The sequence below is a fragment of the Leiobunum rupestre genome, chromosome 4 (assembly GCF_980474605.1).
Source record: "Leiobunum rupestre chromosome 4, qqLeiRupe1.1.hap1, whole genome shotgun sequence".
NCBI lineage: Eukaryota > Metazoa > Arthropoda > Arachnida > Opiliones > Sclerosomatidae > Leiobunum > Leiobunum rupestre.
The window spans coordinates 2,917,492-2,989,580 of NC_143387.1; the positions used below are offsets into that span (position 1 = coordinate 2,917,492).

At 36.2% G+C, this 72,089-nt stretch overlaps 2 long non-coding RNA genes across 2 annotated transcripts; both read left to right on the forward strand.

The window, feature by feature from the left end:
- The first annotated feature begins 6,625 nt into the window (after nt 1-6,625).
- LOC149945888 (uncharacterized) lies at nt 6,626-11,398 on the forward strand. The gene is made up of 3 exons (XR_016480555.1): nt 6,626-6,787; nt 10,628-10,858; nt 11,201-11,398. It is a non-coding gene; the product is annotated as an uncharacterized LOC149945888 (long non-coding RNA).
- A 15,149-nt stretch (nt 11,399-26,547) lies between these two features.
- Nucleotides 26,548-50,101, forward strand: LOC149945889 (uncharacterized). The gene is made up of 4 exons (XR_016480225.1): nt 26,548-26,593; nt 49,449-49,660; nt 49,728-49,965; nt 50,031-50,101. It is a non-coding gene; the product is annotated as an uncharacterized LOC149945889 (long non-coding RNA).
- Nucleotides 50,102-72,089: the final 21,988 nt, after the last annotated feature.

Consider the following 72,089-nt stretch of genomic DNA (forward strand, 5'->3'; position numbering starts at 1 on the left):
GAATGGCATTTACCTTCAATTACATTTGGAGACCTTTATACATATTTTATATCCGGAATCTCATCCTACACACATCAAGAATTGAGAAGCCATAAAAGCCTATGGGCCTATAACCATTTTCAGAATGGTTTTGTGAGAGAATTAGCAGTAAGGCACAGATAAGCTGTTAGTTGCACTGGTATAAAGGCGAAGTGGGTTTTACCTGTAACCAAAACCGTTTCATACCATCCCATCTGGAAAGCAGATCTTTCTACAGAAGAAATCAAGAAAAAACTGCTGGATCATAGTCTTAATGGATAAACGGATCCTTTAAAAAATCCAAAATCGGATATTCGTAAACAAAAAGAGGTTCCTCCAATAACAAATGAAGAATTTGAATCTTGGTGTGATGATTTTTTCCAAGCCAATCCAAGGAGTGGGGTTTTTAGCATAATGCCAAGTATCAAGCTGGATTTATCCACAAGTGCTTTAATTCAAAATACCCACGAATGTCAGCAGAATTATTTGACGACGAAAATGCAAAACTTCCATTTAATGAACTTTTTGAACACTGTGAAATTGTTAATATTGATTTTACAACTATCCAAGCAAACAATGCTGAAAAAGATACAAGGTTACAGTCAAAAAATATACTATGGCAGCAGCTCTGAGCAGGACGAATAACGGCTCAACTTTCAAGAATGTAACTTGCACAGACCCAGCTATGCCTTCCATTTCACTCATAAACCTTATTTGCTACCCAAATGCAAATGGTTTTCAAACTGAAGCCACAAAATGGGGTTTAGACATGGAAGACGCAGCTCCGAATAAGTACAAAGATTATATGTCTGAAAAACATCAAAATTTTAAAGTAAAAAATTCAGGATTATGTTTAAATAATGCATACCCCTTTCTCGGAGCTTCTCCTGATGGAATTGCACTTGTTGGGGTAATGGCTGTCTAGAAATTAATTGCACTTTTAGATATTTGTCAGTATATGAGAAGCAAAAAAATTCCTGACTAAAAAAAAACAAAATGGTTATTTCCTAGATAAAAATCATTCGTACTACCATCAGATCAAAGCTCAGATTTTTATAAGAGTCTTCTTACGCAGATTTCTGCGTTTGGACCAATGTAGATAAGCACATAGAAAGAATATAACCTAATGAAGAATTTTGGAAAGAAAAACTATAGAAAGTGGGAAAACTATTTAGATGTGCAATGTTGCCAGAGCTCATTGGAAAATTCTACAGCAAAGAATCTGAAAGTAATATAAGAGTCAGAGCTATATGTGACAATATTGAGGCTACGTCTGCCAATGTTCAAGCTACACATGCTAATAATAATGCTATTTGTGGTAATGTTGAAGCTATAAGTGATAATATTAATACTACTTGTGATAACGCTGAAACAAGGTATGAAAATATTTCAAAATTGTAAATTCCATCTACCCCCAAATCTCAAGTCTCAGCAATAGATTATCCCACAAATATTATCTCCACAATTACAAATAAATCGATAAAAAAAAGTCAAAACTTTGTGCTACTGCAACAAGGAAGAAGAACGAACAATGATTGGTTGCGACAGTGAAAACTTTTACCTTAAATCAGTGGCGCCACCAGGATTTTTAACCACGTACGCACTACAATTTGGGGCCCCCTCTTGCCCACCAATTTTTAATATATTTACTTTAACCATAAGTAATATATTAAACAGAAGTATGACACTAGCTATTTACCTAATGCATTTTTTTAATAATAGTCTGTTTCGCCATGGTAAATTATTATGTGACTAAAGGCTAATAACTCTCAGCGAATTCCTCTTAGTCTTTGGAAATCGTCGAGTGATACAGCCCAGCCCCATTAAAAATTGAAATGCTTTCAAAATATGTGCATTAGTTGATAGTCACAAGTTTGAAATTTTTCAGCAATTTCTTTATTAATTCGGCTACCGAAAATTTACTAATATGAAAATATAGGGCCCCCTTTTTTTAATAAATTTGGGGCCCCCTCTAATTTTCCACGTAGGCACGTGCCTACTCGTGCCTTTTGCTGGCGGCGCCACTGCCTTAAATGTTTCCATACGGATTGTTTAAAAATGCATAAAATTCCACGACGCAAATGGTATTGCCCAGACTGTGTAAAATTAATCCGAATGAACAAAAAGAGAAAAGGGAAAAAAAGTAAATGAGCTTTATTTACTTCTGAAAAAGTGATAGCAACTATAATTGGCTACCTGAGAGCAAAGGTCTACAAATTTAAAATCCCCTATTGAATAAAAATCAGGTAAAACCTTTAAGTGCAATCGTACAAAGTATGGTTGTTAAAATGTAAAAAATTAAATAATCTGTCTAATGTTAAAACACTTGGGGTTACACTCATTTCAATTTTGCTTGACTTTGCTCTCAAGTTGGGTATTATTTATAGGTCATTGTTATTAAGGCCTGTTTATTAAGTTAAAGTCTGGGTTTTCAGGCCAAAATAATCTAGTTTATTTATTATTCTTTATATTAATATATTAGAATTTTAAATGTATTATTTTATTCTTGTTACAAAATTTATTCGACCATTGAGTTTGGTTTAACACTTTGTTTTTGAAAGTGGCTATTTTATCAATTGTGGCAACTTCTTCACCTTCCACAACATGTAATAACTCTATGGGGAATTTTGAATGTAGTATTGTATATTTTTGTCTAATAGTACCAATAACTCTTTCAACGTGTATTCTAACATTTGCAATTTTCCTAGTTGATTCCACTGTCTGTGGATAGAGCTGATATTTTCCCTCTCTAAAGGCAGGCAACTTTACAGAAGCATAATAAAATCCTACAGACTCTTCGATTTTAAAGCCTCTATCAGCTAGAACTACATCACCGGGGAGAAGGTTTTCCAGAAAAGCACACTCCTCGATAAAACGCTTATCACTTACTCGCCCTACCCATTTCTTAGATAAAAAACTGACTGTTCCTTGAGGTGTTACTCCTATGAAAAATTTTGCTGTATTGTTATGTTAATAGCTGGACCACATCTCGGCTTTGGTAAAAATATTTGAAGGTTTTTCCACAAAAACCTCAAAGCCGTCTATAATTACAGCAATCGACACATTGGCATTGTTTTTGTAGAGAATCTCTTTATGAATTTTGGTAAACGAATAAATAACACATTCAGGCAATAATAAAATATTCTGGCAGTAGTTACCTCTGTAATACAAAATCTATAGCTTAAGTCTCGATTTGTCAAAGCTAATCGTAGCTTCATTATATTCAAAATTAATTGTTGAAATGGTGTTAATTTAGATTTTACAAACAAAAATTCCTTAATCCCATTAAACAACACCACTAAAGATTCATAGTTTTCTAATCCAGTAAAAAAATTTACTTTGGTATTATCATTGACGAATGACGACTGCACCAGTTGATAACCATCAAGTTCTTTTTTTTTTTAATTTTTCAAACTCACATTTCAGCAAGTTTAGATCTTCTAATTATTTTGATAAATGGTTAGCATCTTTTAATTTTGATCTTAACATTTCAATTTCACTTGTTAAAGGGATCTATCACTCACAATAGGGGGAGGCATAGAGGTAACATAAAATCCAGACTTGCAGTGTGCTTCAAAACCCGTATTTTTGTGACCCCTATGCCTTCCCCTATTGTGAGTGAGGGATCCCTTTAAGCTTTTGGACTTTAGCTGACTGTCTTCCAATTCAAACATTGCAACAACTCTGTATAGAGTTTGAGAAGAGTTCTGAGAGACTACTTTTTCATCCGTTTGCATGGCATTGTGCGAGACTTCAGTTTTAAACTCAGTTTGTATTGCAATGTCCGATGTTTCAATTTTAAAATTGGTTTGTATTTCCATGTCTGACGCAGGTAATTTAAAATCAACTTGCATTCCAAAATTTCTTGATTTGGTTACCTCGGGTAAAAGCATGATCTCATTCGGAGAAGTTTCAACCATAGTAAATGAGACTCCACTCTCATCTAGACTTTTAGAAATAACTGATTGTTTAACAATTGAAACTCCACTCTCTTCTAGTGATGTTGAAACATTAATTAAAGTGTCACACAAGGGTTTTTCATAATTGGAATTAGTAATAGCTTTTTTTAACAAGAGGAAGATTTGCCCTCCTACGTTTAATCTCATAGCGCTGAAGCTTCGAAATGTCACAGGAAGTGTCTTGCTTGGTTGAGTTTCCGTTAAGGTACCTACTTGGAAGCCAGTCAGGGTTCGTAATGTCATATAGCGATGATGGACCTATATATTACAAATTATGTTAAGAAAAATTATTTTTTTTAATTAAAATCCTTACTTCCAGAGAAAAAATGCTTTGAACAAACAGTCATATAACCACGGTATGATTCTGTTGTAAGGCGTAAACATTTCAACCATTTCCTGTACCTATCTTTAGAGAAGGTCTCTGTTTTTTCTCTTTGGTGCGTTATTACCCGCGGAATTTGAAAATATTTTATGCTGTTATCTTTTACGCTTGTTCTATTGGAACTTCAACAAGTCTTAACACAGCAATAACGAACTATTTTTACATTCCAACAGAGAAGACCCTTAACATGGCGGACTTAGTATATCTGTTACCTCCTAGGTGGCGCTTAGGCAAGAAGCCAAAAATATTTTTTGGAGCTATCGTCTGCTAATTCGAGGTTTGACGTGGCCACTTTACAACTGTAATCACCCTATTTTGATCAAAGTCTATTTTGACTCGTTACCTTTATGGAGTACTCATCTTCACTCTCACTGAATGGTGGACTTATAGCTCAAATGTGTTCCGTGAATAGTTTAGTGAATTTGTATTTCCAAAAGTAAGATTTGCTGGGTATTTTCCGAAAGTTACGGAAGGTTCGCTGTTTTTAAAGTTCATTTTGGACCTTTACATGATTCAATTTAACTTTTTAAGTTTATTATTCATTACACTCACTGAATGGTTCACGTAAAGCTTTATTTCATACTGTTATATTTTATATATTGAATTTGAATTGAAATGAAGATTTGTATAGATATTAAAATTAAGCTTCGAGAAATAGCAATTTCAAGAGTACATTTTTCATCCGATAGTCTTAATTATTTATTTTTAAGGAATAGTATTAAATGGCTTAGTTTTATTTTGCTTATGATTTAAAAATAATTTTATTGTACTTTTACATTTTTTAAGGAAGGTTATTTAATTTTTTAATAGTTTAGTTCGAAATGTATTTTGTTATATAAAACTTAAATAACTATATAAGTTTTGTTTCCAACTTTCAAAAAATCTTAATTTTTATGCAGGGTTCGTGTTATTACAATCAAATTGTACACTTGTTGCTGGATTTTTTCCATTATCTTGTATCAAGAATGTATTTATTTATACCTAGGGAGAATGTCTATTCTCTCAATCCACCCGTTGGTCCCCCAGTACGCTCCTCCGCTTGAAATAAAACGAATAGTCTCCTAACGCGATGGAAATCAAATGCCGGTGACGTTTTGTCTTTCCCCCCCGCGCGAGAATGGGGGAAAGGCGTATTTTAATGTTTTAAATAAAATTTTAATATCAAGTTTGGTTTTTAAATTATTTGTTCAGAATACGATATCCAATGAACGTCCTAGTTTCATCCCTATTGAGCCATGATTGAACCAAATTAAAGGCCTAAAGACATCTCTAGGTTTTATAGAAAGACATCCAGGGGACGACCGCCGTAATCGCCGTTGGACGTCCGAAAACTCGTCCCCGGGACGTACTACGGCTCTAGACAAACCGGACATTTGGACGTCCTTTAACGTCCAACCGACGTCAACCCCGGATTTTCGGATGTCTTACGGACGAAGGCAAGATCCGAGTGTGACGTCTATCGGATGTCCAAAGGACGTTTTTGTGTTTGCTGGGGTTAAACGGGAATTGTCGGGACTTTGATAGCGCTCGGCGGAGATAAGAATTTTTGTAGCGAGTAAATGATTATGGTATCTTTTAACTGGTTTTCGACGGCTATTGATGGAGAAAAGATTTTTTTATGGGAATAAAGGGGTATCGTTTATGGGATTCGACGGCGGAGAAACAAGATGTTATTCAAATATTAATGAATATTTTGTATACATGAAATCTTTTATCGTTAATAATTTTCATTATGCGAAAATCTATTCACGATATTATATATTTTAACGCCTCTACACAGATGAAAAACCATCACATTCCAAACTCCGGTTTTCGATAAGTTGTAGAAAATTAAAAGGTTCAGTTTAAGTGTAGCTCTGGAAAAAATATCAGTTGGAATTCCGTGGCTGTCAAAGTAAACAATTTAAGACTGCATTGTTTTGTCAAGTAAAAAAATTACCTATGTTTTGTTTCGACGAGAAATATAACACAATCCAACGTTATTCTCAATTATGTGACGTAGCCGTGTTCACAATGTATAAAGATGAGAATAATGAAACGAAAATTCCTCGAAATAATCCCCTTGGTGAACTTATCTTTCTCCATAATTCGGGTCAATTGTAGTGTATCCATACAAATTTAAGTCAAGAACAATATGGTTCTATTTTAATCAATTTCAACGAAACTCAGATATTCCGCGTAAATAATTACAGCGACAGTTACGGGTAAAGAAGAAGCGAATTTTAATTCAGTCTTAAATTTACATTTTTGACTAAGAGCAAATGTGACGCGTTGTGAATGAAAACTGCTGTCAAATCGTAGACGAAATGACAATTTCCTAAAGGGTAATCTTCTCGGCTGATTTTGTTTCCTTCGTCTCTTTTCCACTGACCAGTTTAAAGAATCGAATTGCGATTTGCTAGTATGTAACTGTTCTCGGCGAAAGAGGGTAAGTGCTTTACGTGGTATGCATCTCCCATCAACGTATAGTCCAATTTCATTAAAATTGATATGCTTAAAATAATATGGGGACAGTTTCTAGTCACCTAGAAAAGCTCCCTGGGAGACCAATCCTATATAGACTTTTTTCGTATCTGTCCCGTAAACAAATTATCTTGCAACACACCCATATTCATATAAGGAATCGAAAAGTGCAATCAGTGCGCGTGATGGGGTATTTAGCTCTTGCCACTTGAAAAACTTTAGCGTGCGCTAGCTGGTTTTCGGAGACAAGGGTTACTTTTCTGAGATATATGGACGCTGTTTTAATCTCTCCCTTACATTTAACAGAGGTCTTTTTTGGGTTTTCCGAATACGATTTTAAAATCTAAGTTCAAAAGATATCGGGGCTGTTGGCACATATCCAAATGCATGATTCCGATCATGTCTATTGTTATCTTTAAGGGTAAATTTGCACATTTTTTTACAACCTTCGTTATGTGTTTAATCGTCCAATTTTCCAGCAGTGTCGCGATAGATTAAGGAGATACTCAAATGACTAGTTTAAGCTGAATTGAAAAAAGTTAACATTGTCTGATAAAATTATTTTAAGGATAATTATTGGCATTAGGAGTAAAAGAATTTTCGTTTTAAAATATAAATTTCAGGGATAACAACGAATCTTTAACGGTGGTCAATGCTCGATTTTTCAAGGCTGTTGTGATTGAAATTCCACTCGCAACATCCGAAACCACTTTAGCTCTAGTAAACGAGTGCTTTTTTACCCAGATACTCCGCGCTACGTTTTAACAGAGTCATAGCATGTCGAAAGGCGGAAGCCAACATGTTTCCCAATCCGTAACCTTTCTGAACGGGAATCGCCTCATATCTGGTTTGATTCAAATGGTAAATTTCGTAATCATTTACGATTCTGTTAAAGAACATTCGTCTCATGATGCTATTCATTCGTTGAGCTAAACTTAAATGACAGGGTTATTGTAACTAAACCAGATATTATAGCGTTATTTAGTCTCTAAGCGATCTAATATGTAAGGTTACGCGTGCCAGATTTCCCAAATCGTCCATTATATTAATTTCAATAATTTGTATGTTTGAACCAGCGACTGGTAAATAGTGTGGTTGGTCCATAGTTTTATTTAACGTTTATTGTCCTTAAGAGAGGGATGTTTCTGTCGCCCACGATGGTATTTTTAATTACGTCGGAATAAACCAAGAGAGTGTGTATGCTTGCGTTCATATCTACCGTGTAGGGTGCTATCATAGATTCCCAAATTTCAAAATCTTCTTCCTTAAGCGTAAATTCCATCATCCCAATTTCAGAAGGCAATTTTCAGTAAAATTATTTATCCAAATAAATCGAAACACGTGTCGTATTAATATTTTATTTAAACTCGGTGCGTTTGAAAAAAAATGGCATTTCAGTTATTTCTTTGATTGAAGAGAAATTTCCCAAAGGTATAAAAGCGGTTATTGTTCAATAAAAAAAGTTTAATTCCTTATGTTGTCGGTCCCCACTCGCACTCTGTTCTTTTTTAACATTGTTCCACGTCTTTGGATAACTCATTTCGGCTAATCCAACTTCGTATGGTATATTCAACTGAATAATTTCGGGGATGTACGCTCTGAATTTACTAAGAGTATTATTAGGAAAATTAGGACAGCCAAGAGACGTAGAAACTCTACATATAGCAATGTTTCCCAATTTCTTGCGCGACAGCGATTACTGTAACACTAGAGTGTCGCGTTTGATTTTGTAGATTGGATGTAAGAACCGGAAATCCGCTAACGAAAGATGAACGTCATCGAAAATCGATTCTACCCTAGTCTTTTGTTTTTATTAAACTAAAAGAGTAATTGACATTAGTAAAACCGGCGTAGGATCTGGAGCGAATTTTGCGTAGCGATATTTGACGAAGAAGGGATGCGCATTTAATAATTCATCCTCGAAAAAGTTGTAAGATCATTATGAAGAAGAAATGGCCATCATGCAGTAAAAAGAGTTTTTAATGAAATTAGGGAAAACCCAATCGGGGAGCTTAAGTATATTATTAAAAAAAAATAACGGTTACGAAATTGAGCGCCCCTCCCTAAAGCAACACTAGTGTTTATTGGTCGATTGGGACGATAGCGTAGAGACGCATTTGTGAATTGAATTTGAAGACTACGAAGATGACAGTTGTGTTCGAAGACTACGAAGGTAAGTATTTTTCCAGATTATGTTGAAGGTGATTAGCATTTCGAGTTTAATGTAACATGAAGAGAATACTGTTGAATGGGTCTCGAATAAGCTGAAGAGTACTAGGAGTTTGACAACTGGCCTCAAGACCGCGTATGTATGTGTTTATTTTTATTTACGGATACTAGTGAAGATGATGTTGAAGGTAAGGAACATTTTAGTCGTATGTGACATGAATGAATCCTGGACAAAATTACCAGTACTTGTCGAATGATAACTGTTCTCGAAGACCGTACGACTTATAAAGATATTAATATGATGTATGAAGGTGAGTAGAAATTAAAGTTGAATTTTACATTTGACGCTTGACTGAATCTCGAAGAAGTGTAGGAGTACTTGAAGATTGATAATGGTCGCGAAGTAATTTTTTTTCAGATGATTTCGAACGTGAGTAAAATTATGACTTGAGGTAAATGTTCCTCTAGATAGCGTAAGTTTTCTTTTTGCAGATGAAGATTGACAATATTGTCGAAGATAGCGTATGTATTCTTTTTGCAGATGAAGGTGAAAATTGACAATATTCTCGAAGACAGCGTCTGTAATTATTATTATTATATTTTTTGCCGGTAATGTTGAACGTGAGTAGAATTTTGAGTTGATTGTAACGTGAATGAATATCGAGAAGTGGAAGAGTTGTTGAAGATTGACGATATTATCGAAGACAGCAGTGCAGAAGGCTTATTACGACAAGCGCCACTAGGATTCTGAATTTAAAATGAGTGACTAATTTTTGAAAAAGACGCATTTTCTTTTGAGCACCGCTGATGATTTTGCAGCCAAACTAGCGCAAAAATTTGATGGTCCATATAAAGTGGCCGAAAAATTGTCCACATGGACGTATAGGTTAGAAGACGCCCAGAGAAAGCTTTAAAAAGGGACCCATAATATCCATTAGTTTAAACCATACGTTCAGTGGGTAGAATGTATTTTAAATGATTCCGATGTTGATTGAAATAAAAATACCACCTAGTTATAACTTCAAAGCTGCAAACTGGAAGGGTTCGGCGATAAGTGTTGGATTTTTTTTGTTTGTTTGTATTTTTCTTAAAGGCCTTGTAAACGGTACACCAATAAAGTTTGAAATTTTTCATATTAGACTTCAATCAATAATTTCCCACGCGTGTGTACGCATATTATTATATAGTGTTAAAAATTATCCTAGATAGTTGGTAAACAGTGGTCTCTCGAGGAGGTTCGACCTAAGTGAAAGCATCACATAGGTCGAACGTCCCCGAGAGACAACTTCTTTGTCTGTAGAAATATTTGGGGCTGGTGTGTTAATCGTCACAGGGATATTTGAAATAGTTAATGAAAAAGAAGTCTTCGACGAAGAAAGCTTTGCGTTTTATATTCAATTTAAGACGATAATACTGTTTTTAGCGACGCCTTCTTTTTCGGAAAAATACCGATTTTTAGCAATTATACGTCGTAAGGCATTTTTTCGGTGAACTATTTTTGAACACCGGCGTAGGGAAAGTAGTTTTTGAGAAGGGACAATAATATATTTATTGAACAATTACAGCCTTGGACCCTACCTTGAAGATTGACTTTCTACAAAATTATTAAGATAAAACTATTGTCAAATCTTTCCAGGTAATGATTTTGAACGTGTTCAATACATTCTATGATCGCAGGTCCAATCAAGCTTCGACCTCTGAAACTTCCAATGCCCAACCTTTAGTCTTTGACGACAGTCACGACACTGATGGAATATATGCCTTTTACCCTAAGCGACCGGCTCGGATAGTCCGTGGATCAGATATTTTGAAATATTTAAAAGATGACCTACAACCACCCAAAACTAACGTACTACAATGATGGAGGGTCAGTATAAAAGTGAAATACCTAATCTAATCTATATTGGCCAAGACATCGAAAACTAAGCAATAGGCCTACGGCGAACAAATGTAATAAAATATTTCTTCGTTGCTTGCGCCATTGTGGGTGGAAATGTTTTATGTATCTGAAAAACCATGGGTGACGTCGGGTCACGTCGTACTCCTAGCTCCCTAAAGTACTATACATCCCCCTCCGAATAATGGGATAAATTGGTGACGACTTTCCGTTTCTTAGGTTCCTATTGTCTTAACTTCCTTAGATTAGATAATGGTATCCAATTCCAAACAAGCGATGTTACCTTATATATAATTGAAATCTTGATTACAGGAAAATGAAAAGAGTTACACTTCAGTTGTCAAAATGGCTCGAGATTACCTCGCTATACCCGCGATATCGGTTACATCAGAAAGACTGTTTTCTGTGGGAGCAAATGTAATGACACCAACCAGAGAAGACCTACATGCAGAAACAATCTCGGCTATGATGTCATTAAATCTTTGGTGGAAAGATGCATTGATGTAAATCCTGACGCTTGATATATTAAAAACGAAAAAAAAAATGAATTGAATTGAAATTATTAAGAATGGCCGTTAGGCCATTCTTATTTAAGGGGTCAGCGCGATTTCCTATGGCTAAAATTAATACAGCCAAGCGCAGGAGAATCAATAGTCTGGTCGCTAAAAATTTTAAGACTTAATTTTAAGCAATTTTCATGCCCAAGATTCAGTATTGTGGATGCCTAGCGGGATTATTCTTACTGTCAACTTCAGCGAGTAACGTATTGGAATCCCGTCATTTAACGAAAGTTAGTCAACTGTAGATAAGAACCTTCGTACTGTAATGAGTTAGTGTATCATTTTTGACATGGACGGCCAACTGATCAGCTCGCATCCCGTTTCCCGGAAAAATGGAAAAATAAAATTTTGGCCGTCTTCGAGCTAACGTTGTTTTTCGCAATTTACTCAAGAAATAATAAACCATTTCTTATGGGAACTTTATTTAAATCTCATTATTTATACGTAATTAAGTATTTTTTAACTAAAAATTATCATTATCGTAATTAATTTAATTGCAGTGCAATAGTAAATAACATTTAACCGTTAAGCCTTTGCTTCGTAGGGAAAATTAGCCCGTAGAACCCGAATTACCCGATCATATATTCTAGGTAAAAATTACGTATTTAGATAATTTAGTAGTACCAGAAAGAATTTTATGGGAAGTGAAATTTAGTTTAAAGTTAATTTGGTTTTATTAACAAGCTGATTTAAAAAAATTAATTATTAAATTTTAATTTAGGTGTATCCATCTGGCATTGTGTAAATAATTTTGGGAATTTTAATTACAGTAATGAAGTATGGTAAATATTTGAATAATTTTTCATAACAACGAGCATTCTGGGCATTCCAACTTAATCCTCTATGTAAAGGCGTCTTAATTATTCAGAAGCCTAACAAGTGAGTAGACTGAAATTATTGTTATTTGAGGATCAGTTATCATCAGTAGTGTACGAGCCATATGTTGTAAGGTAGTACAGCCAGAACAGGGCTGGAGACTCACCATTCAAGTACTATTGATAAATGTTTGCCTTTGTGTATATAAATTACACTTTGCCTCGGTGAATATAAATTACACATGGTTGGTTTTTAATTTGAAAGCTCGGCAGAGTTGGAAACTCTTGATACATGATTGAGATAAAAGTAAACGATTAAAAGCTCTTCACAAATCATGCTATACTACCCATAAACACTTTCTCATCAAAGGTCTGTTTTTTATTGAAAGTTTTACCAAAATTAGCATATTGCACTTGCTTACTAGAACCAGTTATACACCTATTATCTTGTTATCTAAGTCTTAATGGGAAATTAAAACTCAATTTAACATAACCAATTATCATCATTATTTCCCAATGTTAAGTAAAATATTTAAAATAATTTTAAATATATCAAATTACATTCAATAATATTAAAATTTATGTTCAAAATATATTTAAAATTAAACCCATTTATTTTCGAACTTATGGCTTTTATTTAAAATTATTAATTCAAGGAAAAATATGCCCTGAGGCAGGGCAAAGAGACAGATATTAAATAAAAAATGCTTTAATCAAAGCAGTTGGAAGGTTGATTTAAGGGGTAGTTGGGATCTATGCAGGGCCGTGCTTAGAGGTCTCGCGGCCCCGGGCGAAACTGACAATTGTGATTTTAGCGGCCCTCCGGTATATACATCCCTATGGGGAAACTTTAGCGGCCCTGGGCGACCGCCCAACTCGCCACCCCCTAAGCACGGCCCTGGATCTATGAAGGCACAGATATTGGAAATGTTTTAGAATTAAAGAGTTATTTTTTGGAATTATTTTAAAAAGCAAAATAAATTTCTAAAATAATTTCCATCGATTTTCCTCACCTTTTATAGATTTTAAAACCCTTTCCTTAAATTTGAGCCTTGAAACTGTAACAGTAAACTGAGAAAATTTTAAATTAAAAAGGAGTATGTGTAAAATTACAACATTTAAATTGCTGATACTCATTATAGAAACTAAACTAGTAAAAACGTCATCAATAAAAGGGATTTGCAATAAATTTAATCAAGACTGTTCAAGTTAACAGAGGAAATTTGGATGTAATTATAGCCTCTGCCTATAGAGAGAGCATGCAAGTGCAAGGAGAAACATGTGTATTGTCCTTTAGCTTAGAAAAGATAAGTTATGAATTTTCTTTTATTAAAAAGACTTCCAAGAGACCCTCTAGTCAATTTAAAATTCGTAATTCAGTTTCCGTACATTGTAAACCAAAAGTTACGACTGAATGACTTATTTCAATTCGACTAGGTCTTTCTTGAAAGTCCTTTTAACATTTCAAACAGGCTACTGCAGTGTAACTGCACACATTTTATCAGTCCTTTCTAGAAATAAATGTGCTCATTTTAATGTAACTCTAAATGTTACTCTTTTTTACTACCAGCGGGTACTTGACTTGTGAGGATCTTCAGATTTTCATGATGCATGCCAAATTTATATACTGATGTATAATTCTACTTTAAACCAGAAGTTTAAAATATTAAGTGCAGACTTGGATAGATATAATTTAGTACATTTGTCTGTTTTATAAATTCATTAAGAGAATTAGCTTACATAGAAAACTGCAAACTCCTTTAACCGTTTAATTTCTTATGTATTTTTACAAAATTTAAATTTAACATATAAAACAGCATGTTAATTAAAGTTTTAATATTTTCCGAGTAGTAGCATGGCAGTAGTTTGAAACACAAAACTGCAGAATCCAGTTACGACAGCATAGCAGACGTCTATACAGGGCTTTTTTGATTGAGACTCACACACATCGGTGTCGACCCTAGGCCTTAGACACCAGCACACACACAATAACTGATTAATCAGGGTGAGATATGTGTAACGGCCACGCCACGGCGGGATACGTGGCGATAGGGGTGGGGACACGCGTGGCGGAAGTATCCCGACCACTTATACTTAATTGTGAACTAAACACGCGTACTCCTTTACAATTTAAAATTTTCTCAGTTTACTGTTACAGTTTCAAGGCTCAAATTTAAGGAAAGGGTTTTAAAATCTATAAAAGGTGAGGAAAATCATTGGAAATTATTTTAGAAATATATTTGGCTTTTTAAAATAATTCCAAAAAAAACTCTTTAATTCTAAAACATTTCCAATATCTGTGCCTTCATAGATCCCAACTACCCCTTAAATCAACCTTCCAACTGCTTTGATTAAAGCATTTTTTATTTAATTAATTATGGTGCGACCTAAATATTAATTACCGTTCTATCGGTTAACGGTTTACGTTTAGCTATAAAATAACCATTTTATGCAAATGATACGACGGTCTATTCTTATCTAACCGTTAACCGATCCCCTATTTCTTACAATAAATCAAAAATCATTTAACAACAACAACATAATATTTATTAACGGCAGTGTAAAATAGTGGTACAAATATTGAAAAAAAATGGATACGAAATATGTTGTTATAAATCGTTAAGTAAATTCTTTGTTAAAAAACGTAAACGTACTAACACCTATTGATAAAGTTAAAAAAATTGGCGTGGTACCATTTATTGTTGGTTTTTTTTAATATAATTCCAAGGATAATCTCCAATAATAATCTTTTCAATATCAAAAGAAAAAATAGTTAACCGCTCATTTTTACGTTAATTTTAACGGTTAGCCAAACGTGAGGGTATCATTGTAATGCAAAATATTTATAACGTGACGGTTGATAAATTAATTTCTGTAGAAACTATTTAATTCAAATAAATATCATCCAAATTCCAATACATTTACTGCTTATACCTTATTCGCACTACGAAGTCCGTTTCCCGTAGGAGGGTGAATTCACCCCGCCAAGTGAGACGGATTTCCGTTTGCACTCTTTCTTTTCTATTCCCGTCGCGCTAGTCGGAACTCACTTGGCGGGGTGAACTTACCTCCCTACGTGAAACGGACTTCCCAGTGCGAATTGGGTATTATAAAATGAAATCAAGATAGCCTTTTTGTTTCTTTAAAATATTCGCTGGTCAAATATTGTTGGGGATTAGCGTTTTATCTATCACGCATTGTTAAAAGACGGTTGGGCCGTTCCCTCATATCTTCATCGCGAGTTCTTAGCAGACAGAAAAGTCACTTGGTTTTCCCCTATCAGAGGAGTCCCCTGAATACCAAGACCTACCCTCTTCTTTTGTATTCAACACAGTTTTTGAAATTTTCAATCAGTTAGATGGTTTGCCACATCATTGTATGTAGCTATTCACTGTATTAACCAAAAGAGCTTCTGCGCCACGCTTCCAATATGTCTTTATAATCCCCCATGGGATTATTTTTTGAATGTTTGTGTTAGTGATTTCCAACGCGAGCTTCGCTTGTCAGTTAAAACCCGAGGCAGTGAAAAATACGCGGTGTGAACGAATTCGAGGCACCGAAAAAAACGTTGAATTCGAAGAGCCGAGGCGAAGCTCGATGATGTCCATAAAGTGATGGCAAAAAACGGGAGACCAGTCCGAAAAAGGGAGATCAATCCGAGAAACTGAGTGGGACAAAGTTAACTTGCCCGGACGAAAAGCTGAGCTTTTCTTATGTAGAATATGCGAAGACACCCCGCGCAAAGAATGGTCTTTACGTGATGAAAACGGAGATATAGTCAGTCTAAGGTAGATCAGTAAAATTGTGGACCGCGACAAGTATCGTCAGCCACCGCTTAGTCCATCGTCACCGTCATCGATGTGCCTAAATCTTCCACGAGGTTGCCTCGCTTATGATTCCCGTTTCGCCGTGGTCGAATGGACCCTGGAGACTTATGAGTATTCATTTAATTTTCATACCGCAAGGCAAAATCAAATTGTCGGTAATCAATTGATGAAGGGTCTAAATGCCTACTCTAAAGATATGTTACTATTAATAACTTGCGCAATAGGCAACATCGCGAGCAATGACCAGATTGCTTTTTCTTATATTTGATTTGTGCGAGGAATAATGATGATTTCAATCTTAGAATAAATACTTCATTTCATTTTTAATTTTGGAAATCGCTATAACTGATTATTAATATCATAAACCACCTACTGACACAATTCAAAATAACCTCTAGACAAAAATTATTGTAGTTCCACACTACACCCTTATACGAAAATAATTGTAATTCAACACTAACCTCCCGGACACAAAGAAAATGTTGGATTCCCTCGCTATTCCGACCAGAAAGGTTGTGCGAGTTACCCGGACCTATAATTTTTCAATGTTACCGACTGATGATTTGGAAGTTTGTTACATATTATTTTAACCCAATTCTATTATTTTGTTAATTTTGATGTCGTTACTCATAACTTTTAATTACCATGTCGCTTTTACTACGTATACAAACCTCCCTTGGGCTGGGGGAATTGTGATGAATTACTCCTGCCCTGCTTAACGGTAGCGTGTTCTCCCCATCATATCTATTGTAAAGCCCAGTTCACATTATACAATTAATTGGGCCATTTAATTGGAACCAACTAATTGTAAGCAAGAAAATTGAATAGTGTGAATAGAAAAATTGTAACCATTGTTCCCACTTTTTCCGTTCACACTGTACAATTTGCTTGCTTACAATTAGTTGGTTTCAATTAAGTGGCCCAATTAATTGAATAGTGTGAACTGGGATTAAGACGTCACCTCACAATCACTAACCAATATCCCTTCACTGGGTAAAACCCTTTCTCGGCGTAGTAAACAATACCTACTGTAAGACCTCTCAGATTTGATGTACGACTTAGAAGAGAGAGGTTCTCCTCTTTCAACATTAGAACGTTGTTCTTTTATGTGTAATTAAAACCCAAAGTCTCGTTTCCCCCGCTACAATATTAGACGTCGAAAGAAAAGGTAACAGGTTGCAAAGAGACCCTGGCAATGAATTCGTCAGTAAACAGATTTATTTCGAGTTAAAATCACGGAAAACAGATTTTGTGTCCGACGAATTCAGAAATGTTTAGATTTTTCAGTGTTGAAAATACTACGAACTACGTCGACTTGCTTCAAGATTTAGTTAGCGCATCGATACATTGTAAGCCAAATCAATTAATAACAATAATAATAATAATTTTATTTGATAAATAAATGTATGTAAATTTTTATGGCCGGGCTAAGGCGGTTAGTCGACTTTTAACCTCACGAGTTCACAAAAAGAAAAAAAATATAAATATACACATAATTAAAGTAATTGATATATCAAATATAAATTAAAAGAAAATAAAATTTGTTAAAAGTTAACAAAAAAGATAAGAAAAAACAAAAATTTTATTTACTATATAATTACAAGATTGGACAAAAATTAATGTAGACGATATAAAACGTCTTCTAACGAGGAACCCGGCGGAAAAGTGTTTATAACGGAAGCTGCGTTACCGCGTTGCACTGCAATTGAGATCCGTTGAGTGAAGTACTCAGTTGCGCGCGGCTCGCCAGACGCTTCGCGAATTCTTTGCCCTATCGCACGGCTGTCTTTCCCAAAAGAGCCAAACATAAAACGGCCCTCCAATCCAGTATATTTGTCATTCTTCTTCGTTTCAGCCTGGGTTGCTGCCCACAGAGGGGCGGTGGAAAAAGAAGCCAAATAAGATGTTGCTAAGGGGTCTGTACAAGTAAAATCCCAAACGAGGGATTTCCCACCGGACCAAGGGACGAGCGACATACCGTCGGGCTGCTTTCCGTCATCACGCGACAAACCAGAAGGCTCGAGAATGGTAGGAACGCCCGCGGACCAAAGGGCACGTTTTAAAATGTCATTTACCGCACTGTGACGGGAGAGGCGGCCCGAGCTCTTTTTGCAGCTAAACCCATGCGTGCCGTAAGAATCAACGTCATACCCGCATTCGCACGTATGTGGGACACATATTTGTGCACCTAGCCGAATACCGACGACGAAACGAGTCGTTGTCCAAATGGGTACCGAGACATGGCGACGGAAGAGCGTTTAACCAAGCGCCGGACTCCTTGGATTTGACCGACAACAGCCGGGCCTTGTCACGGCTAGACGTGGCGCGGTCGGACAAAAACGAGATAGTTTGGTCGGTCATAGGAGTCTCCCACGCACATTGGTAGCACCAAAGGTCAGTAGACGGAGCCGTGGACCCCGTGCAAAGATGCCACTGGTCGAGGGCAGCGCGAATGACTGGTTCAACAGGATCCGCGATAGCTGAGGGGAGGAGGTCACACACCAGAGTTTCAACGCTGGAAAAAGATGAAAGAAAGCTCGGAGAGCAAGCCTCAACGCGTGGGGAATTCCCAGCCCACCTCCGTACACGGGGAGAGATGACTGAGCCCATGGTTTCTCTTCCATCAGCGTGTTAGTGACGTCCTGAAGCGCCAAACGGAGAGTGTTGTCGAAAGCTTTGGAATTGCCATGGAATTTTTCAGCAAGAAAAAACCGTGATGGGCAGAAATTTCTTGGAGGTTCTCTTACATGATTCCCAAAGCTTCCGTTTTACTTGAGAGGCTGTCCGCAATGGCCTCTTCTGAGAGTGGCGCCCCCAAAAGCGTGAAGCCGGGACGAGCGATGATTTTAACTCCAGGGGCCGCCGCGTCGAACATAGAAGTTAGGTGAGCTTCATCGAAGGCGCCCGAATAAAGGATGAGAAGCTCGCATTTCGATGGATTCAGCTCGATGCCTATGTCGGCGGAAAGTTCCTGGAGGAGAGTCAGGTCACGGAGCACGATGACCGGATGGTCACCGAGGGTGGAGTCGTCTAGATACCAAATGTTGAGCTCGGAAGATATACGAGAGGCCACCTTTTGAGCTATGAGACAAAATAGTGCCGGACCTAGAGGGTCGCCTTTTTGGAAGATATTACGGAGTTATCGAAGGTGAGGTGGGATGCATTCCTATAGCAGAGTTGCGGGATCTCCTTAAGTACGCATTCGAGGAGGCGGTCGCGGGGAATCATGTTGAAGGCGTTGAGGAAATCGCACTTGAGTAAAACCGGCATTCGGGTCGAAAGGCGGGACCAAGAGTTGGTTGGATGTAGGAGCAGGCCACCTTGGCGACCAGACGACGAAGCGTACAACCCACAGCGATCGGCCGTGCCCCGCCGTCTTTCTTCAGTAGAGCGCATAAGCTAGCGCCATACAAAACCGGGCAGAGCTCAGAAGGGACCAGACCGGCGAGCATGTGTATGCAGAGGCTGGTTAGAGATTTAAGTAGGCAATCGCCAGCGGCCCCGGTGCTAGAACCAATCAAATCCTTTAGATGCTGAGGCTTCAGACCGTCGAGACCAGCGGCCGAACCAGACGGGAACGACATGATAGTGGCACGGACGGTGGATTATTTCACGTTAAGAGAATAGATAAGTCATCTGGTTCATAAGAAAATTCGATATGGTCGCCACCTGAGGGATGTTTGCTCTTAAGGATCTCCACAGTGTTGGCATCGTTTGGCGCGAATGAGGCCGCTGATGAGACGACGCGTACGGCGCCTGAGATATCACCATCCGCGATCTTCGCTTCGACAATCTTGTCAACGTCCCTTTTTAAGGCGCGTTTCGTGGTTGGCCTCTTGGGGTTATCCGGCCCTGCGGAAAAGACCGTGCCGGACTCAAATTGCTTGATGTTATATTTGACGGTAGTGGTAAGGGAGACCGGTTTCCCTTCGGAAACAGTAGGAACTTGCAGACAGAGGGCGGGGAAGAGAATGAGCGCCTTCCAGCATTCGAAACTGTTGTCCCGAACGACCTTGTTGATTGTAGAAGACAATGCCATGGCCGCCATGTACCTAGCATTTTTCGAAATTCGCCGAATGATGCGCCGCGCGGATTTAAGGTAAGTAAGATGGCTGATGAGAGCGGCATACCCGCCAATGGGTAAGGAGGGCAACGGCAGCGGAGAAACTGTAGGGTTGACGGGAGGCTTATTACAAGACGAACGAGCATAATGACCATTTATTCTTGTGAACGATTTGCCGCACTGATGACAAGACTGGAAACCGACCTGCGACGACATTCGCGTACGAAAATGCCCGGTGGTGAGGATGAAATGAACAAAAACGCGACACGGGACGAAAAGTACCATACGCATCGGAACGGCGAAGTTATAGTTAGAACAGTTAGATGAACGACAAAGGTAGGCCGAATGCATCCCGAAATACACGCGGGAAACAAACAATAAATACGGGAAAACAGTTAACTGCTTTAAAAATAATTAGTGTAGCCGGACGTTAGGCAACGCGTAGACGGTTAACCGGATACGCACAGGTACCACTAGTAGTATACACCAAAAGAATTGTTAGTACAAAGTTAGCACACACCAAGCGTAATCGTCGAGAGTCCAGCTCAACAGAACAATTTACAAAAGCAACAGTTAAGCAATACTGCTAAAACAAAGAGGAAAAAGCAGGCGGGTCGACACATTACAGAGAAGCAATTAAACATAAGCCAAAAATGCAGGGTGATAAACGAAACATTGCTAATTATATAAGAGAAAAATAAATGAACAAAAACCGACAAAAGTGTACCAAATTTGTGCGATGGACATATGTAAAAAAAAAGGTTAGGCTGGACATACGAGGTGCTAGTGCTAGGCCAATCTAAATATCCCGTAAAATACCAAATTATGCAAATAGTAAATTAAAATGGAAAGTTAATAATCGGCGAGACCCGTAGATGCGTGGTAGCGACTGAAACCGTACACAGCTTCCCCACAAAATGAAGAAATAGCAACTAAGGCGGAACCACGAGCGGACGGACAAGTTGGGCAAATAGCCACGTCGCACAAATAAACGATCAGACGAGTGAGCACGATGATGCGAGACCGGCAGAAAAACTAATTAAATTTGAAACAATACCCTAAACCCGAGCACCGCACATGGCCGACACACACACCACATAAAGATGGAGAATAACTGCATTCGAATAAACCTAACTTACCTTAAGCGACCGAATAAAATGCGAGGAACACGCGGAATCTTTGTAGGCTTAATTACAACTAGAAAAAACTAAAAAAAACTACTAATTTTTTTAAAAAGACAGTTTTACATTTGAGGGAGGGGGGCTAAGATCATTCATTATTTTTGGAGCATTAGAAAAAACAATTTAATTTTAATTCAGTTCGCGCGTTTGGGACTTCTAAATTTTAGGATTTTCGAGTATAATAATTTGCGAACTGGCTAAGTTCGAATGGATTATAGATAGATAAGTTAAGACATTTATAGGCAAGTATTAAGCATTGGCAGAAGTTTATAATAAACCCCTTCGGGGGAAGTATTCAACTTCACTTTATTTGTGATACATCATTCCGCGGCACTTCAGGGGTTTTGGTTAAACGTGGCGGAATACAAACAGAGCCTACTCGCGGTTGGTTATAATCCTACGCCACGAGCGTTTGCCGCCGTTATCCATTCCGTCGTCCGCTTTAATAAACTAGACTTATGTAAGGAACGTTTACAGTACAGTGAGGGTTGCCGGGGGTTTTTTTTGGTTGCAGTGAACTTTTTAAGGAATGTTTTTGCGATTTTGTAGAATTATTTTAATACTAAATGAGATATTTTTTTTATTCAAGATTATGGAGGAACTAAAAAATATAGAGAACTTTATGGAATGTTTAAATGATATATTATTTAGCTGTAAAAGCCAAACGTTTATGTTTAATATTGATGTTCAAGGAACTACTATACTGGAATTGCATAAAAAAATTATTGATACTCTGTGTTTCAAAGCTCTTTTACAAGCTTTAAAGCGCCCGGTGCAGAGACGTTTTGCGATTCCTGTTAATTTTAACAGGATCGCAATTTAGCGATTCAGATTTAGCGAGCTGTTTATTTGGCGATCCTCGCAATCGAAATCGCGGTGCAGAGACGTTTTAGCGATTCCTGTTAATCGGCGACGCTGTTATTTTTACGAATTTTTATACCCAAGTCACGGACCAATAGGAGAGCTCGAGTTTTGACGCTAAAAGCAATCACGTGGTTATGGTTGGCTTGGATTTTGATAATGGAAGATTGGCTGTTCTAATTAATAATTTTCTTACTCTAATTTTATTATTAGTTTTTATAATTTTTATAGTTAAATCCGTTATTTTATTAATATATATTTATATAATATAGCCACGAAGGGAAAGCAAATCAGTTTCTGAAGGATGAGAGGTTATCCAAAATCTTTTTTAAAGCCATAAAATAGTGCATGAAAATGTTTTTTCTGATTATATAATTTTCTTACTCTTATTATTGCATTTATTTCACAGTTTAATGGTTTTGTTATTTTGAAAATATATTTTTATAATATGGTTTGGGCACCAATAAAATAACGAATGCAAATAAGATTAATTACACTTATAAGTCAAAATTTTCCGAAAATAATTATCTGTTAGAAAATGAGCCATATCATATGGTTTTTGGGAAAACATTTATTTCAAAACTTAGCTGATAGCAATCAAAATAAATCTAGTTATAAAATAAATAAATAAAAAAACAGCAAATTCACGAGTGTACAAAAATTGGTAATTGTCTAAAACAATTTATAGCTAAATATATTGATCACACGTAAAACAATGGTCCTGCTTTTTGATATAAGTTGTTGTTCTACCTAATTATCTGGCATTTACATAGCCTAGTCAAGGTATAAGCGTGTAAAATTAACTGACAAACACTTTTACGGTACTACATCAAATTGGCTCGGTAAGCTCTTGATGCATGCCAAATAAACTTGACTATTTCTATACATCTTTTATCGCAACTCCTAGTCTACCTGAGGAAAGGTTTCTTCTTAGTAGATAAATTGGTATAAACGCTGTTTGATAGATAAAGATCTTTGATACACTGAACCAATTCACCATGTCATTACTGACTCATTAGTTAAAACTCAGTGCATACACTACCAGCAAATAAGGATCTATAAATAAACCAAGCATTAGAATTACACCCAAAGAAGTAATGTATAAGATTCCCTGTTATAATTTATTCTTACCTGTAAAGTTGCTAAGAGTGGCTTGCTTATTTTAGTGTTTCGTAAATCGTGATTGTGGTTAGGCCTTGGCTCTGACAATAATTAATCCTTTTTGGTTGATGTATAGGTTCTTCTATATTTTTAGTTCGCTTGCCACTGACTGATTTCTTAAATGTTGATTCACGAGTTTGAAATGACTTATTTAAATTATCTTTTATATAAAAATTACATTGTGTTTCCTTATTAACACCAGTGCCAACTCGGTAGATTCCCGCCATTTTATTTTTAATAAAAAATCCTCCGATGTCGACCTCTGGTACTACTTTTATTTTAAAAACGTCATGATTTTAAGAACGAATGAATAGCGACCGTAGTGACGCGCGGTTTTTGAACTGTCGCAGAATGATGTATCATTAAAATAACATGGGCTCAATGGGAAGTTTTTACTTCCCCCGAAGGGGTTTATTATAAACTTCTGGCATTGGTGATTGAAGAGCTGATAAATATTTAGCATATTATTCTGAAAAAGTGGAGCTGAGTATACTTGCCTTAATTGATTTTTCGATTACGCGTATTGCTCTTTTTTATATTAAATACATTCTTTTTAAATTATTTTTTAGAAGAATTTCCCCAAATTGTAGTGCAGAAATATAAATGATAGTGGACAAATGCGTAATATAAATGTGTACAGTTATTTTTCTGAATATATGTCGGTTCCGTATGCCATTTTGCCATTTTCCCTACATGGACAGACCATTTAAGGTTGGGATCACAGTACCATCATACATATTTATACGTCGAAACTTCCTCTAGTGTTGTATTATTCAATTATTTGGTTTTCGTGATTTCGCATTTTATTTATATTAGAAAAGATCATATAGACCGTTTTTTATAATTGATTTTAAGGAAATTATTTGGTTTTCGTGATTTCGCATTTTATTTATATTAGAAAAGATCATATAGACCGTTTTTTATAATTGATTTTAAGGAAATTGTCTCAAAGCCATCTATCTATTTTATTAAGGCTACTATTAGTTTCATATATAAGATGTTTCGTTGTCGTCTGTAGCCGTGATATCGGCAATGAGAATGTTAAAGAACAGGGAGGATAGAATTGAGCCTTGGGGGACCCCTTAGGTAGTTACTTTTTCCGTTGATAATTTACCATGAACTCTGGTTTGACTTATTCGATTGCTTAATTACGATTTAATCCATTCACATATAACTCCTCTGACGGCATTTATATATAATTTTGCTAAGAGTCTCCTGTGAGTAACTGTATCGAATGCTTTTCTCAAGTCTAAAAATACCCCAAGTGCGTAATTATTGGTGTCAAGGTAATGTATAATTTTTTTATAAACGTTAATTTGGGCTAGCTCTAAGTTTGAGTTTTCTCTAAATCCCAATTGTTTAGATGATATTAAATTAAATTTTTTGAGAAGTCTAATTACCGTATATAAAAGAATTTGTCGAAGATTTTCGTAAATATTGAGAGAACAGTAATCAGTCTATAATTGTTTGGAGAGTTTTTATCCAGCTTTTTTAATATTGGCGCTATTATTCCTCTTTTTAGAACATCAGGGTAACCTCCGGTATAAAAAGAAATTTATTTGAAATAAGAGAGTTGTACCGCGACTAGTTTTATAATTTTGAGAGAGATACCGTCAAAGCCGGTAAAAGGGTCAGCGTCTAAGTTTTTTATAACTGTTTGCAGTTCAATTTTGTTTTTTTCTAGTAATGCCATGGAGTTTTTTTTACATTTCCTAGATTTTTGACCCTTTCTTCGCTGGATAATGTATCCGTCAAATTAGGATAAAAGAATCGTTACACGCATTTGGGCTAATATTAACTGACGGACTATTTCGATTTTTTTATTGTTTTTTAGAAGTTCATTGATAAGCTTCCAAGATTTTTTTTATAAGATTCCAACGCGTCTTTGTAGTACTTCGTAATTGCATTTCGAATTAAATTGTTACAATGGTTACGATACGTTTCATATTTTTTAAATAAATATCTGTTGGTTGTCTTCTAGAAATACCAAGCACCTTATTTCGGGTTTTAATTTTATTAACGTCTAAAAACTCTGAAATCATTTGAAAAAACCTATACGGCGAGATTGACTTCAGCCCATTAATGGCGTAGGATTTTCAAATTAGTGACATCGTGAGAATTAGCAAAAACAATGGTTTCTTTGAATATAGGCTCTCTTCCAAATTATTCGGAAGGATTGTTTCGAGTGATGAAGCGACTTCCAAGGCAGCCGTCAGTATATTAACTAGAGTATTTTAATTCGGAACCCATTTCGGGAGTTATTACAAGGAGGAAGTACAAAAAGTAGGGAAATATCTGAGAAAGCGGAAGAAATAGGACAATACGGTAGAGTTACTAGTGCGTTGGATGGGATACGGACCGCAATTTAACCGTAGGGTGCAAGTCTTCACTGAATTATTTTCCTGAATATATATTATTAATCAGATGAATGGACCATGGGAAGTTGGATTAACCAAAGTCGTGGAACAATGTTAAAAAAGGAGAGACAGTACAAGTTGGGACCGACAACTATATGAATGAATGTTTTTTTGAAACAGTAACCCCTACTAGGTATAGTTGGAAATTTCTCTTCAATCGAAGAAATAATAGTAGTGCCATTTTTTTCAAAGAGCACCGAGTTTGAATACAAACTGGGGTGGCGGAGTGGTTAGCACTTTCCCCTCGCAGCAAGAGGAGCCGGGTTCGATCCCAACTTGTGGCATTGGGTGAAAACTCGGAACAACTCCTTCTGCGTTGAGTTTGGAAGTTCTCTCGCCACTGGTTTAAGGGGTTTTCCCCCGAGATCTTCGGTTTCCACTTCCATAAAAACTTGTTGAGGTTAACGGTAATAGTTAGTTCCGAATCTGTGGAATGAGAAGAGTGGACTCGCGCTCTTGATAGAAAGCAGTTATTAATTGCCAATTGAACTATTCAATAAAATGAAAGACATACATGATAACTTTTACAATTACAACGTCTCCAAACAAATAAGCAACAATATTAAAGAAATTGAAATGAAGGCAATTATAGTGAACTATTTACAGATTGGCAACTCTTGACAAATGGAGGAGAGAAGCAATAGTTTCAAAAAGTTATCATCGACTTGTTCCAAAATACACGGGGAAAGGTCCAGTTAAAGATTGTAAAAAACATTACCAATTTGAAAATAAAGAATCGATAAAGAGAAAATCTGAATTAAGAAAAGCCTTGAAAGAACAATATCAAAAACCAGGAAAGGAAAATTCGCCGAAGAAGAAAGTACAAAAAAGTTCAATTACCAAAAAAGTTTAACCTTCAACGAATTCTAATCAACCATCAAACTCAAAAAGTGTTATCATTTCCGATTCAGAATGATTTTTAAAAATAAATATCAGGCCTACCTTCATTTAAGCCTGAGAAGTTAGGAAAACGTGAGAGTATGTTAATTTTGGTATGTGCTTAAACTGTCCTTTGTCTTTAAGTAGCATGCAAAACAGTCTAAAAATTGGACTAGTATTAACCACTACACAAATTTTCCACATCTTCCTAGTTTAGGAAAAAAGGGCATTTCTTGAACTTTTCATGAAGTGAAATATGACAAATTTTCATTATCTTTCTCAAAATTCGTATGACAAATGCGGAATAATTTGCGGTTTGTCAGCAACTACACCGAAAATTCTGAATCCATGAGCTTCAAGCCTTATAATGGCTTCCCAGATTATGGTGTATAATGCACTAGACAAGTAAGCAAATGGAATCTTAATACTGGTTGTTATTCCTCTTAGCATCAGTTGTAAAATATGAGTAGCAAGTAGGGGAGTAAAAGTTCCTATTTCTACTTGTTCAATATTGTCTAGTTCATTCTGTTCTGGCGAAATTCCTTTAAATCCCGTTAGCTACCCAGTATTTTTGTGGCAAACTAAGTCTGGCTTACCATCAATAGTAAGACGAAATATTTCTGGTGTTCTTCAAGCTCAGAACAATTAGTTTCTTTTACCATTTGAACGAATTTTTCATCATTGAATCCACTAGAGTTGTCTATATTATGGATATGGTTTTACCACGTTCGGGTTGTGGGCATAGCTAGAGCAAGGGATTTGTTTTTTCACGTAACAACACCAATTGAGAAAACAGCGATCCCATCTGCGTTGAGTTTGCAAGTTCTCTCCCCACTGGTTTATGGGGTTTTCCCACGAGTTCTTCGGTTTCCCCTTCCATAAAAACTTGTCGAGGTTAACGGTTATAGTTAGTGTAGGGAGCTGTTGGCTCGCGTGGCATGAGGGGCTTGCCACCACCCTCCTACGGATTGTAACCCGGCCACCTGTTTAAAGGCATTATAAGTCGCTAGATGACTTGGGCCTAAGGTGGTGCCTTGGGTATTAGCCTAGCGGATTATTATTATTATTATCTCATTCAGTATTTCGACGTTGTCATAGCTTTAATTTGTTCTTTTAGGACTACATAAATAAATGATTATTTGTCTTCGTCTTGAAGTTTAGCCCTACATAACTGCTTTATCAATTTCCTTTTCCTTATAGTGTTTTTAATTTCTATTATTTTCTTAGTAGAGCTTTTCACTGCTTTAAAGGCCTTTATTTTCTTGGTTGCGATCCGAAAACTAATTTTCATTAAAGTTCCTCTGTATACAGAACATTGTGGACAACTTTTTTGGTTGTTGTTAAACTTAAGGAAACGAGCGCATTTGGTACTTCGAATAGTTTTAAGCATATTATCGTAGTAGTCTTTTTTTCTGCAATCTTGGTTACCAACAGAATTTTTTTAAACTCATCAATTGCGGTTAAAAGTTTTAAAATATCCTCATTGCATTTAATATTAAAATTTTGGCAAATAATTTCTGGGGAAAAGGTTTCGCCCAAAATATTATTGCGAAATTGGACATCTGTTAAAAAACAATTGTACACGCAACGACTTTAAAATCGTTTTGATGTTTGAAATATGTAACCTAATTTTTAGATATTTCTATTGCCCAACCTTATGCTGGTCGTGATTTGTACAAATCTACAGAGATATCAGTGTCAAGAGCTGGTACCTTGAAATTATAAAGCTCCAGTTAAATATTTGCTGCTAAAGTAATGTAATATAACAATCGTACCTCTAATGTGTTACATCCTATAAAAAGCTCTTGCGTCTTATTTATGTTCTGGTTAGATGCTGTATTAAAATTGGTTGGAGACAAAACGTCAAACAATGGAATGGGATAAGGAAAATCAGGTGAGGGTCCTTGAAACCCATCAAATAGCTTCGAACAAATGTGTCTCCATTTATTAATAATTAAAGACCAAATATATAGTACAATCGGCGCAAGGATGCCTCAGATCGTTTTCGGTCATTCCACCGCGCGAAATTTGTATTTGGCCATTTTACGGTCAAATTCGAATTTTGCTCTTTTTGTCGTCTTTTAGCGCCATCTAGAGACCGAAATAGGAATCCTTATTTTTTCATTTCATAATTGTGGTGACGAGAAATTTTAAAAAGATAAGGCATTCCTATCATTCTTAAATTTAAAATAGTATGTATCATTATTTATTTTTGTAAATTTATTTTTACGTCTTACCAGTTAAATCGGCAGTTTCTTTTAAAATAGTTACTACACTTTCTTGGGGGCATACGTGGGCAAAATAGGTGACCTCCACCCCTCAGCCCTCTTTAGCAAAGTTTTTCACTCCGGCAGGGGCCCCTCCTCCCTCCAGAGTGTTAATCTCAACTCTGGCAGTTGCACCCTCCTCCCTCCGGAGTGCTAATCTCAACTCTGGCAGTTGCACCCTCCTTCCTTCGGAGCGGTGGCTAGTTTTTTATCCCTACATAATCCGGATCAAATGTATTCCCTCCTCTCATTGTCCCTCCGCTCTCTGGAGCAGCATTTCTTTTCCATCGTTTGACTCTGTTACTTCGAAGAGCGAAAGCACAGAGGACAGAAATGAAGGGCGAAGGGCAATCGATATATGGGGCATTTCGGTTTCGGACTTTTGAAGGAGGTAATTTTTTTGGTACCATTGCGCTGAAGGATGATTAACGGAGGGAACTATTTTCCTACGGACAGTGGCGTACCTAGAGCCTTAGTTGCCCGGGACGGATCACGAATTTTCCACCCCTCCCAATTTCCAAAATGTTTATGTGTCCTGCGTTACAGCGAAAGATCAAAAAAACTAAGCATACGTATTCATTCTGTCCAAAGGAACAAGAAGCTAGTCGCAACGGTCTCACTACGAGAAAAGACTTAACCTTAACCTAGCTAGCAGGAGGCCATACATGGGAAACCTCTGGAGGGCTTTGCGGGCCTCATTGAAGTTAACATTATCCCCCAGTCGTCTGACGTTCCCCCCGGAGTTTTTCCCACGTATGTGTGATTCGGATGCAAAGGGTTTAGTCGCACACGGCCCCGTGCTGCTCAAGAACTTTAGGGGGCCCAGCAAAATCGAAGATTTTTAATGTTTTTCTATCTATAGCTGAATAAACAATATTGTTAAAAGACGGCGCTACTAACTAATCCACCAGTTTCAAATTGGCGCTTGGTATACCATTGCAAAATCGTTCTATTTACCTTCTGATTTCTATGGTTAGGCCCGAATTTTTCCGGATGATTTCACGGAAGTTTTTATTTTTTTTAAATAAATTGAAATTAAATAATTAAATCGAAGGAAAATCTGAATTATACTTAATTTTGGAAGCGGAATAGACTAAAAGTAGGTTATTTTACCACTTCATTTTCCCTTTAATTACTGAACGAAAGAAAAACGTTGTTTAAGTTGGGAAGAAACTGGTAAAACAAGGGGTAGGAACTTTTACGAAGTCTCAAGCCCAGCAAATGCACTTTGCAACAGCCCCACAAAAGGTCAAGCCAGCCCTGACGTTAACCATTACTAAAAAGACGCCATTTTTTCTTGAATGAATAATGCCCCCCCCCCCCCCCCCTAGAAAATGCCGCCCGGGGCGGACCGACCCAGCCTGGGTACGCCAATGCCTATGGAGAGACAAAAGATATAGGGTAGTACTTTTGTTCCAGATTCTGAAGGGCAAAAGGCATAGTAGAGACCTCCGCTTTGAAAAATTTAAAAACATTAAAAATTCAAAACCAAAAAAATTAGATCTAAATTGACAAATGAAAATAATTTTATGTTATTTTGATGAATTTTGGTCAATTTGATCAAAATTTGGACCCTTAGAAATGCACAGATTATCATGTTATTTTCAATGGTAAAATTTACATATTGTGTTGTCAAAAACATTTTCGGTTGACATGAAAAAACTAATGCCCATTGGAACGTTTCACTTCGTGAAATTTCATGTTACAATAAGGTCTGCATACCCACCTTGTCTCAAACAAATCGGTGTATTCTCCTTGTAAGAAGTAAACGCATGTAGAAATACTAATTGTACATATTCTGGCAAGGGCGAAGCGATAGTGTCCCCCCCCCTAAGGCCCTCACTAAGCGTTGCCTCCTGTATTATAGGTGGGGTGGCGGAGTGTTTAGCACTCTTTCCTTACAGCAAGAGGAGCCGGGTTTGATCCCAGCTTGTGGCACTGGTTGAAAATCCACTCCTTCTGCGTAGAGATTGCCAGTTATCACCACACTGGTAAAAGGGGTTTCCCCGAGATCTTCGGTTTCCCCTTTCCATAAAAACTTCCCGAGGATAATGGTAATTAGCATATATAACATAATTACTCATAAGTGCGCCACTTTAACTTTATTCCATTCAAAAATCTTCGATAACGGTTTGTTTTACCACGAACCAGTAAAAATGTGGACTACGTTAGATTTTAACCTTTTTATTCATCCTAGTAATTTTGGGAGTCACACTATTGGTTACTAACATATTTATTTAAGTCAATGGAAAACCTCTAAATTGAGAAGGAATTTTTTGCGTCGGAATTTTAGGTAGCCCAATGTAGCTTTATTGAAATTTATAAACTCGCTCGGTTTGTGCGGATGAAGTTAAACTATGAGTAATTTATAATTACAAAAGGTTGGGGAAAATAATCAATAAGTGATCGCTTTCCGAAAATGGAAAAAGTCGTCGAAGTGGAATATTCCACTAGCGTTATTAAAACCCATATCAAGCCTAGAAGAGTTAGGCCTAGGCTCAAAAGAACCTGCAAAGATTCCAACCTTGTAGTTGTAGATGGCAGAAAAGCTAAACTTGAATTTCAAATATTTTTTCTAATAAACCTTCTTTTATTTGACAATGCAAATTTATTTTAGAGCGTGAGTCTCCGAGAACCTCATTAATTTGCAAATTAATTACATTAACAGAACTGGACACTATATTGTAGTTCATTTTAGCTCCTAAACCTTGGATGTTCAAACCGGTTTGTTTACTAAAATAATGGCCGTCGGTTTATCAGACGTAGAGCTAATTATACGACGGCATTATCGGCATTTGGGATTCGATGACGTCAAATATTACGTAGGGTACGGATGACGCCATGTCTGTGAAACAAACCGTTAGTGAAAAAATAGAGCTAGTGGCATACTTATGAGTAATTATGTTACATATGGTAATAGTTAGTGTAGGGAGCGGTCGGCCACCACCTTCCTACGCATTGTAACCCGGCCACCAGTAAATAAGGCCTGTGGTGGTGCCTAGAAAATTATTATTTTAAAAATTTATCTCCCTCCAGTAAATTGAAATGAATAGCTCCCCCTCAACTTCAAGGCTCACCCCGGTTGCGGAGGTCTACGGGTGCCCATACGTGGACAAAACTCCGGAGGGAACGTCGGAGGGCATAACATTAATTTCAATGAGGCCCACAGAGTCCTCCGGAGGTGTTCTTATGTATGCGGGTGCCTCGCTTCGCCACTGTATTCTGTATAAATATATATCCTTTAAAGGGGGGTTGAGGTTCTAGCTTCGGAGGTTTGGGATCTTATTACGGACGGCACAGCTATGCACCGGAGGGCTGAGGGTCTTATTACGGTGGGCATACCTTTGCTCCGCAGGGCTGAGGGTCTGCCTACGGGGGGTAACACTGGTACTCCAGAGGGCTGAGGATCTGCCTACGGAGGGTACACCTTGGCTTCGGAGGATTGAGGGACTAAGGACATATTGCATAACTTTTTTCTGGAGTGCAATCCCCGTTTAAACGCCCTCCGAATAATTCATCCACACTCAATTCTCATAACTATTGCAATTAATTTTCCCCTTCCAAACTCCAGCCAATATCGGAGGTTTTTAGTATTCCCTCCGGAGGTCCCCTCCGGAGTTTTGCCTATGTATGCTTGGGGGTAACGTTGTCTTAATGAGGTATAGACGTTTAAAATTATATTTTTATCTTTACTTGTTAACAATAAACCTTTATCATGCTTTTTAAAGTAACCTCTTGGGCTATTTAAAATATTTGGAGCTTCAATTATCGAACCTTCTTTAGCTGAATTTAGTAATTAAACTCATGACAACATGAAATTAAAAATAGATTCCAATTTCGGTTCCTATATGGCGCGAAAAAACGATGAAACTCACGAAATTTGAAATTGACCGTAAAGTGATAAAATTTAAATTACGCGCGGTCGACTGGCCGGAAATGGTCTGAGGTATCCTTGCGCAGACTGTACTATATATTTTGTCTTTCTTAGCCTGCAACTGACTATTGGTAAAAAGATCCACGGAAAAATCTATTCTTATCTATACCTTATGTGATATATCTTTTAAAAAATTGGGAATGTCTCTAGTTCCAGTGACGTACTCTTCAGAGAACAGTAATTCGGAGTAAGGTTTTCTTTTTTTCTAGGGGGGTAAATTTCCAAGCGCACGTTGAGCCAGCTTGGTGCCGTGTGCAGCGACGTCAATTCGTATTTTCTCAATTAGCTGGATGTCTGTGGCAAACTGAATTGGAAAACCAATGGTTCCAGCCTTCACATTCATTATTAGTCCTTTCGGCATCATTTAATGTTGTTTCTTGTACGTTCCAAAGGTTCGGTGGATACAAAGGTTTAGCTTTCCTAAGTCTAAAAGCCCCTTTGAGTTCTTGTTGCCAATTCATCGAAATGTTCCAGTTATATAAGAGCAGATCTGCCACAATTTCTGGCACGATTGATTTGAGGTAGTTCGATCCTATGGAGACATCCAATAATTGTTAAAAAGCGACTCCGTCGAGCATACCTATAAAGTGGCTGAACACTTCATCATGCCTATACATTCTTTCCAGTCGCATATTTTGAATTTTTCTATATGTGCTTTGGGTTAAGTGATAAAAGCAACCAACGTATTTGGTTACGACCACGAACATATTTCCTTCACAACACAACTTATCCTTTCCTTTGTTAGACTTAATTATTTCCATGTCCCTACCCGTTGGATATGAATTCAGAATGAAATATTATCCGTTGATTTTTTTAACTTGGATTTTTTACCCAGGCCTTTTCTTTCCGTGGATTTTTTACTGACAACCATTTTAAGATGACGTTTGTTGGTAGAATGGAAATATTTTGGGAGAGTTTCTTTCGGTCCAGAAAAAAGAAGAAACACGAGAGGCTATAGTTTGAACATTTGAAAGGAGGTCCCAAATGTTGAAAGGACCGGTGTTATTTTTTAGGGTAAAATGTTTTTGTGCATTTTTCAAGGTTTTGCAATATAATATTTTTTAGCAATATTGAAAGTAAATATATGCAAAATAATGCAATGCAAATACACTAAATAAAATATATGAACTTAGAGAGCTTAGATTTCCATTATTAAGTGGCAATTCCCAATGAATGTTCTAGAGCGCATGTTATTAACCGAGTATTTAGGAAAGTTCTAGTGGCACGCACTATAAAAATTAAATTTAAAAGCGCGTTATAAACGTTTTTTTTTCCACACTTCCCACGGTGGTACTGTACAGATCACCAATGATAGCTGACAAATCCAGCATGTCTAGCAGTTATCTACTAGTTATGGTCTCACCTTAGACGCAAGCCACTCAACCCAGCAGAAGGTGCAAGGATGACCAACCCCTCACTTCGCACAGAGCAGTGGGAATAAGAGCGGATGTTCTAGGAATTCCAGCCGACACCCTACCTACGTAGGTAGAGAGTTAAACCCTTCAGATATCGTGTCTAAAGGGGAACGACGGCCACACACCGTGCCGGATTTACGTATGTGCTAAGTGTGCTTGAAGCACAGGGCCTGAAGCTCTCTTAGTAAATTTTAAGTAACTTGTCAGTTTCATTTCAACAATAGCAAAAAAAAAACAAATTGCATCTATAAACTTTGGATATTTGGTTACAGTATCACAGTGGTGTAGCCATGGAGTGCCCTTTAAATTTATAAACAATTTTTCAATTCCGGGCCATGATTGACCAAATTCCTGATTACGGCAATGGTTAATCAGTGAATGGTTAATGTTAATATTCTAATCAGTTTAAATTAATTTAATTTGTTGATGTTAAAGTTAGGGGGAGTGTGGTAATTAATAACTTTACTATATTAACATACGCCACTGCTGATAGATGGCGCCATAGTTTTGTCGTTTATTATTTAGTTAGTTCATGAACTGCCAGTTGCTCCCCAGTTATGATAATGATCAGAAGCGTCAGGTAGTAGCTTACCACTTGTAAATACCTTTCAGTAATTAAAATCGATAAATTAGCTTCAGTTTAAAGGTGTAAAATCCATCTTACATACCACTACAGCACTCCTTATCTATTACCATAAAGTAATTATTTTCGCGCTTTAAACTTAGGATTTAGCTTCGGTAAGAAATACAGTAACTTTATATGTAACGAAAACTTTAATATAGAACAAAACGAAGTTACATTCAACTACGCGGTTAGATCAAAATTATGAATAAAAACGGACGCCAGCTAAGCCTATAATTTTTCCTTTTTTAAAAGTACACACGCGCATATCCAAAAGCGCGTAGAAATCGATCTCGTTTTTAGGCTCGTGAATTTCAATTATATAAAATCAATAAGACGGAATTTTTTACAAATGACCCTAATAATATATTTTCTTACATTCTCCCCACCATGAACAACTTGTTCATAGCTATTCGTCTAACTCTAATGGGTATAACAAATTTATAGGGCGTTTAACTACAGTTCCATTTGGTAGTTTTAAGTTACACGAACGTATTCTTCCGTCTCGACCTTCAAAGACTTCTACTATTCTCGCTATCCTCCAAAGTTGACGTGGTTGGTTGTCGCCTTGTAATAGTACAATGTCTCCCTGTTTGATCGGTGATTTTGACGTGACGGACTTTAAATTGTGGGCAGTTTGTAGCTCTAACAAATAATTTTTCTTCCACATTTTCCATATTTGGTTTAGAAGGCGCTGTTGGTAGTTCCATCTAGATATTGCTTGTTTTCTGGAAGCCAGCTGTGATGGCTCAAAATTTCCGTTTGGTGGTAAAGCGGTTAACCTCTTTCCGCCAAGAAAATGCGCTGGGGTCAAGGCTTCAGGTTCTCCCGCTGCGTCACTTTGATAAGTTAATGGCCGAGAGTTCATAACTGCTTCTACTTCACAAAGAACGGTGTACATTTCTTCAAATTTTAGGAATGCATTTTTAAAAATTTTCTTTAGAGTTGTTTTAATAGTCTTTACGATTCTCTCATAAAACCCGCCCCACCAAGGGGCCCTTTCGACTATAAATTTCCATTTGATACCTGTTCGACCGAAGTAATTCCAAATAGCGGTCAATTCTCTATCGGCTCGTAGAAAACTCTTTGCGTTATCGGAATAAATTGTTGCGCAAAGACCTCGTCTAGAGATAAATCGTCTTAGAGACATTAAAAAATATTCTGTGCTCATATCTGTTACAAGTTCCAAGTAAACCGCTCTTGTAACAGCGCAAGTAAACAAACAGATGTACGACTTCTTCGCTTTGTTGTTTTCATCTCTTACGTAGATCGGTCCTGCAAAATCGAGACCGGTTACTTGAAATGGAGGCGTCTCGGAAATTCTGTCTCTAGGTAACGGCGCTGTAATTTCTTCCGAATGTTTAACTCGCCATTTTTTACATACCAAGCACACATTTATTCGCTTTTTGACCAATTGTCTGGCTTTTATAATCCAATAAGTTTCTCTAAGTTTTGCTAACGTACTGGTCACGCCCATATGGCAGACTTTAAAATGCTCATCATCTACTACGAGCTCACAAAATCGGTGATTATTCGGTAATATAATTGGATGCTTTTCATTAAAAGTTAAGTTGGCTTCTTGTAAACGTCCACCCACTCTTAATAAACCGTTCTCGTCGAGGAATGGGTGAAGCTGTTTTATTACGGAAGTTGTAGAAATTTCTCTTCTTAATTTCAAGTCAGTTTCTTCGTACTGGAACGCTTCTCTTTGAACTTGTCGTATCCAAATTATTTTCGCCTCTTCTAGTTCCTCAGTAGTTATAGTAGAATTTGGTTGTTCAATGAGCCTTCTACTGAGTTTGATAAATCTCATTACCATCGTTGTAATGCGATAAACGGTGTATATTGAACTGTAGTTTGATAAGTTTAAAAGCGGTTCATTTGGTTCATTCGCGAGACAAATCGCTTGTATTATCTCTTTCGACGCTTTTTTTACTTCTTGTTCAATTTCCAATTTATCGGTTTCGTTTATGACATATTGACCACCGTGTTTGCCTTTCCATTTGTCGTCTTCCGATAAAAGCCAGCTTGGACCGTACAACCAAAATTCACTTTCATTTAATTCGCGTAACGATTTTCCGCGGGTTGGTAGGTCAGCCGGGTTTTCTTTGCCTGAACAGTGGTACCAACGCGAAGGCTGTGTTAAACGTTGAATCTCATCAACTCGATTTGCTACGAATGGGAGCAATTCTCTTGGATGTTCACGTCGAATCCATTCAATGGTGATGCGAGAGTCAGACCACAGGAAGATGTCGGTCTTAGGTACATTGACACTTTGACTGATCCGACTGGTTAAACGTGCACCAATCAGGGCACCCATGAGTTCCAACCGTGGGAGGGTCATTTTTTTGTTTTCACATGGCGCTACTCTGGATTTTGATGACAGTAAGCGACTTGTAATTTCTCCACTTTCAAATTGTGTTCGAAGGTAAATGACGGCGCTGTAGGCGACTTCACTCGCGTCGCAAAAACAGTTAAGTTGTTGATTTAAGATTGAATCTTCATTTTTATTTGGAAAAGCGAGACGTGGAATAGAAAACAATCGCAGATCTGCTAGTTCCGTATACCAGTTTCTCCATTCCTTTGCGATATCTGTGGGTAAGTCATCGTCCCAACCCAATTTTGCTACCCAAGTCTTCTGAAATATTATTTTGGCTCGAATGATGTATGGAGTTATAAAACCAATTGGATCGAAAATTCTAGCTGAAAACTTGAGAACACTTCGTTTGGTGTTAGAAATGTCCCACATTTGTTGAATTAAAGAATCCACTTCATACCGAAAGTTATCTGTTGTAGGTTTCCATGTCATTCCCAAAACCTTCGTCGAGTAAATTGAGCTTAACAACGGAAGAGTTTTTTCATTTAACTCCAATGAAGGAGAGTCTCCCTCTCTAAAACCTTCGTGTATAAATTTCGCTCTCAAACTAGCTGAATTTGTTTCCCATTTTCTTAAATTAAAACTGGCGTCTCCTAAAATTGACTTTGCTTCACTAGCCGTCCTATAGGCAGAATCTTCATTTTCGGATCCCGATATTAAGTCATCCACATATAAGTCCTCTGATAGAATTTGACATGTTTGTGGATAAGTATCCTGATATTTCTCTACGTGATGTTTGATTGTAGCTGACAAGTGAAATGGGCTGGAAGTGACTCCAAAAAGTACTCTATTAAACCGAAATTTGACTATATTTTGTGGCGCTTCCATCTTTGAGGGATCTTCTAACCATAGAAATCTTGTTGCGTTTCTATTTTCCTTAGCTATACGAATTTGAAGAAACGCTTGTTCTACGTCTGCTACCAGCGCTATGGGTTTCATCCGAAATCGTATAAGTACGACAAATACGTCGGGGTTTAAATTAGGTCCCGCCAAAAGATTGTCATTTAGAGACTTTTCATTTCGTTCGTGCGAGGACGCGTCAAAAACAATTCGAACTTTAGTTGTTGAGCGATCTTCCTTTATAACAGGACTGTGTGGAAGGTAATAGACCCTTGTTCCTTCATTCTCATGTTCAGGGGTTACACGCTCTATTATTTCTCTATCTTCGTAATCCTTTAAAACATCCCTGTACTTCAAGAATAAGGCAGTGTCTCGCGAGAACCTTCTGTTAAGACTTAGAAATTGATTCAAGGCCATTTTGTAGTTATCCGCTAAATTCGGATTTTCACTGACGAAAGGAAGGTTAACTTCATATCTTCCATCGACGAACTGTACTGAATCTTTAAACATTTTTATAGCAGTTACGTCGGCTTGAGTTTTCGCCGTGGGCTCATCTTGCAAAATACCTAATGATTCTGTTTCCCAAAACGACTGAAGCGTGTCGTTTATGGCCTGTTCTTGAGTTATAATTTTCATAGCCAAGACTGGTCTCGGCAATCCGTTTTCAGTGACGCAGTTAGATGAGGTTATCTGCGAAGGACCCTGTACTACCCATCCAAATATAGTTTTCATAGCTACTAGCGATGGAGTTAATCTAACGATATCAATGTTGACAATTTGCCAATAGTATTCAGCTCCTATTAGGATATCTATGGCCTCTTTTCCGTTGTATTTGTGGCTGCAATCATCGGCTAATTTTAGTCCTTTATAGTTAAGATGTTCTTTAATGTCGTCATTGGGAACTGATATCAAGGCTGTACTTATACGTGGTGTTTCTAGGGCTTGAATCGTTATACGCTTATCATCTACGAGGCTGTTAAGTTTCAATTCTACTCTTCTAAAAGTCGTGACGCTAGGATTTGAAGAACCGAAAGTACAAACCTTTAAGGTCTCTTCGCCAATCAATTTTAAACCTAATTCTCGAGACAAATTCGATGACACGAATGTCCTTTGACTGCCTCCGTCCAGCAAACACCTTGCGACTGTCTTCGTGGCCGTTCCCGATACTGATACTTTAGCAGTCTGCAATAAAATATTATCATTTCCGGTTGTATGTGTTGCTACGCTAGTTGTCTTCGAGGAAGCTTTGATGTCTTTGGAAGTATTACAATCTCTTTCCTTGAAGGTTTCGCTCTCTTTGATTTTTGTCGACTCTCTACTCTTATTAGACACTTCGTTTTGTCTCAATTTCTTCACACATTGCCGTGTGGTGGCGTCTTTTTCAGTGTTTGCACTGAATTTTAGTACGACAATTTCTAGAAAGATGTTCTCCATTTAGACATCGAAAGCAAATTCTTTTCTTAATTAATATTTCTCTCTTCTCTGTAAGCGTAGTGTTCTTGCAATCTTCTAATTTATGCGCTTCTTTTTCACAAAACATGCAGAATGATCTAGTATCATTTCCCATAAATAAAGCTGCTGAAGACGACATTCTTCTAGATGTGGAATCGTTATTTTGACTTGGGCTCTTAAAGCTGCTAGATGACGCTTTCTCTTTAGAATGGCCCTGAGTTAGCCTAAACGTTCGTTCCCTGCTTTCTAAGTCTTCTTTTACGTATTCCATAAATTCTTTGACTTTCCATTTCCCCTTTGATTGTGGAGTTTTATGGAAGCCAAGCGCTATCTCTTGTGGAATTAATCTTACAAGCAAAGGACAAAGAAAACTCGCATAGCTTTCTGGTGAGGTCCCTAATGATTCCAAGCTTCGCATGTGAACCATACAGCTATCATAAAATTTTCTCAAACCTACTAAATCGTTCACTTTAGTAACTGCTTGTAATTCTAACATCTTTTCAGTGTGAGCGTCTATCAAGGTTTTTTCATCTCCGTATCGATCTTGTAATAGTTTTATCGCTACTTTGTAATTAACTGCGTTAACTGGTAGGCCATCGATTATGCTAGCTGCCTTGCCGCCTAAATGCGATAATAAATAATAAAAACGGTCCAAATCGTTTAACTCTTGGTTATTATGTACGGTAGCTTCATAATAGCTCCAAAACTTTAGCCAATGGCATTCGTCTCCTTCGAACGTCTTTATTTGGATCGTCGGCAGTTTAATGGCATTTAGGTTTGAACTTGCCTTTCGCTGTAAGATGCTTTCAACTTTTCGATAGCTATCTGAGCTTTTGTCTTCACAGTAATAATTTCTTCACGAATTTTCTCTACTTCTTGAAGTTCGGCTCCTAATTGATCCAAATTCACAATGTCTTCTATCGCATCGTCCAGTTTCTTAAGAACGTTTTCTCTAGGCTCAATTTGGTGAATAAGCTCCTCTAATTTACCGATGTTTGTTGGATCGCTCGTGAGGACTGTTTCAATCGTTCTGACAGTCTCTGCGATGAGATGTCTGTAGTATTTGCGCTTTTCGTTTTTTCTATCGTATTCCGACATTGCACTTCTTAACCACTTTTAACTCTCTAATTAAATCCAAAGTCCCGGGTTTCGGCACCATAAAGTAATTATTTTCGCGCTTTAAACTTAGGATTTAGCTTCGGTAAGAAATACAGTAACTTTATATGTAACGAAAACTTTAATATAGAACAAAACGAAGTTACATTCAACTACGCGGTTAGATCAAAATTATGAATAAAAACGGACGCCAGCTAAGCCTATAATTTTTCCTTTTTTAAAAGTACACACGCGCATATCCAAAAGCGCGTAGAAATCGATATCGTTTTTAGGCTCGTGAATTTCAATTATATAAAATCAATAAGACGGAATTTTTTACAAATGACCCTAATAATATATTTTCTTACATACCATGAGCGAAAGGTAGTCACTATGCTACATGTCAAGTGAACGCCCCTGTTACCGGTATATATGCCAGGAAGGCAGTTACAACAGGGGTCAGTTGGACTTTGGAGAGAGCTAAGGCAACTAGTTGTAGGGAAATAACCCTTCTGCATAGATAAACCGACGTCACTTTAACACCAGAATTTCAAGAATTAGTGAATTATTAATAAAAAGGTTTGAAATTGTTGTGTTTTCTTATCTTACTTATAACAAAATAAATCCCCTACATTTTGATTGCCCTGAGTGAGGAATATCTTCTATTGTATGCCCAGGCATCACATATAAAAACGAACCAACTTTGATATAAGCACTACGTGAGAAACTCTGGTTAAATTGGTCGTTGTGGCAGAAATCGTTTCATACGTCGCTGCCATATTGTTGGGTGCCCTTTCTTCCCGCCAAATACGTTACTCATCTAGGCACGTGGCTTCGAGAGCCAATCAGCGTTGGGAGGCCGCTTGGCCATTTTGTTTAAACCACAACTAGTTCGCCATTTTCTGACCGGATCTTAAGTAAAATTTTTTAAAATAGAGGGAATTGACTTCTGGCTTTCGTTTGCTTCAGTTGATTTGTATTTTGCTCCTGCTGCCTTGTGTTTTTAAGGTACTTTTATCTTTTCTTACTACTTTCCCCTCTCTTCTTTTCCCTTTTTACCACTTTGGCTACCTACCTACCTTTTCATGGCACGGGGTGCCGGGCCCTCGGGTCACTCTCCAAAATTTAAACGCAAAAAAGGACAGGATAATGAGGAAGACTTAGAATCGGACAGCATGGAAGACGATTCACAAGATTGCGGCTCTCAGCCTTTGCCCAGCCGATCTTACATAATTTATGTTAAACAAACCCAACAATCAAAATCAGCTAACAGCGAAGCGCCCAGAAAGACTTTCGAGATGTAAGCCTTAGAGAGCTAAGCCTACTTATTAAAAAAGATATTGGAACTTAAAGTATTAAAAAGTGGCGATCTCTTTATCAAACCATCTAATAGCGATGAGGAAAAAACTCTAACATATCTCACTCGCCTTGGGAAGTTCCATGTCTTGGTTAAGAAAATAGGCTCACAATTGGCATTAGCGAATAAAGGAATTATTTACAATGTTGATACCAATTTAATAATAGAAGACATCTACCAAGATCTACTGGAGAGCGGCTACCTTGTCACAAAAGTTAAACGGCTTGGAGAAAACAGTCGTACTAAACTGCTGGAATTCTCATCCCCACCACCTACTTCCATTAAATTATTTTTTCGTCGCTTCCAGATAGCGAAATATGAACGCAGACCGATCCAATGTTTTAAATGCCACCGATTTGGCCACTTCAGCATCCAGTGTCCAAGAACATCCCCGACATGCGATAACTGTGGTCAATAACACGAACCGATGGAACAATGCCAACAGCCAGCGCAGTGTGTCCACTGCAAAAGCCCTCATCCAACATCCTTCAGAGATTGCCCAGCCAAAAAAAGGAAAAATTCTTCTAAAAGGGAAGCAAGCAAAACACTCCATTGTTATCCTGATAATACTACATATACCACTACAATGCTTCTAATTTCCCGGAATTAGTCTCTGGCTACAATACCCGTGGAATGTGACAACAAAAGCACACACTTCATCTCACGCAGACACCATAACTGATAAATTTATATCGAAAATTCTACACATTCTCACCCAGGTAGCAAAATGTGGTTAAAAACCGTTTTAAAACCGTTGATAAATAGTAGGAAATCAAACGTTATAATAACGTAGATCATGTCCGGTGATTTATACTATAAAAATACCGTTAGAAGTACGTTTAGTTAACGTTAGTATTTTTCTAATAGTAACGTTACTTGTGCAACGTAAATAAAACGTTATACAAAAAACCGTTTATTAAACGTTCAATAAACTCCCATAAAACGTTTTTCTAACGTTAGTGCTCTAATTGAAACCAACTGTAAATCAACGTATTTTAGGAGTTAAAATAACGTCGTTCTTATACTAGAATGTATGTCTTTTACATACTAATTAAAGCAGGCGTGATCTCCGAAATAGCTCAATTTTTATTTAATGTATCTCTCACATAAAAATTTATTGATAGCCATAAAAATATAAACAGACACTGGAAAAAATTTAAGTTAAGAAAGAAAGAACTGTACTTTTTATATAACTTTTGGGTTACAATGCAATATGAACTACTAAAACATATCAGTTAATTAGTTCAACACAAATCACTTTTTTGGAAAATAAAAAATTGGATCTACTTAAAACTTGAATATACGTTATTTAAAAATATTTAATCGTATTTCCAATAATCGAGAATATTTTAAACTAAACATTTAATTAACGAATTTTAAATATTAATTTCGATGTATACAGCCAATATAATATCTCACTTGTTTCTAAAATATCACAAATCGCTTTTTGAGGAAAATATACACGCTATTTATTGCAATACATAATCTAAAATCTCCATCAGTGTGGTCAAATATCTTAAAAAAGTTTAATCTTACTTGTCGGTACTTCCTAAATATTTAAATCTTATTCAAATTAATAAAAAATACCTGGAGATAATCTTAAATCCCAATTTTGAAAAGCATAAACATGGTATTACAAAATCTATTTCATTATTGAAGGTACACAAATCACCTTAACTCAATGACAACAGAAAAAAACAATTCAAAATATAACAATAATGACATTCCTCAAAATTATTTAGTTCTAACTAAGCAATATAAATTTCTCTATCAATATAAACAAACTGCAGAATTGCAGATGAAGATTGATTTTTATTTATCTCAGCTGACTATTGCAAAACTTTTTTATTGTGAATTTGTGATGGCCTATAGTATTTAAGATTAGCAATAATTTAGCCCTAATGAAAATAATCCCATATTTTAGGGTTAAGAAAAATGTAGAATGTTTCCAAATTTCAACTCTCAACATTGAAATAAAAAGCATTATTTAGATTTTTTTTTACCTAAAATAACTGAATGCAATATGGTGAACTAATGTAAAGACATCAATTTGAGAATGGAATTATATTTTCCCCCAGACTTTGAAATTTTAACTTTAAATACAGACTGCGGTATTTTGCTCAACCGCTGTATCGCATACTAAGAAACATGTAATCAGAGCTAAATATTTGAATTTTTTATCACAACTTTCTAGTGCTCAACTTTTAAATTAAAAATGTAAATTTCTGGTGGCCTATAGTATGAAAGATAAGCAGTAAATATAGCCCTAATGAAAATAATCCCAAATTTTAAGGTTAAGAAAAATGTAGAATTTTTAAAAATTTCAACTCTCAACATAGAATTAAAAAGCATTATTTCGAAAATTTTTTCCTAAAATCACTTAAAGCAAACATTGTGAACTTATGTAGAGACATCAATTTTGGGAATGGAATTATATTTACTCCCAGAATTTAAAATTTTCACATATCACATACCAAGAATCATGTAATCAGAGCTAAATATTTGAATTTTTTGTCACAACTGTCTATTGCTAAACTTTTTAATTAATAATATGAATTTGTGATGGCCTATATGTTTCAAGATTAGCAGTAAATATAGCCCTGGTAATAATAATTCATTTTTAAGATTTAGAAAAATGTAGTTTTTCTCAATTTCAATACTCAACATTCAAATAAAAAGTATCATTTCTAAATTTTAAACTTATTGGAAACAAATTGAACCTAAGTTAATTTATTGCACACAATGTGAACCGATTTATAGCTTGAATAAATTCATAAAAACATAAGTTTTTAAACAAAGTTTGTTAATGCAAATGAGACTTTGGAAAGTGATACAAAGGCTTAACTGCTGGGTCACGATAATCCATTATTAAATACCAATCGATCATGTCAAATGACATTTAGTAAATATCTATTAATGTTTTATAAGCTTATCATTAACTTGATAATATATTTAATACTTACCATATTCATTCAAATTACAGCACTATCTATTGATTGTTTAAAACCGACCGTGCTAATGCCTATTGCCTAATGGCGCGATAAATTTACCACTGCCTATAGTACAAATTCGTAGGTACTGCTTTTACTTTCACTTTAGATAATCTCTACCTGGACAGAGCCACAGCCGACTTCGATTGGTCGCATGTATATGGAGTTGTTAGTCCACGTGTGCGTGGCATGAAGCCTTAGGGCTTGCCACCAAACTCCTACGCGCATTACAATTGTAACATCTAGAATCCCGTTTCGGGGTACAAAAAGGGTTCAATCACTTTCTATACCCGACAATAAAATTAATTATTATAACACATCACTTGAGCTATGCTTGAGCTAGGGGATGAAATTAATTTTTTCTACAGATGGATAAATTACGAATAGGCAACTTAATTCGGGTGAAAATATGGTAAATGACAAATTGTAAGACCAACAATAAGTTTTAGAGGTTTTGCTGTAGTATTTTTAACAAGGATATACTAAAGTATTAAGTTAAAATTTGAACCTTTATCGTTGAATTAGACTCTATAAGAACGTTTATATGGTTATTTATCCTTAATGAAAAAATAGTTTTAACAAAACCAAAAAGAAACGTTATATTTTCGTCTAAAAATAAACTTGGACGAAATTTATTAAAAACAACGTTATTTTAACGTTAAGAAGTTTATTGGAAAATTTGGTTCGAAACAGTTAAATTTATAAACTACAATTCAACGTTAGTAGAACGTTGAAAAAATAACTCATAACGACCCAGCAAACGCACAAGATCCCCGGGATATCCCTTATACATCCAAAACTTCCTGGTAGGTCATATCCGAAAATCCTAAATATATGATATCGCGTGGATATCCATGTTTGATCCAAAAATCTCACATTGCTTATATCCGAATATCTAATAAAGTGATATCACATGCATATCCAGGTTTTATCCGAAAATCTCGCTCTGCTCATATCCAAATATCTGAATCTTAGGAATATCCTTAGGAGGTCGGATGACCTTTGAATACCGTACGAGGATCGACATGATTAGAACTTATTTATTTGATAACGTAGTTAAGTAAAATAAATTTAAAATATAGCAATTAAATATCCTAATTAATAAATTGATAATAGGCAAAATGATTTTAAACTAAATAAATAATAAATACATTTATTATTTAGGCCTTATAATATATTAAATATATTTAATGTCGTTTTCGAGGTGAATCGCGATCATCCACGTTTTCTAGACGCCGTTTAGTTTTGTACTTTGGAAATCTGGCAACGCTGCTGGAGTCAAAGAGAGAGCAAAGAATATAAAGCAGCGTGCAGAATAAGAAACTGTTTCATTTATGGTTCCTTTCGCTTCCAAAGCGCCATTTTAAGATTTCAGCCAGCATTTACGTACAATTAAAGAATTAAATACTAATAGGTAAGGTGAATTTTCTAATATTAAGTTGGTAATATTTCAATTGTATACAGTAAGCCAACTTTTTCTCACTTAAATAAATTTTCTGGTGAAACCCAACCGCCCACCACTCGCCACGATCCGTATAAAGTCTAAAATTTAAGCCTTTGCTTAGTAGCGGAAACAATGCCTTGTGGAAGGCAGGGTGGAAACAAAAACAAAACTGAGCCCATGAGTACGAGGTTTTAGCAAAATATGGAATGCTTATTAAATAAAATTTTTTAGGGAACTGTTTATTTTTCTCGCTTCAATATTGCACATATTTAAGTTTTGCTTTGAAGTCTTTTTGGTCTATGGCCCTTTTGCGATAGTCAGAATGCTTAATACACAATTAAATTGAATGCTAATTTTAAAGCAATTTATAGGGAATTGTTTATTTTTATCTCTTTAATATTGCACATTTAGTTTCGCTTTGAAGTCTATTTGGTCTATGGCCCTTTTGCGATAGTCAGAATGCTTAATACACAATTAAATTGAATGCTTATTTTAAAGCAATTTATAGGGAATTGTTTATTTTCCTCTGTTTAATATTGCACCTTTAGTTTCGCTTAGAAGTCTATTTTAGTATGCTCCTTCGTGTGAGAGTGAAAATCAATTATACGATTAACTTTGATGGTCAATGTTAGAAAATTTATGGTTGTGGTTCTGTGAATTTTCGTGCTGATACTATTCTATGTTTTGGTCTGTAGACTCGATATGAATCGTTACACTTATAAGAAGCTGTGTTCCATGTCTTCAAGGCACAGATCTCGATTAGTGGAAAACTCAATGAACTATTATCATGAGAGTAGTGCAGACGTTCCAGTTTCTCAAGAAAATATTAATGACACCTTAAATGTTAATGAAAATACTCGAAAGGATGAACATATTTTTGAAGCCTATGATATTAAGGACAATGATGACAGTTTTAAAGATCGAAATTATGATTCAGTCGACTGCAGGGACAATGACAGTGAATATGATAATGAAAAAGTCCATTGTTTCAGTGATGCCATTGAAAACCCTCAATTAACAATGCAAAATGATGAAGTCTCTTTTCCACCAGCTGAGAAAGAATTTACTGATATCAACCTTCGCAGTAAACTTGCTGAATGGGTTACAAAATTTTAAATCACTAAGCGAGCAGTAAACAGCCGTCTTGTCATTTTAAAAATGCACGAATGCCATAAGGGTCTTCCATTAGACTCAAAGACTTTGCTAAATACACCTAGATTTGTAGCTGTTGATAAATTAGACAGAGGGGAATATTTTCATTTCGGTCTGGAGACTGGTATTCAATTGGCAACTTGGCAAACCAACTGCAGTACTGTAGATCAGTTAGACATTTTAGTTAATGTTGATGGGTTGCCGGTATCAGGCAGTTCTAAAAGCCAGTTTTGGCCTATTCTTGGTGTAATAAGAAATATACAAAACTCTAAACCTTTTCCCATTGGTATTTATCACGGTTTAGCAAAGCCAGAAGACTCTGACGCACTCTTATCGCCCTTTGTGTGAGAGGTCATTGAAATAATAGAAAATGGTTTACTGATAAACGGAAATCTAAAACAAGTCAAAATCATTGGATTTTGTTGTGATACACCTGCTCGTGCCTATATATGCAAAATGAAAGGACATGGTGGATTCTACGGATGTGACAAATGCATGCAGAAGGGAGAATATATCAGAAACCGCGTTTGTTTCCCATTAACTGATTTTGAACCGAGAACAGACGAAAACTTCAGAAGTAAAACTAACTTAGATCACCATAATGGAACTTCTATTTTGGAAACTCTACCTAACATTGATATGGTGAATAGTTTCCCCTTAGATTACATGCATTTGGTGTGCCTGGGGGTCATGAAAAAACTTCTTCAATCGTGGATTACAGGAAAGTGGGCGAAGTTTAAGCTAAATGAAAGGCAAGTTTTAGAAATATCAGATATACTGATATCTCTGTCACTAGTCACTTCTTCAGAATTTGTGAGAAAACCTCGGTCTCTGTTAGATGTACCTAAATGGAAAGCAACTGAGTTTCGACAATTTTTGCTGTACTCGGGAATAATTGTACTTCATAAATATTTACCGAAATATTATTATGAACACTTTCTTAGCCTGTATGTAGCTTGTAGAATTTTATTTTCTCCGGTAAATCGGCCTGCTTTAATTGAATTCTCGGAAACTCTCTTAAAGTTTTTTGTAGATTCATATACATCACGTTATGGAGAACATTTAATATCATTCAACGTCCATGGCCTTCTTCACCTAAAACAACAAAGACTGAATTATGGACCGTTGGATACTTTCAGTGCTTTCCAATTTGAGAATTATCTTCAAAAACTTAAAAACAAACTAACAAATTCAGGCAGACCCCTGAAACAGATAATTAATCGCATCAGTGAAGAACGCTGCAATTTTAATCTGTCTGCATTTAATGTGAAAAGTTCGGTGATTACTTATCATATGAAACATCATAATGGACCTCTCTGTGATCAGTGTGCTGACCCCCAATACAAACGTGTTAAGTAAGAGTATTTCGAATTAAGTTCTAGAGAAGGTGATAACTGTTGTCTATCGGAAGACAATTCCATAGTATGTATAGAAAATATTGCCACGTCGGTAATAAACAAAGATATGGTGTATGTTATTGGTAGAAAGTTCCTATCGGTCGATAATTACTTCGTTTCTCCATGTGAATCTAGTAGCGTAGGTGTATTTCGCGCTTAAACCCTCTCGACTCTAATGAGATGGCCTATTAACAAAATAACTGGGAAAGCACTAAAATATCCCATAAATAATTCCGATTCGTTTCTGATAACACAACTTCTTCACAATGAAAAGTTCGAGTTTTAGTAAAGGTATTACCAAATTTATTTTCTGTATAGTAAATATGTTATCAATTTTAAAATTAAGCAGTTATATAAAGAGGTAAAATCCGTATAGATTTACCTGTGCATATTCTAAAATATTTATATTTTTAAAACTTATGGAATTAAAGCTGAATTGTTTTTTAAATTTCAGTTCCACGATGTCAAAAGAGCTTGGTGCTTTCTTTGTTGTTGAATTTAACCAAGGTGGTGTAGCCGTCATACCCGATCTATGGGCCAATATGAAATCAATACCAGTAACATGCTATTGGCCGGGTGATAAAGCCGCAACTAACTTAGCGAAGAAAAGGGCCAAACCTTGCGATGTATGGGAATCGTATTCTATAACTATAATATCAAGTTCTGGTAAATCATACAATAATGAATGAAAAACCCATTAGCATAAAAATTATCCAAATCAAACTCATTGCAGATACGTTTGATAAGAATGAAAAGAAGTGTTCAGGATTCCGCTGATGCCTTGTCTTCAAGCGTCGAAAACAAAACAACGCGTGCCAAACGCAAAAGAAAGAAAACTGATGATGGGGTGTATTCTCCCTTTGCGCAAGATAGTGATTCAGAAGAAGTTCCAGCATTGCCTCAATTCCCAATAGGAAGAAATACATTGCCAGTCTTAAAAGCTGTACACGGTGCTTCTAAAATTATATCAGGTATACTTTGCAAAAATTAAAGCGAATTTTCGAAAATGCATGAAATTATATATAAAGTCTTTTAGGAAACGGAAAGAAAAAAGATACTGCCCTTACCAAACCTACGGGCTTGAAGCGTAGTATCTTAAAAAACCAGCAAAAATTACCATCTGATGGAGAAACATTTCATAGTATTACGGATTTGATCAATTCCAGTGAAAAAAATTCCGTTGTTCATTCTGAACTAGCTGCAGTGTCACACGATCAAATTTATTGTAGTTTGACTTCAATTGACGGACAACCACGAGGTTCAAATGATAACATTGAAAATATTCAACGATCATTAAGTCCCAAACAAGATCAAGTACAAAATGGTAATAGGAATTGCAAAAATAATTTACTGTTTTACCACAAGAATTAACTCTTCTGTCTCTAATTATAGGCGATGAATTATCAGATGAATCGATTCAATCAAATTCCGCTGCCAATAGCAGTCCTGGTAGAATTAAATTGTTCTAGTCTTAATTGGTTTCAGTCTTATTATTTATTTGGGTGTTATTATTAACCTGAGTATTAATTGTTTTTTGTTTTTGTTTTTTGCCGTTTGGCCACAGAGTCCTTAAGGTTTTGTTTTTGGCCAAAATCAAGTTCACATACTTCACCATCAACAATGGGTATATATAATATATAATATTAAAAATTTAAGTTTTGCTATTCCTTTATTAATTACTTTTGAATTTCATGCAGATAATTGTCAATCTTCTCAACAAATTAAATCTGCCAATTCAGGTGGTGGTCTGGCTGGAGGAAGAATGAAAGCTTTACCAGCAGGTGTGTATGAACCATGCATATTGGATCGAGGTTATATTACTTTTAAGTGGTATATATGCTGGTACACGGGGCTATAATAGTGGTGTGTTGTTTCTAGGGGTTTTGGGTTATCTATTTTGTTTTCATGATTTTTAATTTATTTCATTTAATTTTATCTCTTTAGACTGCTATAAAGATATTTTAAGAAACCAAGAAATTATAAGGCTACACAAAAAATATTGTTGAAATGGTGCAAATTATCTTAAATGGAGTTCAGTTAAGAAGAACGCTTTCGAGTCCGTATACAGAAAGGGACATATTAGCTGATGACCAAATAGTACAGGAATATGGATTTCCTTTAATAAACGAGGAGAACCTTCTGCATTTGGAAAACAAATTAGAGGATAAAGAAGAGTCAAAAAATTAGTAAGGAAGCTACTATATATTTCAGTGCGTGGTACATTTTTTTTAATTGCATTGTTTTTACAGTCTGAGTATCTCAGCGAGTTTGGAGGACTCACACTAAAAGATGTGACACAAAGGATTTTAATCCATGTCTTTAGCAAGACCCTTGGATCTAAGTATAGTTGGGAGGGGAGAAAGGGCAAAAAAAAGCTACAAGATCTTCGTACAATTCAAATTATTCTGAGTGAGTATATACATATGTATTTTTTCATTATATCCATTATTTATGTGCATTTATAAAGGCAATAAAAAAGTCGAAATGTGGGGAAGGCGCAAAATATGTTGCAATAGAACAAATCATAAAAAATTGGTCTCGCCATTGCCCGGCGGGAAGCAAAAAAAGAAATGTCTAACATTGAAACTGCTGCGTTTGTTTAATAATACAGTTTTATGGAAATTAATATTTATGTATCAATTTCAATTTTTCTGTGATATGCAATGCTACCTTACATCACCACACAATGCATGCAGTTATTAAATATTTTCACTACATTAAACCGATGAAGCCCATTATAGGAAACGAGTAGGGGAACTTTATTGGAAAATATTAGTGTACAAATAAACACACGAATATCATTATCTAGACCAACTAGCTAAAAAGGATATTCTAGAATATCCTTTTTAGCCAGCTGGTCTAGAAAAAGATAAAATTATACATAAGCGTATGCATAATTTTACACCGGATCGATCAATATACCCCTACACCAGCTGACTTAAGGATATTTCAGGGATATACAAAACTTTCCTGGGTATCACGAATATCTATTAGATATCTATAGAAAAAAGATTAGATATCCATCGAATATACTTAAATCCATAATATATCTAGAAGGATATTTTTGGAAATCTGGGGTATGTCTCTACAACATCCCTCGGATATTGAATATCCTGCGTTTTGATATCTAATGGATCTCCAAAACCATGACATATGGATATCTAGTAAATATCCAATAAACATCAAACATCGATATATGGATATCCTACAGACCTCATGAATATCCAAAGCAACATCTCCTGGATATCTGTAATACCTTTTTGGGTTTGCTGGGGATATTTCAACCAGATAACCAAAATTTAACCAAATTGCAACGTTGCTTTGCTACCTGGGCACCGACGTTCTCTACCAATCTTTGCCAGATGTAGATTTAGACAAGCTGTCAGAAGTAAATATACACAGCACCAGCCGCTTTCTTAAAACCTCCCTCACCAAAGAGGCTCTTAAACAGAACACGGATATAGTAGCAGCGTCCATGGTGGGTAATGTGCCCCCGGACCTATAAAAATTCTCTTAAACGCATATCAGCAATTCAATGGAACATGCGGAGCCTTCACGCCAATATCTTCTCTTTCACCGACATTCTAATCCGTCATTCACCTAGTATAGTGGCTATTCAAGAAACTTGGCGGCACACTAATAATTTCAATTGAAAGATGTATGATGTCTTTCGTGCAGATAGAACTACGTCAACGGGCGGTGGCGTTGCTCTACTAATTTCTCGAAATAACAAGGCGACCGGACTCCAACTCCCCAACATCTCCCATCTGGAGTTAGTCGGAGCTCAGCTATCATGGAATAACCACACCCTTCAAGTTGTTTCCGCCTACAACCCTTAAGGTGATACATCGTTGGCTGAGCTGAACACTTGGTCCTCAAGTCTAAAAGCACCGTTACTTATCTTGGGAGATTTCAATGGCCGCCATTATCAGAGGGGAGACGTCCTTGTCAATGGTCAAGGGAAGGTTATCGCAGACTGGCTTTTGGCTAACGACAATGTGGTCCTCCTTAACGATGGAGCGCCAACTAGACTCCAATGTAATACCGGCTCAACTATGATCAATCTATCACTGGCAAGCTCGGATATTGCCTCAACTCAAAACTGGAGGACGATACCAAATGGTACAAGTGATCATCTTCCAATCCTGATAGAACTGCCTTTCTCAAATTGCACGGGTCAATTGACGAGCTCTGCCCAGGAGGCGGCCGAAACCCTCGTGTCCTACTACGCCTCATTGTACTGCAATCAAAGTCTTACGCCACAAAACAATACTTACAGATCTCCAACTATACGTAACCCCCAGGCCTTTAACAACATCTTTACATGGTGCGAATTCCTAGCTGCCTGGGAGTCTTTGAGGGTTACTGCACCTAGGAAAGATGACATTACAAACATGATCCTTAAAAACCTTCCAAACACATAACTACGCTTGCTACTTTCATTTTGCAATGAATGTTGGTCCTCGGACACCTATCCTCCGAACTGGAATAACGCACTAATACTTTAATTTGCAAAACCCGGCCAAATTCCACAGGAAGCCAGTTCGTTTCGCCCCATCGTTCTTCAATTTCCATTGAAGAAGCTTTTCGACAAGATGGTGGAAGGTAATATAGCAGTCCTTCTCTACAATCTCTCTGCGGCTCCAATCCATATTGGTCAACACCAAGCTATCGCCCAACTCATCCGCACAACGATGCTCGAAATATCAGAAGTCGCCTCATTCGACCCAACCGAAAGAGATGATCAAGTATTCGGCTCCTCTGAAATATAACTCCACAATCGCGATCTATTATTAAAATCAATATTCAATCCTGTAAATGTATAACTAGATATTCCAATACTGCATATGTTTTCTTTGTTGTATTTATGTAACTTTGCAAAGCTTGTACATACTGTGGATGAGAGGACTATTTTGTCCCACACAACGTCACTGAAATAAAATAACTTTTTAATTTAATTAACAGTTAGTATGCTGCTTTTTAATAAGTTTTTAATTGGGGCAGCTTTAATTGTGTTAGGTTGGGCCTTGTTTTATATAACTCTCCGAGTTATACGGCGGTACGTCCAAGATGGTGACAGTCGATTAATTTTACTGGTTTCCACTGAAAAATGGGTTACTGTTTTTAGTTATAAGTAAACTAACCTGGCTTATTGTTAATAGATTAGTTATCCCTGATTGATGGAGAGTAGACCAAGTTTATCAAAGGGCATGGTCCTGGTGTACTACGTCTATAGCACCTGATCCAATAGTAGGTATTCCTCCGAGTACTACCGTGGTAGTTCATTCGACGTCTAGCCTAACTACCGCAGTGTCGGGTACTTTGATAACTAGTGGGTTTTTGTCTACCGCCACTACGGTAACGAGCTTTCCAACAGCTACTGGGCAACCACGACATCACCAAGCCAGCAACCAATATATACCTTGGCAGATATAATGAAAGTCTTACAGGAAGGGTTGCACTTGGTCATACCACCTTCAGCTCCGCAACTACCACCTCCTTCTGTATGTTCATTGACAGAGTAGTTCAGAAAATGTTTATGTTAAATGTACCTATGCCACAGTCCGAATTGGTTACAACTTTACTAAATAATGTGTAACCTATTTATGCCGATGAAATACGACAAAGACGATTTGGACGAGTTTCGGAAAACCCTGGAATTAATGGAACAAATGATAGGAGTTACAGACCCATGTGCAAGTTATAGAGGGAAGACCGCAATGGCGTCTACAGTGATTAATACAGTTTATAACCAGCCCTGTACATACTGTGGAGATCTTGGCCATCCTCCTAGTCTTTATGCGAAGACTATCCCTCAATATCCACCTAGAAGTCGTAATACAAGAACAAGAATACCAAAGACAAAGGTAAATGTACACGCTGATGCTGGGACGTAGAAGGGAAATTTTCCGCAAAACTGAATAAAACAGGAATTCTGTCCTGTTGGCGAGGGATTCCTTTTAAAATCTATACTACTAATTCACTCGGTCAGATAAGGCAACGTAGAAAATCTCAGATTAATCGGATACAAATTACCGAATACATCGCGCCACGATTTATATTTATATCCGCCATTTTGCAAAATGGCGACGGATTTCTATCAAAATATAAAAAGCTTGTTGATATGGCTCCAACATTGTTATGTATAATTTTTTAGATTTCTCGGCGAAAATATATGGAAGTTATTACAGCATACATTTTACCAATATTCTGTATTATTCTTAAAATTACGACGTATTAATTCAATTTAGCTCGAGCTCACCTAAAATAGTTTTTACCCCCCTTCATTAGTGCATAGTACTCCACAAACGTAAAATTAACAATTTTAAAATTTTTAAAAAAAATATATATTTAAATTTTTTTAAATTTTGCACAGGGAAGACCCTTAGAATTTGTCATTTTCCTATGTTATTTTCCATTGGATTTTTCCGTTTTAAGTTGTCAAAAACATTTTTGGTTGCCATTTCAAAACGGAAGCCCAGCGTAACTTTTCCATGTAGCTGTCTTCATCTTACATATAGGTCTAACTATACCCCAAGTTTGAACAAAATCGGTGAGAACCTCCTCGTAAGTTAGATTTACGAGCAGGTTTTTGGGAAGTTCCGATAGATCCGGAAAGTGAGAAGTACACTGGTCGAAAGTAAAAGTTTTGTAATAAATAAAAATAGTATTTCTCATGCAGTTATTTTTCATGTACCCGATGATAATATTCCGTTTATAGTCACCACTGATGCAAGCGATTATGCCATAGGGGCGATGTTGTTTCGGCTCCAGGATGGAAAAGAGCATATACCAGTCGTAAATTTAGAGGGCCGGAAGAGCGGTATAGTATCCCAGAGTAAGGAACTGCACAGTAGAGCCAAGAGTGACCCGTACCCATGGCCAGAGGCGGAGCCATAACCTGGCATCACTCCGAACATGGCAGTTGTCACTTTTGTATTCGAGAATGGCAATAAGCCTTAATTAATTAGTCAAAACAAAAATGTGTGTAAAACGTATAACCCTTAGTATATTAATATTTGTTACTTTACGGATAATTTAACCATAATTAGATTAATTTTGTTACGGTGTCATAATGCGCTGATACTAAATATTTTGTGTATATGTGCTGGTCTTGAGGCGATGTACTTTGGGGGAGGGAGATGTAAGGGACCTTTTAATTCCACCAATAGTGGCGCTGCGAACGCCCCTGTTACCGGTATATATTCCAGGAAAGCAGTTACAACGGGGGTCAGTTGGACTTTGGAGATAGAGGCCTGCGCCGATTTGATATGGGTCGGTGGCGGCGTTTGACTCAAAATATACCGGCGGCGGCGGCTTACTATCATTTTTGCTGCTGAAGGTTATCAACATACATATTGCTATTTTGATATGTTATTTTCCATTTAAATATAATTTAAGGTATTATGATGTGATTTTGGACGTCTAAAATGCAGTATATCAAATGCTTCATTTATTGAATTTAAAGTAAAAAAATATTATAAGTCTCGGATTGGCCATAGAGGTAACCTGTCCGATGGCGTGGATCCCATGTATCGTTCATGAAGTGGCCTTCCGTAAACATTGTAGCGTTATAGTTGTTAAAGCTGCTGGAACCCTTTAACAACATTTAAATTTAAAGATAATTAAAATGTGAATAAGCCTTGGTTATATTAGTGACTCTCTCTATAGCCAAGATAGCAATGCTGGAATCTTTTGAAAATACTATTACTCGGCGTCGACCGAAATTTGACGTTCGACGTCGTGTTCAAATGCAGTTATTTTCGCGTAAATGAAAACCAAGCTTAATATACCAAAAAAGTGTATAAAGAAAAAAAAGAAACGGCGGCACGCTAATCTTTGTATCGGCGGCGTCAGAGTGCACCGATTTTCGAACAATCGGCGGCGGCGGCGGCGTTTAGCGGCGGCGCAAGCCTCTATTTGGAGAGAGCTAAGGCAACTAGTTGTAGGGAAATAACCCTTCTGCATAGATAAACCGACGTCAACTCAAGACCAGAATTTGAAGAATAAGTGAGTTATTAATAACAGGGTTTGAAATTGTTATGTTTCCTTACTTACTTTCCTGATCCCCTACATAATATATCACGCATTCTCAAAGGGAAGTTGGATTGAGTTTTTCTTGGCCACAAGAGAATGAAGATTCTTTGTAAGACACCCAACAAACGATTCCTGTTGTCGCTGCTGCACACCTATATTACCAGCAGGCTAGAGAAGGAACGTTGTCACCCGGAAAACTGGAGCGTCGATGAGCATTGTGGATGTTTATTATTATGGCCCAAATGGCGAACTGTTCAGGTCAAAGCCGGAGTGCAGAAATACCTTTTTGATAATAACGTAGCTCGTGATATTACCGGTTTTGATTTCTCAAGAAAAAATTATGCTATGACATTGTTAACTGTTATAAATAAATAAATAAAAATTATTATTATTATTATTATTATTATTATTAGCCTTTGAAGTGACAAGTCGCTTAATTTTTCGCTCCGCGTTTATCGAGTATTGTCGCGATTCTTTTGCGGTTTTTTGCATTTAATTCTTGAGTCTTATAGTTAATCTAATTGATTAAGTGTCGGGCTTTCCATTGGTGTGCTCGGTATCATCGTCTGAATCTTCGTTCAAGAGGTATTCGAAATTCGCTACTACTCATCAAGTGCTTCGGCCTAAAATTTCGGCTTTTAGCCGTCGAGTTTTGTCGTGCGGTGTCGGCGTGTAACCTCGATATCTTTTTACCGCGATCTGTGACCCGGACGTTTTTCGTGTGTGTTTTGATGTGCGCTTTCTGGCCTTTGTGAAGATGCTCTCGGATTTATTGTGCGATTTTTTTCTGCGGTGCTATTAACATTTTCGTGCCCTGTGTGGTACATTTTGAACTTTATCCGCGATATTGGTTTTAGAATTTCGGTTTATTAATTAATGTGTGTTTATTCATCGTGTTCGCGTACTCAAGACCAACATTTGGACACTTCATTTAGCCATATCGGTTAAGTATTATAATCTCTAAATTTATAACTTCATATTTTATTGATTTTTGGGCCTATTTTCTCAATTGTAAATGTCGGTTAATTTTAAGTTTTAAACTCCTCTTATCGCTCACGTTCTCCACGCACGCGTGGAATGCTTCAACTTCTACCCTTTTTTCTCATCGGCGCGCGTTTTAAATTTATGAACTGAAATTGACTTTTTAAGTATTAAGTTGCAACAAACCTGAATCGCCGCTTCGGCTTTATTTTTTTTTCTCTATTTTATTACCAATTTGTTTAATTATAGTGGTCTCTTATCAAAATATTTTCTATAATTATAGTCCTCACGTTATTACGCCTGTATATCTGTATTTCATAAGGTACTTCGTCCATGCTCAAGCTATTTTTATATAATGGCGGGTTCTAAAACTAAATGCCTAAAATGTCAGAAGTCTTTTGTGGGAAAGCAAAGAAATCTAAAATGCCAATCCTGTAGCAGGAAGATTCATCTTAGTTGCACGACTTTAACGGAAAAACAATATGTTGAGTACAAGGAACAAGATAACTACTGTTGCAAGAAATGTAAACAAAGTAACTCGGACTCTTTATCCGCAAGCTGCTCTCAAGTTGAGGATTGCGACATTATTGATCCATCAACATTAATTGATATACTAAATGAATTTACGAAGACTGACAGTCTCACGAGGGACAAAGATTCGGCAATTAACTTTCTATGCACGACTATTGCTGATATATCCTATAAGCTATCATCTATGCAATCTGCAATTGAGGAACTCCAAAAGGAAAACGTTCTCCTCCGACGGACGATTATCAGTAATAAGTCAGACACCGACATAGTAACTGTCCGGACTAGGTCAACCTCACCACCACGAGCGTCCACGTCTAAAGACAAGTCATGCGCTGGCGTAGCCTCTCAGAAGGCACCTTCTACTCGAAATGGAGCCGGTGGGGACTCAACTACACCAAAACCCCGGGACTCGACTAAACGCCCACAATCGCTTTCTGTACAAGCGCGTGGTAGTAAAGAGCAGAAAACCTCGAACGACTCTAAGCTTAATGGTAAATTTAAACTAACGTTAAAGGGCTCGAAGTCTAGCACATCTATTAAAGCCGTTCCTAAGGTGGTGAAACCAAGACGCAAGGCAGTATTTGTCACGAGACTTGACCCCGCCCTTACGTCATTGCAACTGATGGATTGTTTAATGGCTGAAAACGAGTTAAAGACGGTTGAATGCGTACGACTTAAAACTCGTTATCCGAGTTACTCTTCTTTCTATGTTTCTGCTAATGAGTCTGAGTATCAGATACTAAAGGACGAGAACACATGGCCGGTGGACTGCCTAATTAATGACTATTTTGGCCCATTGCAAGGAGATAGAAAGCACGAGTCAGAGTCCGTTGCTTCTAACTCTAGCGAGGGCATGTCATCAGCACTAATTAACGACATTGAAGAATCTAAGTCGGAGGAAGCTATCGCATTGGGTCCGCTAGCCCAACCCTTACCATCTAATGACCAACCGACCCAATAACGCGCTTACCAACCCGGTGATTTTTTACCAGAACACCAGGGGTTTGCGGACTAAATCTCAAGAACTTTATTCAAGTATTCGTCTAAATAATCATTATATAATTTGCTTAACAGAGACATGGTTCACGGAGAACAATTTTTCTATAGACTATATACCTGGCTCTTATCACGTTTTACGATCAGATCGACGCTCTGAGAATGGCAATCTGACAACCGGAGGTGGAGCTTTGATAGCCTTGATACATAATATGTCCTTTGTAAGACGCACTGATCTGGAGGTTATCGATGAATGCGTATTTGTGCAGATCCGTACCATCGATAACGCTAGCTTCATCGTTGGAACACTATATATTACACCTCGATTGACTCCTGACGTTGTTTTAAAGGCACTCTCTGCACTCTCATCGAAACTCTCCCTAATTAAAGAAGACGTAATCTTAATAGGTGACTTTAATGTCCCTGGTATTGATTGGGACATGCTATCCAATATCAACTGCAATCCTAACATCCGTACGAAAGCTAAGGCAGTGATTGATTTTTGCGCAGAGTGTAACTTTAGCAGCTAAACCGTGCTCGTAATGCGAAGGGAAATATTCTAGACTTAGTTCTGGTTAATAACCACTTCGTGACCATGGACACAACAACCTTACCACTTGTTACAGAAGACCCGGCCCATCCGGTATTCTCCGTCACCTATCACAGCGCCATCTCAGGATTTAACGCTGTGGCAGACTCTAAATTTTGTTATCACCGCGGAGACTACCTGAACCTTTACCAAGACCTAGACTGCACGGATTGGTCAGAGCTTCTCGCTTCTCAAGATGTAGACGATTGTGTTACCATCCTCACACATCGTGTGCAAGACGTAATGAATGAAAACATCCCGAAAGCGCGACGACCAAGAATTTCAAGCTACCCGATGTGGTATTCGAAAGAATTAATCCGAGCCATTGAACGTAAGGCCTATTTTCATCGGAAAACTAAACGGCGAGGTCAGATAGACGACCGAGGAAGATACGAGTCACTGAGAAAGGAAGTTAAACTGCTGCTATCCCGCGACAAACTTGAGCACGCTAAACTCACCTATGCGAACTCACTAGAAAATCCAAAACACCTTTGGAATTTTGTAAACCAACGGCTCAATGACAAACCACATCCGATTGCACTACACCTTCCATCAGGTGTGTCGTCCGACCCTACGATCTTAGCGGAGGAATTCGCACGAAATTTTGAAAATGTAGCCACTGACACGTTAAAGGACACCACCAAATATTCTCTCGGCGACTTCCACCCAGCCGATAACGTGCTCAATAACATCACCGTAGACGAAGCAGCCGTTCGGATCACTATAAAGAAGCTAAAAAACACTAATTCTACCGGCATAGAAAACATACCAGTCTTCATTGTCAAGGGCTGTATGGACATTTTCGCTCCGCTTCTTTGCTATATCTTTAATCTATCCATTAAATCTGGGTCTTTCCCGTCACTGTGGAAGAAAGTCATTATATCGCCGATATTCAAAGCTGGCTTCGCTGGCGATGTAAAGAATTATCGCCCTATTTCGCTACTTTGCGTCTTTGCAAAAATTTTCGATTCATTGATGCACGACATACTTTACAACTGGTTTAAACCTAACTTAGCTGAGACGCAACATGGATTCATCAGATCGCGATCCGTGGAGACCAACCACATTTCATTTTTAAATGACGTAATGCCCGTTGTGTTTGGACAAGGTCAAGTCGACGTGATATCGATTGACCTATCGAAAGCTTTTGACAGAGTGTCACACGGACTTTTAATGACAAAACTGAAAATGTATGGCCTGGTTGGTCCAGCGTATTTATGGGTGGAGGACTACCTGAACAACAGATGTAACATCCTGAAATGTAATGGTACAACAACGAACGTTAATTTTCCAACTACATGCGGAGTCCCACAAGGAAGTTCCCTTGGACCGTTGTTGTATAATATATATGCCAATGACCTCCACACCGTCGTTAAAAATTCCAACTTAAAGCAATTCGCGGACGACACTAAAATTTACCGTGCGATTACGACCACCGATAACTGCCAACAACTGCAGGATGACCTCTGTCGCGTTGCTAACTGGTGCGCGTCTAACAATCTACTAGTTAATGAATCAAAAAGTGCAGTCATAACATTAACGAGAAAAGTCAATACTACAATGCACTCCTACAAATTACACAACAAAGCTATATCGAAGACTGACACTCTCAAAGACCTTGGTATTTTGTTAGACAAAGGACTTTACTTCCGAGAACAGATTTTAAACGTCGTAGGGCGATCCAAACGATTACTCTACGGCATTCTACGGCTATCCCGGGACCTCGGATCCGTACGATGTTTCAAGACACTTTATATCGCTCTAGTTCGGACAAAACTGACATATGGCATGTTGTCGTGGGGTGGATGCGCAGATTATTTAATTCAAAAAGTCGAAAATGTGCAACGGAAGTTCGTAGAGCTGGCCCACACGTACTTTTTATATAAAAAACCCTATGATTATACATATATATTGGAATACTTGAGCATGGATAGGGTACATTTATTTATAAATAAACGTGAACTCTTGTTTTTAAAAAAAACCATATCCAAATCATCATGTCCGGACCTAACTGGTTCCTTAAATTTTCACGTGCCCAAACACAATACAAGGCAAAAAATTACTTTCGTTAACGACTCCATTACGCCTATATCACCAATGCTGCGTATGCAGAAAACATGTAATAAATTTTCCGAATCCCTAGATATTTTTTCTTGTAAATTCTCCGAAATTTTGAAAATAACAGATTAACATTAAAACCCTATATACTACGCCTCACTGATGCAAAACTACTATATTAAACTACATTATTTTTCCCTAGTTTTTGTTTCTTGTAAAAACTCCGAAATTTTAAAAATGACAGAATAACTTTGATATGTAAAACTGTATTACTCAAAAACATTATTTTTTTCCTATGTAAAACTGGCAATTTTATTCAACTGCGTGTACAACCTCGTAGGTTCAATATATGTAACTGTTGTTGTGCACATTAAACAAAACATTTCATTTCATTTCATTTCATTATTAACTGACAGCGACATCTCCGCGGTTTATGAAGCCTCCTGCGCAGAAGTAATTAGACATATGGGGTACGTTCAGCAACGCGAATCTGGGAAAAATTGGTTTTTACTTGATGTTTGCCTGATGACCGCTCATCGTCATAGTGACGTAGGAAGTTACTGAACGGTGTTATTTTAGTCAGCGCTGTTTTTAAAGATGGCGGCTATAAATTTTAACACCGACGCGTTTGACGTCAAGTCATCAAAAAAACCTTCTCGCCGAGATGGTTTTTTCGATGAGCATCGGATGCCTATCGTGACGTCAAATCGGAAACGTGAAAAATCGTACAGTAACAAAATGTTGGCATCGTTTACTCAGCGATGTTTTTGATGAGCGTTACTGAACGTACCCATGGGTAAAACGTGAGATCTCGGCAGGTCAAAAGTGGCAATCAGCAATGGATGAGGAAATGAAGACACTCGCAGAGTCATAGAAGTTATCGAGAGGCCACTAGACTGAAATGATAACGAATCCGCAATGTTTTTTGCGAAAAATTCCATTGATATTCAAAGACCAACGAACAGGGTAAAGAAGAGAGCGTTGTTAAAAGAGTAATTTTGAGGCTCAACGAAGTATACAGACTCCAACGGTTTTTCGCAACTGTAATTTTTATAAATCTATGGTAATTTTAAAATAACTTAAACACAATTAAAACAATTGAACAATTTTTTCTTTTATTAAAGTAAGTCACTTTTTGACTAAACGTTTTGTTTTTAAAATATGGCATTCTTTTTCAGTTTTCTTCCAAAAAAAGTAATGCGACTTCTGTATACCATTTTATTAGGAACTTAATCACATTTTAAAAATATAAAAGGACTGCTACTCATAGATTTGAAAAGCATTTTAATATCAAATTAAAAAATTCCGAAGCATTCGGACAGTGGTCCTCAGTCAGCCAGTATACGAAATAATATTCGTATACCGCCTGATGAAAGGCCTTTGTCCGAAAGCTTCAAAATTTTTAATTTTAAAATAAATTCCACGAAAAAGCAGTCCTTTATATATTCTTATATAAATTGTAAAATACCATGGATCACAAGATTAACATTTAAAACTTAAATACAACAAAGTTCCATCAAAAGCTTAATATCACACATTGTTTTTGTAAAAACCACGTGTTTTTGGTTTAAACCAAATTGACTTAGAATTGTTCACTATTAAAACATCTTTATAAACGAACCATTTTTCTCTTCAAATAAGATCAACTGAAAATGTTTTTTTTCTTCAAAAACATCAATAGGAATTTTATCACATTTGTGATGTCAAACTGAAGTTGTCAGAACTTAATTACAAAAAATATAAAGTTCTATCAAAACTAGATCAGTATTAAAATTAAACAATTTACATCAAACGTTTCATTTAGCATAACAGGCAATTGTCATTTAAGTTTCATCACAACTTGTGATGCATTATTTAAGTTTGTAACAAATTGTGATTGTTAAACTTGTCAAAATCTATAGCAGAGTTAAAAAAATATTTAAATAAAAATAACAGACCCGTTAATTTCACTAAATGGAATACCTCTAATTGAAGTTATGTTTAACCCAGCTAGGCTTTTTAAGTAATTAATAGTGATCAATCTTAAAACTTTCCTCTTGCTGCAAAACCGCATTAAAAGTAGTACAAAATTCTTGAATGGCAGCAAAGTTCACCGAAAATGTTTTTGCTTTAGGAACTTTGTTTAATCCCTCTGCGTGTGTGTAAACCACATAAATTTTCTCTGGCTGCACTGTGCTACCAGTAACAAATCTTAAATTTTTGTTGAAAATGTTAGCTTTTTAAACCTCTAATATAGCTTTTTATAAATACAACGTATTTTCTTCTTCTCTTTTTAATTCACCGTGAATGGTATCCATTTCCAAGCACTCTAAAACGCTGTTATTGGTAGGCCTTAAGGTTTCGTAAAGGTTTGAAATTTCGCCAACTGTTAACGAGTCCCAGAAAGATCTATGCGGCTTTGGAAACCCACCCATAATAAGCTGCATTAAATAAAATGGGCCCCTTACGAGTTTCGATCGAGCCAAAGATATTATTGGTTTGTGTAATTCTTGAACTATTGGAGTACTTGTCATCTCATTGTGAGAAAAAAGTCCATCAGTTCAGGTGAAATATAATGAGTTGGACCCATACCAAGTTGCGTTGCAACATAGCGCTTTCTGTAGGAGTTAACAAGTTGGCAAGCCAAAATATACCTCTCCTCGGAAGAGTTTTTAATTTTCAGTGAAGCGTAACTGTATCCGTGGTTCTGCGGTAGAACGCTCACCTGTCGTGCAAGAGGGCTTGGGTTCGAATCCAAATTATACTACACCCAAGGACAAAAAGAGAGCGCTTTTGGAAAAACCTTTACAATGATTCTAGGAAACTTCGTACGCAGTGATTACCCTTTGCCCCGAAAATGTGAACGCGTTCGCAGGCCCCATAGACAGCCCAACAGACAGACAGACACGGTGGTTTTATAACCCCTCCTAGGGTACAAAGTCCCCTCGGAGTGGTAAAAATATACAGGGTGTCCATCTTTAATCGAAAAAGTGATTTTTATCAATAACCGTTGTAGTTAGAATTTTGAATTTTTTTTGTGTGAATTGTCAGTACCGGGGGCCATTGTTGTACATAATGTTTATCAATTTTAAAATAATATTTTAAAATTTTGAAAAAATAGATTTTGATGTATTGGAGCTCGTAAACTTTTGTCAATGAGAAAAATGTAGAGCGACGTCGAAAACGTAAGAATAACGTTTCGTCGTTAAAAACACAATCATTTTTCATGAAATTACACGCGTTTGAAAATTTAATTAACGGGTAAACAAAATAATTGGAAAAAATCAAAAACTAGAATCTTTTGGATGCAGTGGAAGTCGTAAGACAATATTATTTTTACTATAATAAGGGTGGTTAAATAATTTTGGATTAAATAGTTTTATTTCAGTTTGAAAAATTTGCATGAATTAAAGTAATCGCGTTGAACAGAGGTACAGTGTTTTCAAGTTGCTTTTAAATATAGTTGAAAATGGGCATTGTTTAAATGTTTTCACTCATTGATTATGGTAGAGAATAGAAAATTTTCATTTGGTAATTTTTTCAAATTTGAAATTTTTATACCCTGCACCTGAAGTCTGAAACGCTTTGTAGGTTAAAAATAAAGTGGTAAAATGTTTTTGGGTTCAATAGTTGTATTTCTGGGTGAAACATTTGCATTTATTAAAGTTATCGTGTTGAACGGAGCTTCAGTGTTTTCAGAATTAAATGTAAGCGAAGTTGCCTTTAAATATAGTTTAAAATAGGCATTGTTAATCTGTGTTCACCCATAGATTGGGTAGGATATAGAAAATTTTCATTTAGGTAATTTTTTGAAATATAGTTTTAAATTTTGATATTCTGCACAATATATTATCATATATTTAAAACTCAAATTTGAAAAAGTGGTCTAAATGAAAATTTTCCATTTTTTACCGTAACCAATTGGTGGACACAGTCTAACAATTCCTACGTTCAACTATATTTAAAGGCAACTTCCCTTACATTTAATTCTCAAAACACTGAAGCTCCGTTCAACACGATACCTTTTAATAAATGCAAATTTTTACCAAGAAATACAACTATTGAAGCCAAAAATATTTAGCCACTTTATTTTTAACCTACACAGCCTGTCAGACTTGGGGAAGGTTGTTTTTAGTGTGGGTTCAATCATATTTGAAAAAAAATTGCTTGAGCTTTAAATAAATGGTATAGGGTGCAGGATATTAAAATTTCAAACTCAAATATAAAAAAAACTACATAAATGAAAATTTCCCATCTCCTACCATTATCAATAAGTTAACACAGACTGATAATGATTATTTTAAAATATATTTAAGGCTAATTTACATTAGGTTTAATTCTGAAAACACTGAAGATTGTTCAACGCATAACTGTTAATTTCTGCAAATTTTTCACACCAAAGCAGAATTATTGAACTCAAAAACAATTTCACTATTTTCATTTTAACCTACACAGCGATTCAGACTTGGGGAAGGTTGTTTTTAGTGAGGGTTCAATCACATTTGAAAAAAAATACTTGAGCTTTTAAATAAGTGATATAGGGTGCAGAGTGTTAAAATCTCCACAAAGCTCAAGCTGTTTTTGCCATTTGTAATTGAACCCTCATTAAAAACAACCTTACCCAAGTCTGACTAGCTGTGTAGGTTAAAAAATAAAGTGGTAACATATATTTGGTGAAAAATTTGCATTAATTAAAGTTTCGTGTTGAACTTGTAGATTCATAGTTTCCAGAATTAAATGAAAAGGTAGTTGTTATTAAATATAGTTGAAAATAGGCATTTTTAATCTGTGTTCCCCCATTGATTATGGTAGGATTTTGAAAATTTTCATTTAGACAACTTTTGGAAATTTGAATTGTGAAATTTTGATACTCTGTACCATTATCATTTATTTAAAACTCAAATTTGAAAAAGTTATCTAAATGGAAATTCACATTTCTTACCTTAATCGATGGGTGAACACAGACTAACAATGCCTATTTTCAACTATATTTAATGGCAACTTCCCTTACTTTGAATTCTGAAAACACTGAAGCTCCGTTCAACACAATACCTTTAATAAATGCAAAAATGTCTTACCTAGAAATACAACTATTGAAGCCAAAAATATTTAGCCTCTTCATTTTTAACCTACACAGCCTGTCAGACTTGGGGAAGGTTGTTTTAAGTAATGGTTTAAATAGAATGGGGGAAAATAGCTTGAGCTTTTAGGTAAAGTGATATAGGTACTTTGCTACCAAAATATCAAATTAAAATATTTAAAAGTTGTCTACATCAATATTTTTACTTTTCTAGCACAATCAATAAGTGAACACCGACTGATAATAATTATTTTTAACTATACTTAAAGGCAATTTCCATTATGTTTAATTCTGAAAACACTGAAGATTGTTCTACGCATTAGCGTTAATTTATGAAAATTTATCACACCGAAGCAGAATTGTTGAACTCAAAAACAATTTCAGCATTTTCATTTTAACCTTCACAGCTATTCAGACTTGGCGAAGGTTGTTTTTAGTGAGGGTTCAATCACATTTGAAAAAAAAATTCTTGAGCTTTTAAATAAGTGATATAGGGTGCAGAGTATTAAAATCTCCACAAAGCTCAAGCTGTTTTTGCCATTTGTAATTGAACCCTCATTAAAAACAACCTTACCCAAGTCTGACTAGCTGTGTAGGTTAAAAAATAAAGTGGTAACATATATTTGGTGAAAAATTTGCATTAATTAAAGTTTTGTGTTGAACTTGTAGATTCATAGTTTCCAGAATTAAATGAAAAGGTAGTTGTTATTAAATATAGTTGAAAATAGGCATTTTTAATCTGTGTTCCCCCATTGATTATGGTAGGATTTTGAAAATTTTCATTTAGACAACTTTTGGAAATTTGAATTGTGAAATTTTGATACTCTGTACCATTATCATTTATTTAAAACTCAAATTTGAAAAAGTTATCTAAATGGAAATTCACATTTCTTACCTTAATCGATGGGTGAACACAGACTAACAATGCCTATTTTCAACTATATTTAATGGCAACTTCCCTTACTTTGAATTCTGAAAACACTGAAGCTCCGTTCAACACAATACCTTTAATAAATGCAAAAATGTCTTACCTAGAAATACAACTATTGAAGCCAAAAATATTTAGCCTCTTCATTTTTAACCTACACAGCCTGTCAGACTTGGGGAAGGTTGTTTTAAGTAATGGTTTAAATAGAATGGGGGAAAATAGCTTGAGCTTTTAGGTAAAGTGATATAGGTACTTTGCTACCAAAATATCAAATTAAAATATTAAAAAGTTGTCTACATCAATATTTTTACTTTTCTAGCACAATCAATAAGTGAACACCGACTGATAATGATTATTTTTAACTATACTTAAAGGCAATTTCCATTATGTTTAATTCTGAAAACACTGAAGATTGTTCTACGCATTAGCGTTAATTTATGAAAATTTATCACACCGAAGCAGAATTGTTGAACTCAAAAACAATTTCAGCATTTTCATTTTAACCTTCACAGCTATTCAGACTTGGCGAAGGTTGTTTTTAGTGAGGGTTCAATCACATTTGAAAAAAAAATTCTTGAGCTTTTAAATAAGTGATATAGGGTGCAGAGTATTAAAATCTCCACAAAGCTCAAGCTGTTTTTGCCATTTGTAATTGAACCCTCATTAAAAACAACCTTACCCAAGTCTGACTAGCTGTGTAGGTTAAAAAATAAAACAGTAACATATTTTTGGTGAAACATTTGCATTAATTAAAGTTTTGTGTTGAACGCAGATTCAGTGTTTCCAGAATTAAATGTAAGGGAAGTTGCCGTTAAATGTAGTAGAAAATAGGCATTGCTATTCTGTGTTCACCCATTGTTTATGGAAGGAGATGGAAAATTTTCATTGAAGCTTTCTTCTATGTGATAACCTTTATATATGCAAATTTTAACCCTGTATCGCAATTATTGAACCCAAAACATATTTAACCACTTTTTTAACCAACGCAACCATAAGCTTCAGTGTTTATAGTTGCAATTTAAGGGAAGTTGCCTTTAAATATAGGTCTTTATTAGTCTGTGATCACCTATTGTGTAAGGCACCATTTAATAAAAATAATTAGGATTTTTTTATTTTGAAATTTTAGCAGTTATTTAAATCTTTTCTCTATTTTGTACAATTGCATTTAATCATAACTGTTGGAAGACAAAAAACACGCCTCAATCCCTAGTGCTTAATGTTCATTTATTAAAATTATTTTATTGTTTAGCTGCAGTACACTCAAAGAAGACATTGAAGAGTTTCAATTACAAAACATTTTTGCAGTATTTATTATAATCGATATTGAAAAATGTTAGACTGGTAGAATTTATGTAATGTTATATGAACTTCTTAATTTTAAATAGCCAGAAAAGTTTCATTTTGTTGAAATTAAAAAAAGTAAATGTGATTGTAATTTAGGCTTAGCCACTGTAAAAATTGTGAATCTATTTTTAGTAAATTTTGTTAGCTTAAGCTGTTTTAACTCTATATAGCTGTATCACGTCTTTGAAATAAATTAGTTGATTCAATAATTTACTATTACATATTTATATACTGTACAATTAACAACTTGTTTACTGTAATTAACACAGATTCAATGTTTACAATCAAAAAGTTTTGTAACATTTACAACTTCTATGTTTGCATTTCTGCAAACTTTACACCTTTTCTGTTAATTTTACCGAAGCAAAGCTTTTGGACAAACAAAGTTGTTGTAATAATTACCAACTTTTTCTGTAATTTTTACGTAAGTTAATTTTTTAGATAGACAAAGGTGTGGTAATATTTACATATATTTTCTGTAATTTTTACAAAAGCAAATCTGTTAAATGAACTAAGGTGTAAAATTTACAACTTTGCATTGGTAATTTTAACAGATGTTGCTCTGCAGAAAAAACAAAACGTTTGTAAAATTTACTACACATGTTCTGTGAAAAGTACTATTAGTTTTAACTGTAAAAAATACAGCCCTTTTACTATTATCCTAAAACAAACCAAAATAAATGGTAAAATTTACAGAAATATTCTGGCATGAAGTGCTCCCAGAAATTTTGTGTAATTTTAATAGAACCCTTTTCTCTGTGTATTTTTGTTTACTACTATCTGTGAGCCCTGTTTTGTCGTTAAATATCTGGACGACTATAGAGAAATTTGAGCAAGTGTTTTCTATGTGTTCATTTGATGTGCCTTCAATTTTTTCGGTCGATGCCAGATGTTATTTAAGCGTAACAGATGCTCTAATTTTGTTACGATCTCGTTCCATAGATGTTACAATAGAACATGTGCAGAAGCACGTAAATTGCACTTAGAGTGCATCTAGAGTACATATATGTTACACATAACTGCATACGCAAACATGTTTTAGGGAACACATACCCCCTCCATGGGCACCCGCAGGTTTTAGCAAATGGTGCAACTGCCCCGCTTAGACTGTCTGTGCCCCATTGATCTCCCTTAAATTAACGTTAGTAGATATAGATCATATTTGAACATGTAAATCCAAGATGGCCGCCAAGATGGCCGCCATAACCCACCCCAAAACAACCCCCAAAATATTTTCCAAAAACCAATTTTTGACCTCGGAAAAATCGAAAAACATATTTTTGTTTTCAATCTCAAATTTCACCTTGAAGATGGTCTTTGACCTCGACGCTCGAGCACTGTTCACCACCCCTAAGCCTCGGTCTATCACCCCAACAAGTTTGGACACGATCGAACAAGCTCGGACCGAAATATCGATGGTAATATGTGACCACACCAAATACTTATGATAATTAACTTTTGGTGTCACTTTTTACGTTTTTTCGTTTTTTCTCCATTTAAAATGCTAATTGCGAGATGGGGAAACGAATTCGCGACCTTCGCTTTATACCCTTGGCGGCTTTTGGCCCCACCCAAAATACTTTAAACAACTAATAAACGAATCTAAAATGTCGATAAAAACTATTTCTATAAATGGTAATTCTTTTCACATTTAAAAGTCAAAGGATATGTGTAAGCGTAAGACGTCTCAAAAGTCGAGCTCTTTAAAGGTTAAAAAAATGAAGTTATTTATGGGGAAACCAGAAATTAAATGCAAATCGCCTACCGAGAACCCTTGTTATTATGAGGAGCCATGTCGCAAACACGCGTTTGATTTTATAGATAGTTTTAAATTTAGTGTTAAATGCTGGGTTTGTCAAGCATTATTTCTGGAACGAAGAGTTTTTAAGATGCATCTGATGAATCATTTGACATCTAGTTATTCTAATAAAACACTTCTTAATATTGATGTTTGCGATTGTCTTCATTCAAATCAACCGAAATACACAAGCGAAGAAGAAATATTAGACGACCAAATTATTGATTATTTGAACGAGTTTAACGTAAAAAAATCAAGAATGGCTCGACGGGTTTGTTAATGATAATAGAACTCCAAAGAAATTTCATCGTAAAAAAAGACAACTGGTATTAAGTCCGAAGAAACTTTAAATTCAACAATGAAACCAAATGTTGTATTTCCACCAGACTTTGTCATGACGTCTGATGAGCAGATGGAAGCTATTATCTTTTTTCAAGAATATTGTAAAAAAAAATCAAATTTTAACTCTTAATCAAGTTTGGAAAATCTTGAAAAAACTTGTCAAATGATTCAAAATATGTGAATAAAGCTGTTTTTCTAATAAACATATTGTTCTTATTTTTCCTACGTAAAAATAGATATTTTAACTCTTTCGTGTTAAGGTTTAGCTTGGTAGATCGGTAGCGTTGCAGGATGTTAATCAAATAGTTTAAAGTTCAACTCCCAATACTTTCGATCTATCACGCTAAATCTTTTATTAATATAAAACGAGATGTCGCCCAACTAAAACTGTCATTATAAAGATGTCAAGTTTCGTAGTATTTCTACCTTCGA